Source organism: Ornithodoros turicata, chromosome 2, assembly GCF_037126465.1.
Source record: "Ornithodoros turicata isolate Travis chromosome 2, ASM3712646v1, whole genome shotgun sequence".
Classification (NCBI taxonomy): domain Eukaryota; kingdom Metazoa; phylum Arthropoda; class Arachnida; order Ixodida; family Argasidae; genus Ornithodoros; species Ornithodoros turicata.
The window spans coordinates 132,905,222-132,977,310 of record NC_088202.1 but is presented as its reverse complement, the minus strand read 5'-3'; the positions used below and the strand labels follow the sequence as shown (position 1 = coordinate 132,977,310).

The 72,089-nt window shown below is 45.9% G+C and overlaps 1 protein-coding gene and 2 long non-coding RNA genes across 3 annotated transcripts; 2 read left to right on the top strand and 1 right to left on the bottom strand.

Moving 5' to 3' along the window:
• Positions 1–49,583: 49,583 nt before the first annotated feature.
• LOC135384064 (uncharacterized) lies at positions 49,584–51,598 on the top strand. Its single transcript, XR_010420227.1, has 3 exons — positions 49,584–49,643; positions 50,164–50,252; positions 51,437–51,598. It is a non-coding gene; the product is annotated as an uncharacterized LOC135384064 (long non-coding RNA).
• An 11,389-nt stretch (positions 51,599–62,987) lies between these two features.
• Positions 62,988–66,309, bottom strand: LOC135384065 (short transient receptor potential channel 4-like). Its single transcript, XM_064613311.1, has 2 exons — positions 65,808–66,309; positions 62,988–64,937 (listed from the first exon to the last, which is right to left on the bottom strand). The coding sequence occupies exons 1-2, from the start codon at positions 66,169–66,171 to the stop codon at positions 63,112–63,114; spliced, it is 2,190 nt and encodes a 729-aa protein (XP_064469381.1). The 5' UTR covers positions 66,172–66,309; the 3' UTR covers positions 62,988–63,111.
• Positions 66,310–69,914: 3,605 nt separating this feature from the next.
• Positions 69,915–71,879, top strand: LOC135384063 (uncharacterized). Its single transcript, XR_010420226.1, has 2 exons — positions 69,915–70,088; positions 71,502–71,879. It is a non-coding gene; the product is annotated as an uncharacterized LOC135384063 (long non-coding RNA).
• Positions 71,880–72,089: the final 210 nt, after the last annotated feature.

Genomic DNA, 72,089 nt, shown 5'->3' with positions numbered 1-72,089 from the left:
GACAACGACAACTTCATCTTAATGATTATCATTAGGGTGTTTCATGGCCAGGCACCATACTCGCTTCATTTCATTTCATTCACTCAAATTTGTTCCATGGAACACATTACCTCACGCTACCTATATTACCGACTCTACCTCAGTACTACCCATTCACATTACCTGCTTTACCACATTGCTGGCGTAATGTGGTGTAGTGAAACAATGACTCGCCCCACACTAAGGACCGAAGTTGTATGGTGTCCAATAAGTTTAAAAGTGCTTCCAATGAGGAGCATTGATAGGTTCGATTCAATATTGCAGGATCACGAAATCCCTCTTGGGTTTCTTAGCATTTTTCAGCGCAAAACACCATGAAGACGTTATCCATTGTCCTAGTCTTGACCGTCGCTACAGGAGTGCATTCCCAGTCCAACGCTATGGCGAATTTAGCAAATGCTGTTGCAAAGTAAGTCGTGCCTCTCTTGAAATTACTATGCATTACTTGGGTTGTCGCTGGAGAATATTCTTTCTTTCTTTTAAATTTTTGTTTTTTTATTTCTGTTTTTCTTTTTCTCTTCTTTCTTTTTATTTTTGTTTTGCTTTATTTTGATTTTCCTCTTCTTTCTTTTTATTTTTGTTTTCTTTCTTAATGGAGTTTCACCTTTTTCCTCTCTTCTCTTTTCTTTTTATTTATTTTTCGTTTTTTTAAATTCAACAGCATGCCGACCTTGGTCTGGCAGACCTTTCCTTTGAATAAATGTTTATCCCCCCCCCCCCCGTATAAAGTATCAGCACACATCTTAGGAAAACCATGAAATTGCGGAGGAAAATGTACAGTTGCAGTCACTGTGGTGTGATAACTTCTGAATGCTCGAGCGCCCACAGAAAGTAAATGCTTGCACAAGCAAAAACATTCATGTACGCGTATGTACACAGTGCGTATACTGTCGAAAGTATATTTCCAGCTCGCCCGAGCTTAAAGTTCGCGGACGTAATACGGGACTCATTCACATAGTCAAACATCAATAAACGTGCTTTTCGCTTCATTTTCAATGAAGAGTCATTCACGTCAAGAGTCATCGGTACTATTATACTGTATGAGTGAGTCGTTTCATAATGCATGTCGTCGTGTTTGTTGTGTGTAATTCCGTGGTGATGCGATATGTTTTTTTGCGTGGATTCTTTTTCCCCTCCAGACTTTTCAAAAGTCGCAGAATGAGAGAAATCCTCTACTCTATAACCAGTGACAAGTGGTACAGTTTTCTTGCAGTATTATCAGCCGCCATCAGACTGGAGGAAGCGCGCCTTCTCAGCCCTCGCAACAGCTGGCGGGGAACAATATGCCGTTCCTTCAAAATAGTCCTCAGTTGCAGCCTGGAAATCAGCAATCAGGGACCATGCTGCCGGTTCAACAAATGACGCAAGGACCTCAAGCGGCTAGCAACGGCGGTTTTCAACAAATGAATTCACTAAATCAACCAGGCTATCAGCAAGCACCTAATACCATGAATAATGCGAATGCCGTGAACCAGATGATGACACAAGGACATCAGTTACAGCAGCAACCTGTAAACCCTTTTCCAGGACAGGCCCCGGCTATGATGCCAATGGGCAGTGGTGGGCCTGGACAAAATGCTGTGCCTAATCCATATGTAAATCAAGTGCAGCCTCAACCACCAGTACAGGTTCATGCACCTGTACAACAGCAAGCACTTGCGCAGTTTCCAGGACAGGGACAAGGCGCAATGCCAATGGGCACTGCCGGGAATGGGCAAGACGTAACAGTGAACTCGCCAGGTTATGAGCGAACTCTACCGATTGGACATGGACAGGGTTATGCACCGGTTCAGCAGCAAGCACTTGCGCAGTTTCCAGGACAGGGACAAGGCGCAATGCCAATGGGCACTGCCGGGAATGGGCAAGACGTAACAGTGAACTCGCCAGGTTATGAGCGAAATCTACCGATTGGACATGGACAGGGTTATGCACCTGTTCAGCAGCAAGCACTCGCGCAGTTTCCAGGACAGGGACAAGGCGCAATGCCAATGGGAACTGCCGGGAATCGGCAAGACGTAACAGTGAACTCGCCAGGTTATGAGCAAACTCTACCCTTTGGACATGGACAGGTGCCTGTACAACAGCAACCCGCAAGCCAGACAACCGGACTGATGCCAGGTACGTCGTCAATGTGTGCTGCTGGGACTGGACAAAATTCACTGCAAAATTCTAATTTGAATCAAGTGCTATCTCAATTTCAAGGCATGCTGGGACTGCCAGAGGCGATGGGAATGATGAACGGTCAACCGGAAGTGAGTATACTCTAAAGCATTCTTATAGGTCCTCTGTAATTATAATTGTGGAAGCGAAAACAAAGCCTAAAATGTACAGCTCCTCGAGCGTGAGCCGTAGTGAAGACCAAATGCAACTGAGCTCCCGATGAAAATCGGCCAAAAAAGAAATCAAAATATCGTGTTTTTTTTTATTGATTTTGATTCGTCTATTTCTATCTGGGCCAAACCACAAAACAGTAGCCCATCCTGCGCAAATATGAACAATGAACCACGCAGAACGCGTGGCGTTGTGTAAAAAAGAATACCGACGGTAAATCATACGGACTCTGCGTAAAGCCCCACCAGGTACAGCTAAAAAATCTTCACGATTACCGGGAGAGAGCATGATCCGAACGTAGCAACAGCTGGAACGTACGTATGTTTTCATAAGTTCAGACGACGGCGAGCGCGATCATTCGTGATCATAAGCTACCGCTGGGCGTGCAGTCCGGTCCTGTCACGTGCTTCCCCCCCCCCCCCTGTAAACGGTTTTAGACACATATCAGTATAGTTCACTGTGAAGTCGGCCAAGAATCATTGTCCTTAATTAGTTCACCGCAAGGTACCGGCAGACATTGACAGATTAACGAAGGCAGATTGTAATTGAAAATTTATTTCATTTTAAGAGTACACGGATTAGGCAGTAGGGGACAAGGAGTACACAATGTTACCCCGTAAGAACGTGGATGCGAGCTAGCTGGTCTTGCTCGTGTATGATCATGGCATAGAAGGGAACGATACACTACCACACAACAGACGTTTGTGTTAAGTGGTGTGCATCGCCCCCTTGAACGCCATGATCATCTACGATGTTGCCCCGACAAGGCTGCTGTGACGAAACAGTCGTTATGGGCAGAAGTCAGCGTCAAGGATACGTGTACAATGTCACGTGCTCACGAATCACAGATCATCAAAATGTGAAGGATAACGCAAGCGAACTCCACTGTGATTGAAAAATGTACCTTCTATTTGAGGAAAGCGCAAGGATGACACATAAACAAACCACACACGGCTTATCCACCAGCCAGGTAAAAATATAATGAACCAGATTAGAAAGCACCTTCATCCAACATGTTGGAACAGGAAGGGGAAAGGATGATAAAAGGGTGACTAATGCAATGTGGAACCGTGGTTGTAACGTGAAACACAATTGACCTCTCCCTGTCTACAAACAAATGACGTCAGATGGTACAACAGCGCCGCCAACTTGGTAGACTGGAACTACTATAGCAAAACATCAATAAGGAAAGCCTAGGATCAATGGAATGCTTTCGTGGGAATAGCAAGCCGCCGTAGCGGTGGCTAACCTTTCCTTCCTATTTTTAATATAATAAACATATCCCCCCACCCCCCACAAAGATGGCATGTTTAAATATAGTTTTTCATATTATGAGGCCTATATGCAGTTCCATACATATTATTACTTGTAGGGCCTTGTTCTGCTGCATTCTACCGTTAACCCCATCTTTTTCCGGAGTCCTTTCTAAGAACGGCTACCGGGCTCCTCCATCTTCAGGAGTCTGGAGAGCACGAGTTTCTCTCGGAGTGCACGTGGTGTTTCTGTACAAAGCAAGCGCGAACTAAGTCGCAATAATAGCAAAGCACATTTCGCACGGTGTTACGACGTTGACTTTCGAGACGATGCAGCCAACCCTTGGTTGGAGCCTTCTTTGCTTTCCACGGTAGATGGGGAGCGCGAATGAAAACACCAAAGCGACTAAAAACGTGACGTCATTTGTGTGTGCCACTAATACAAAGAAGCGCCCCAGACCTCCGTGAAGGAATACGGCTTTGGGAAACGGCAGTGTTCTTCGTCCGCGATGTTTCGGTTTCACTATGTCTACCAACGTCATGATTTCACGTCACGGTGACGTTTCTTCGGTAGAGGTCTATTATCACAAGTTTGTACATAGTTGAGCAGCTCAGAGATCACTGATACTTTTATTTCTTTGCTGAGCATAGCACAAACTTTTCTTTGTGTCGAATAGCGTACACAGGCGGAAGGGACCATTGCTTAAAGTCACAAGTCTGTCACCGCGGCAGCGATTTTCCAAATTAATTGCACCGTGGTGAAACAATTTTGGACAGAAATATTTTGTGAGAATGCTTTTCACATACTGCTTTACAAGATGACAGCAGTTTTTGGCCATGTTAGATACCGCTTTAATGCTCCTTTAAGGGTGATATCTGGCAGAGCTTGTTCTTTGTTGCGCAGACAATCTTTCCACCGAACCTCGTACCAATTTTAACTACATGCGCGAGAAATATTATGATAGAAAGGAATGACTATCGAACGTTCATTCTCACGAATTACATACGCATCTATGTCCAGACTTTGTTTCATGTGTATGTTTCGTTGGATTTCCAGCCTTGCTAAGTCCTGCGGTTGATGCATTAGGGAAGGGGACAACCGTGTGACGACATGATTTCATAACGGAAGAGTTTAACAATGATTTCATTATTCCTTGTTTATTATATTTCACGCGGCCGCTATTTATGCTGGTTTTGGGTCAGTCGCCCCATACGTCGCGCAAAGGCCTTGTGTTAGTTTAGACCATAAAATGATTAAGCAAGCAAGCTGGTGTAAATTTGACGTGGGTAACATATCCCTGAGTTTGCGGTGATCACAGCCGGACGAATAAACAAACGTATATCCAAAAATATTAATAGGCTGTCAGCGAGGGCTTTACGCTTTAAAAGCTAATTTAGGCGAGCTAGTGTGAGCAACAACCAAAGTCTGCATTTCAAAGGAGGAATCATCCGCAAAAATAATAATGAGGCGTGCACTCCATAGCATTCCACTCCGGTCGATCCCGGCCAAGGATGGTAGCAATGTGGGGGAGGTAACCATTGCTGTCAGCCCTGTGTACCGGGGATTACCGGCACACGTCAAAGGATCCCCAGGTGGTCGAAATTATCCGCAGTCCCACCCTGCGGCACGCGCAACATGTCGCCACACTGAGCAGACAGGCCTTACGTGTAACATAACGGCACGATTATTATTCCACTCCGGGACCGGGACTCGAGCCTTGGTTGGAATCCGGCCGCCGGCTGCGCTGACTCGCAGTTTTTCCTGGGTTTTCCTCAGATGCTTTAAGACAAATGTCGGCGCAGTTCCATCTGAAGTTCGCCAAGGACGCACTCTACTTCCCGCGATAGCCGTGACGTTTCCCACCCGAGCGAGGTCCATTACGAGACCACAGCTATACCACCACCACAACTAGCGTCACCACCAAAGTGTGTAGGTGTGTACTCCTGGAAGCGGTACCACTCACCATGGTTGCATTAGACACCCAAAGACGTACTTCCCAATGTGTTTCACAGCCACAGTTGCTTCGCCGCGCTAACACGGAATTTAAAAGAAAACAAAAAAAGCAATGTGTTTCATTAATTCTTTTTCTTATATCTTAGTTGTGGATGAGCCGTGTCTGGTGTCCTTGCGTGTCTTCCTTAAGTGCACCTCAGGTTTACGGCCTATCAGCTGGACATTAGCACTCTGGCTTGTGCCGAGGGCTGGTCCTGATCCTTACTTTTTCCTTTTTTGGGGGCGGGGGGGGAGGCGCTTAGTTTTGTCGAAGCGCGTAGCAGGAGAGGGAAGAAGGGAAAACCTAATGGTTAACCCAATGATTGGGGGGGGTGCAGATTCCCCTCCCTGGATCCGCCAGTGTCTTGTGCCTCAGCATATTCCAGGTTTCTGCCACCCAAATGCTCTCCAACAATACAGGCACACTAGCTTATAGTCCCTTAGGTCACTCATACTGCTACCATTTGGCCTACCACTTTCGAGGTATGACAGCAACTGCCTCACAGTGTCAGACAATTACAGTGATGAACAGAATGACTTAGTGGGGCTAATGCAGCTGTGCTTTGATGTTTTGAGGCACTAGCCTTATACATTTGGTATCACTTTTTACTACTTGATTTGTTCCATTCCAGTACCGCTCATTACACAGGAACCCAACGAATTTTCTCCTAACTTAAAGGTCTAACAGTGAATTTGTAATAGTTATGACGAGTCCAGACGGTTTAATGTTAAGGTTATCACACACTAACCAGAGCACCATTGATCCTATTTGTTAACACATCAAGCTGAGTTTCGTACTGTTTTATTTTCAGAAGCCGTGCCAAAAGCCATGCGGTAGGAACAAAGTATGCCAGAATGGACGTTGTGTGCGGCAGTGAATCGCTCTTAGGCTGTATTACAAGACATAATAAAGTTCCTTTTCAAGAAATAAATGTTTTGGACCGATGTTTTTAAACGTCCACGAATCGATATGAGCACGTTGTTGCATTTGATGTTATGATATCATTGTCACAGCTTGGCGAACTTTGGTTGCATAACACCATTCGCCCCTATCTTATGGCCACGCTCTGAGTCGACTCCCCTTTATCTATAGTATTTACGCGCTATGCTATAGCCTTACCGCAGTTGGACACGGTCCCTCAAAGGAACTATCGCATCCGTCCCGGTCGATTCCGAATCCGAAACTGTCGTGCCGTTTTGCTCCACGTTCATCGCTGATAAAAACGTCGAAAACCCGACGCGAACTGGTGGTGTCGTTCCTGTGCAGTTTGATATAAGACTTGGCACGAGCAGACGACGCATTCCGGGATTCCCTCTCTGGAAACATCACACGGACGAGGCCAATCACTGCGCGCCGTTTGGCCCGGAGGAGACCAATCATGGAGCGGCCGGAGGGATCTTGGTAGCCTTTGCGACCGACTGACAGGCGGGCAAGCAGCAATGCTAGGGGACTGCGTCTTCTCTGTGATCGGCTCGCGGAATGTTGTTTCTGGTTTGCGTCAAACGTGTTGGTACAGCCAGGAGCGTAACGCCGTTTTTCACGCAACATGGTTACGTCAGGACTCATACTGGTAAGCGAAATTCGGCGTATTTACCGAGGTCTTTTCACTTAGTATATTGCGATGTGAACGCCAAGCAGGCGACCTTGGAGACAATCGCCTGCGCTGCGCCACAGGGGTGACACAAACCCGCCATTGTTGTAGCTACCATCCGCCGGAAGCTGCCGTTTACGCAATGGTCCAGGGAAAATGGCGGACGCCCAAACCACGTGATCTCGAGGAGCCACTCACAGCGTCCCCGAGCTGCAGCGCGAGAAAGCTGGGGCCCAGTGCGGATGCGCAGACCGACCTCCTTTCCCAACCTCCTTCCCCTTCTTTCATCGGGTTTTTCGTCTCTCCTCTTGTCCCCCCCCCCCCCCCAGCCTCGTCCGTTTGTCTTCGGCGCTTGCTGTCTTGCTGTAGAGTAACGATCATGCTGTCCCGAAGCAGTCAATAAAAAAGCGATGGTGTATGACAAATCAACTTTATTTGTCCTCGGGAACTGCCTCGAAAAAGCTACAGTACATATCTTTTTACGTCTTGTAACAGGCTTCACTGGAGCTTTAGGTGCTTCGACATCGAAGGGCAGTTCAAAAGCCAATGCTGAGCTACGTGCGTCGTTGTTGCCGACGGCTGCAGGAGAACTAAAACAGAACAAAAATATATTGATGATCCGTAACTCCGCATGAAAATCACTGCTATGATAGGCAATCGATCTTGATTTCGTATTTGAACACCAAGGCATTTGTCGCGAATGTTCGTAGATCACAGTGAATGAACGGCTGCGACGAGCATGAGGGGCAACTAGCATAACCACACATAATTTGATTAACGGCGTATCAGAAAGGTACTAGTTACGGCAATGCACTGCACAATGAAACGCCGCTAACGTACCGAGTGACTGGTAAATGTTGTACGTAATACACTTAACGTGATGAACCTGCATTACCTCCTTCAGTCACAAAAAAGTAATCATGCTTGTCTTACCGTTCGCCTGCAGTTCGGGAAGAGTGAAGACTCCGTCTCTGACGATTTCTGCGTGCTTTGGAGGTGCAGGGATTCCATGTCATGTTCGTCTTCCCGCTGTTGTGATGATGAGCTGGATGTGCCATTCCGTTCTCACATTAGCAGTTCGCCACAATCTAAGTCTAAAGCATTCCAAACCCTCAAACTACTCCGTGGCGTCTGCGTGCACAACGGTTGCAGTCCGAGAGAACACATGTGGTCGGACAGACGCGATGTCTCCGATGTCTCCTCTGTCGTTTTTCTTTCTCCTCCGTAAGATTTCTATGCCACCGTTCGACTGCTTCCGTTGAGCGGTTCGCGCGTTCAGATGCTCGCTCCCGAGTCAAATGACTCTCGCCCAATCAGCGCGAAGGAAACTGACGCCAGTTTTTTAGACCAATGAGCATCCAAATATTTATACATATAATACGCAGCCAATCAGAGATCTTCCGAGCTCGCACGCCGGTGCCGACAATATTTTCGAGGCGGTGCGTTTCGCTTTAGAGCCGGCGGCTGTAGCTACCCTCAAGCGGGTGCTTCTGGCAAAACTGCCATCTTGTCCTGCTCGCACGTCATAGAAAACGTCATTTTGAAGCCATGTGACTTTGTTTACATGTCGTTTTGCCGCTTACTGACATGTTTCCGTCGTCATAACGCCAAGAGATGAACGTATTTTGCTAGCGTGAACTATGCGGTGCTTACTCCGCAACATGGTAGCCCATTTCTCCTTAGTTTAACTACATTGCATCGGCTCAGTGAGTCTTAACGCGCCGTCGTCGTCACATCTTTGGGAGTCAACAGTACGAGGCTTTATGTGCGAAACTGCACGTTTTCTTGCGAGATTATCGAATAAAAAAATTTTCGTGATCGAAAGACATCCAAAACGTTGTGTAGAAACAACAACCGCATTGTTTACGAACCGTTTGCCCGCCGATCACGGGCGCCGCCATCTTTGAGGTCACGTGTGCCCTGACGTTTGCTGTGACGTGCGACCAGTACCTGTCCAAGATGCATTGCGTTCACCCAGCACGCTTTCGTCTACGGAGCAATACAGTGAATGCCACCCCTGTGCGCTGCGCTCCCATTTGTATGCCTGGCATACGTCATCATCGTGTTGGCTGCAGATGGAATGCGAGCGCTTAAAACTCGTTTATTTAATATGTAAGCTGTTCTCGGAAGAGGAATTTGGCCAAATTAGCTCTGAAGCGGTGACGAACATTACCGGATCGGCACCATACATACGTTTCCGGATGCGATAGTCTCTTTAAGTACAAAACATACCAGCCACGAAGTTATATCGAGTCAAAAAACAGCGACAAAAGGCTTCCGCGGAAGGCTCTTGCAAAAGTCCGTCACTACTTGTATTTCAAGCAGCCTCTTCTCGTCACTTATTTAATTTAAATTCCACGCGCATAGTATAAACTATCATTGCGTATTTGCAGGCACATCACAATTATCTCGCCATCAACATGACGTCCGGCGCTGAAAGGTCCTGTGACGTGAAGTCAGGCACCCACAGCTCCCCATAGAGCCCATAGTTTGAGATAATTCAGGCAGCACTGGACATACGACCAATGAAAACGCGTCGTAATGCATAGCAGACAGGCAATCAGCAACCTCTCCGTTTGGCTCGCCTTTCGGCCGGCCCTGGCTACCATTGACTTCTACTGGTTTTCATACCTAGCGCCCGTTATTCCAAAATAGCTAAGACATTTTGATAGGCAAAATACATATTTATTGATGCAACGTACAGACTCAAATGTTTGACTCATATATTCACCGTGCCTACAGGACGTTTCGTTCGTTGAATAGATTGCAACTAAACCAAGTTCGAACTTGCAAAGCACACACACAGTCTACTTCTGGAGGCGAGCGAAGTTCACGAGTGCGTGCGTTTCACAGATGAGCATTTTCTTCTCATACTGGCGATGCGCCGAAGGCCACACAGTCACGGGAAACACCTGTGTCGTTACGAACCCTCTCCTCTTAGTCACTGTATTTGAAAATGCGACAGCGCTCGAAAGCGTTCCTCAGGCGTCAGCTCACCAAGCATTCCAGTTCCGACCCGGCTAGAATGTCCGTAGGTTGATACTTTATCGGAGATCAGTACATGGCCAGAGTCACTATAACTCACGAACAAACCCGCGAATACACTTCCTCTTCGGTCGTTGTGGTCAACCGACATCGGCGAGCCGCGGAGACGCAGCTCAACTGTCACGTAGAGGCCTAGGGGAAAGTGAGGCACAGTGAGACGAAAAAGTTGTTCGTTTTTTGGTATTCTTGTACAGGAAAGAAAACTGCATGTTATATTACACTGGCTAGGGAAAACCTTAGTTCAGACATTTGCTTTTGTCGAGAAGTTTGCTCTAGCCACTGGAGTTAGACATGTAGTTATCTTTCCTGTACAAGCATTCCAAAAATCTAACAACTTTTTCGTCTCACTGTGCCTCGCTTTCCCCTAGGCCTCTTCGTGACAGTTATCATGGCATGCTTGAGTGGAAACTGCAGCAAGGTAAGCAGACAAGCGGGTTAATACATAAACGGCAGATAGACCTGCGGTACATTATCATTACAGCCACCGTCCTTGCTTGGAGCTACCCGCCTGGACGACTGCCCAGACTACCCGTTAAAAGTGAGCTGTCAGATATTTCGAAACTTTGTCAACAAATCCCGGAGCGCGCAACCTCCTTCGGCCAATGGTCATCCGTCATGATGCCTGACGATGTAATGCCACGTGACAATGACGTGATTTTATTTTTCTACTGCCGCGAATGCGGGGAGCTATGGATGCCTGGTGTAGTCGTCTGTGGTTGCCAAAGGATTGTGCTAGTTGACGGTGGCGCCGCGATGCGCGGTCTAGAGGAAGTACCCTGCATGACAGCCGTCGTGTAGCCAGTTCAGATTTCATTGGCGTGCGAACGTTCATGTTGTCACATTAGAACAATTGCATTACTAATTGTGCAAATACCCACAATAACTCTCCAAACAGGGTCGAGGTTTTCCGTTTCTCTCATTTCGATGCCTCCGATGCCAGTCAGAGCACTGTGTTCGCAGCGCATGCCGTGTGAAGTAAGTGTACGATGACGTGTTGGACACCTGCATGCGGTGTGCACAACGCCGGCGTAAATAACAGACCATACGCTTCCCGGTGCGGCACTTATCTTCCGAGCTGAGTTTTCGGCGCGGAGACCAGGAATTGCTCAGGAGAGAGCCCATTATTGCTCATTAAAACGTTATCCCACTGATTTCAATGAATGGAGAAAAGGGCAAGAGAAATCAATATGCCTAGGCTCTGTCAGCAAGCCAGGATTTTGTTAGACACCAAATAAGTACTTCATGTAGCGATCATCCTCTCCCATCGTCACTTTCAAGTTTTGACACAGACAGACGCTACTGGCTGCAGCATATGCCTACATCTTGCTAAGCGGCATCAGATCATTAAAAACGTGTTTGCTTCTGTGCAGGTGGTCTCCTTTCTCTTCGTCAGCGTTCCGAAACGTGCGACAGTGTTCACATTTTGGACTGAGTACTCGTAATTGCGACAGCCGCCAGACAGGCGTGCAGTTCAACTTGCGAACGCATCCAGCGGGCAGCGGAGAATCAGTCGTCGGAAGTTGCCATGAATGCAATGATCCGGGGAAAATGGTGAACTCCCAAACCACGTGATCTCCAGGAGCCACTCACAGCTGTCATACGCAACGAGCGCGGGGAAAATGCGAAGTGCGCATGCGCAGACCCACCGCCTTTTCTAAATTTATTTCCCTTCCTCACCTCTCCCCCTAGCTTCGCCTGCTTTCCTTCTGCGCTTGCTAAGAGCACGTGCTGCCCCAAAGTAAAGGCACGGAAAGTGATGGCGTTGATAGAGCAAGTTTATTGGTCCTCACGAATTGTTTTCGAAAGAGGTTACCGTATATATCTATGCACAAGTCTTGCAACAGGCTTCACTAGAGCTTTCATGTTATTCAACACCCAAGAGCAGTTCAAATGCCAATCGCAGTTCGCATATGCGTGTCGTTGTTGCCGATCGCTGCGAGAGCACTAAACAATAGAAAAAGATGTGGTGGATTGATGCTTAACTCTGGATGGAAATTAATGTTATGAATAGGCAATCGATGTTGATTTCGTATTAAAAAATGAAAGTACAAGTGTCACAAACGTTCGTAGATCACAGCGAATGAACGGCTTCGACGTGAGGGGCAACGAGCATAACCAGCACATATAATTTGATCAGCGGCATCCGAAATGCATTAATTACGGCACCGCACCGCACTATGAAACGACTCGAACCTTAGAGGGTGACGTGCAATACACTTGACACGCTCACACGCTAAACCCGCATTGCTTCGTTCAGTTACGGAAGGCAACCATAACTTGTCTTACCGTCCACCTGCGTGGTATCGGAAGAAGGAATGCAAACTTTCACACGAAAGACTTCTACATCCATCGGCGTAGCAGGGATTCTCTGACATTTCCTTGTTTCCAGTTTTCCAGCGTTGCCATGATAAGCTGGTTGGGCCATTCTGTGTTCACATTAGCCGTTTGCGGGAATTTGGCACGATATAAATCAGAAGCATTCAAAACCAGCGAAACTACGCGCTAGCGTCTGTGAGCTTAATGGTCGGCGTCTCAGAGAGCATACATTAGCAATCAAATGATTCTCCAATCGGCGCGAGAAACACTGACATATCACTGTTCTGAAGGCCAATCCCAACGAGGCCAATGAAGGCCAATCAGCAACAAGTCATTTCTCGCTGCCAATGGTAGCTCCATAACTTAAAAACCCGAAACTAGGGGACAAAAAAACGACAAACACAGACAAGGTCTCAAGGTAGCTCTTCCGCGCAACGGCGCCAGTGGCGACATTGTTTTCGAGGCGGCGGGTTTCGCTAAGCTACTGACGACTGGTAGTATTACGTCAGATAATACCAAAGCAGCCGTCGGTGGCGTTGTCGGGGTGGAGACGCGTACCCGCTGACGCATGGTCGCTATAACACCAATCGTGCAGCCCGTTCTCTTCCTGCACGTAACTGTCGTTGAAACTCGACTATTGCTACGCACCGATGCAGGTACACCTGCCTTCAAATTACAGCGCATTTTCGATCCCAGGTTGAAGTCAGCGTGGGGCACAGCGGAGGGAGAAAAAAAAAGGGGGTCATACAATACAGGCTGTGAAAAGTCAACTTCCATGTCAGTTGTGTCGAAAAGTTGCGTGGGATAGCTACTATAACAGTGCTTCCGGGTAGAATATCTAGTCAACCAACCCACGAACCAAAAAAAAAGTACGCCGCTTCACAGCAATACAGCACATCGTCACGTACTCTGCCACCTGGGTCGGAGAGACTTTGCTCCTGTTCACGCGGATATGAACGGCCGACTGTTCGGAGAAAAGTAAGTACTCACTTTTATCAAGTGAATGGTGAGGAATGCGCAAAGTATGAAGTATAGGTTAAAAGATACATTTAAGGAGCGGATCCCCTTCCGTGCTTGTGTCCAGGCAGTACGGTTCGGTTTGTGTGCAGCTCCGCGTTGAATAAGTTAATGGCCCCGAGTTCGCCTATACGAGTAATTGATTCGCACCCTTATCGGGTAGTTCAGTCACTTCCTTTTCGTGCTTTTAGGGGTGCATATCGGGCTAACGAAAGCGGGCAAAACATTCCGTTTAAAAAATAGTGTCGTGACGCCCACACACTGCCACAGCTACTCTCTTGAAAGACAATATGAAATAGCGCAATCATCATCATCATCATCAAGTGAAAAGGAGTCGGAACGGAGAAACGTTCCCACCTATGTTTCTCTGTATGCTGATTGCAATCTCCGCTGATATGCGTTGTGGGCAATATTGATCAAAGATACATACACGCAGCTATATTCAAGAACAACTGAATTTTACACGCACAAAAAAACGAAACTTTTATTTTATAGTTTAGAACCCGAGTTGTACGTAACTCGTTACAAGAAACTTGTTACCTAGTAACCAGTTACTTTTTTGGTAACGAAGTAACGGCATAGTTACTTTCACAAAAAATATAACTAGTAACGTATTCAATTGAAAAAATCCGTAACCGTTAAAAACGTTACTCGTTATTTTTCCTCGCTTGCACTCGGCTTCAACATGGACGACATTGTCAATTACATGTGGAAATTTCGTAGGCTTCTAGCACGTGGTGACTTGACCTGGATGTTCAGCTCCTGTGAGCCCCTCGTCGACTGTCATTCTTTTGTTGAGTCCTAAGTTGACTGCGTGACGAATACAGCAATGCTACCGGGTCGTGTCATTGACCATGTGAAGCATTCTCTTTGAAAAAAACCCTGGGATTTCTTTATTATTTTCTTATCTCACGGCTTGCTTCCATGGATAAACTAGCGTCGCTAAACTCGACTAAGCTGGGATCCTAAGATGACATTGCCATTCTCTGCTAACTCGCCGTGTTGTTGTAAAATGTGTTCGTCTGACCTGGAGGACGAGATCCCGGGTTCATTAGGCAGTTTTAGCACACCGTTGGTAAGGTTATCGTGCCTTTCGGAGCCAATTGAAGTTGTGTGTGGCTCAGAATCTTTTTCCACTGTTTGGTTCCGGTTGATACGGTTCAACCCAAGCCACGTTATTAAGGTTTCCTAAAACTCTCTATAGAGGCTAGTTTAGAGTCCGACGAAGCGGAGCGTAACAACGCGCAGCGCTTCGCGAGTGCCGCCGGTGAGTGCATAATTCGACGACACTTTGCGATGCGCGCCGCGGCGGCAACGTGCGACTACACGTCAGCCGACGTCGAGGGAGTAGAGCAATGCTATACATCTGGCAGTGGCCAGCGAGCTGGGCACGGCTTGGGCTTCGGTGGACTCGCATTTCCCAACATGGCGTCGCCCATTGGGCTCTTGATCAAAGCTGTTAAGGAACATCCGTGCCTATATAATACACGACGGATGGACTATAGAGACAAGCAAAAGAAGGAGAACAGCTGGAAATATGTGCGACTTTCTTCTTCAATTCAGTGTCCGTGTTTAGGGTACAACACAACTTTATTTTCGACCAATCGTATTTAGGGTACCAATCGTATTACAGTAGTACAAACATAACAGCGCCAACGATGGGAATACGGATTGTCATTAGTCGGATTCCAGGATGCGGGTACAGTTTGCAGGTATGACTGCTTTCCCGCTAGGAAATGTGAAAATCTCAGATAGCGTTTTCGTTCGCGCTGCGTCGAATCGAGTCAGACTATGATCTCTGTGGCATGAGGAAACGTGGCGTAGCGTCCAATGGCGTACAGCGCGGAAAGCGTGCGGCGATGGACGAAGAATACGTCGGACTCTAAACCAGCCTTTAAATGCAGCTCGTGCGTGACATTAATCCCGCAGGGTATCCCTGGAGAAAACCTTAGTCCATGTGAGAGAACTGATGTTCTTAGGCTGGAACAACATAGAAGGGACAATCGCATACAACGATACGTCGATCCCTGTTGTATGAATGTGTGTGTGAGTGTGCAAAAATGTAAGAGTGAAAGGAGGATGAGTGAGAGAGAAAGAGTGACTGGTTTGTCCCTTCAGATGACGCACCCTGGAAGTTGCTGAGAAGGCGTGTTGGCTTAGCTCAATTGTAGAGCCCTAGACCGGTAATCCAGAAGATGTGGGTTCGAGTCCTACAGCTGGCTAACCTTTTCAGTGACTTTCATCTTTCTTAGTCCATGTATTTGCCCTCCCACCTGCACTCTTGCTGACTTCAGTGATAATCATTCAATGAATCAGTAAGATACACACACTCTTGTTCTTGGTGATTAGTAAGATGGCACAAATGACCACCACATCAGCAGGGCCCGCTTTGGACGAAATGTTCAAGGTGAGGGCGACAAAAGGTGATGGAAATTTAGTGTTTTCGTGCCTTCTTTGCCTTTCCAAAACAGAATGCCTTAGTACATCCGAGACGTCGTACTGGAATTTGAAGAAGCAATGTTAAGGTAAGCGTGTTTTGACATTTTGGTTGGGCTGTGGCGGTTAGCGTGTCGAGGATTACGTTAAAGGCACTGCTTTTCGCTAGTCAATCGAAGACCCTGTGGAGCCAATGCCGGGTTGTAGGTGGTAGCTGATTTCATGCCTTAAAGCTGCTTATAGATGTTGGTGTAGTGTTCATTATTTCACGTATACGTGTACCTGATGTCGTGTACATCCTAGCAGTGTTACAAAATGAATAAATGAATAAAAGCAGCCGTAGACTTTAAATTTACAGAAAAAAAGGGAAAACAGTGTGGTCACTAATGAGGCACATATCACGTCGATGCATCCAAGGCGGCTGTATTTGACACAGCCGTACCTCTCCACAGCAATTGTTGAGCCTTGCCGACAGAGGCTCTCACACGGGAACGCACCAAATAACCGATGCTCATTTCGAGTACCAACTATTCGTAGAATCGAATTCCATGTAAATTGTCCGACCAAACAGAGCACATGTCAATTTTATTTGTGACATGTTTACCCTGGCTTTGTAATACCGTGGCTACCATGGCTAATACCATGACTTTCTCTTTTTTTCTACTTTTGCAACGGGTAACGTATTTAGTCCGTTTTTTTTACGGTAACGAGTAACGGTATTTAGTTCCTTTTTTTCGGTCTGTTTTTCTTTTAAGTCTGTTTAGAACTGATTTTGGCACGCAACTATCGGCCTGTGCACCTCATTTGCGGAGGTCGTAGAACGGGTGAACATGAGAGAGAACGCGCTCAGTGCATCACATACGGATACTCGTGGAACGAGTGCAAAGAGGCATCATTTTTCAATTTTTCAGAGGCAACGTAAGTATGAGTGATGCACTGAGTGTTTTCGAGCCACATGTATACACGCACAAACGGCAAAGCATGCACTTTCGGGTGGGTGTCGCTGCCGCGTGAGCCATACCCTATTAGAGGTAAAATGGTGTTCAGCGGCAACCATTCTTGCGTTGCGGAAATAAACGACAATACTTTTGTCTTTGCGTTACAAAAAGAAAGACTATTTGTGCTCGCGTTGAGTGCTAGCCATCTCATTAAGTATCATGCGTCATGATATATTAATGATGTATTCATGTGTTGTCTGTATGTTTCATATGTGTAGTTTATACTACAGGGGCTAATCGAGCAAAGGCCACAGACTTATACAGAAAAGCGACTGCAGTATGTGCTTAAAAATGAGCAACACCGATTCTGTTGCAGTTGCATATCATCATCACGCAGACAGATGCTTTTGAGGCCACGCTACGATGTGCCATGCAGTTTGTGGACGTTGGTTGTCATTTCCTGCATACTCATAACGCAACACGGAATGGCCCAACATATTATGCCACAGCAGAGTATGGTACAACATGGATTGCCACAACATGGAATGGTACAGCAGGGTGTGCATCAACAGCCATTTCAACAACAAGGGATGGTACAACAGGGCGTGCCGCAACATGGTATGCCTCAACAACCAGTTCAACAGTATGGCATGATGCAGCAGGTACCGCAACAGGGCATGATTCAGCAAGGACTTCCACAACAAGGCATGCCACAAAGCGGCGCATCAAACGGTCAAGAACCAATTGTCCAGCTAAGAGCTGCGCTAAGCAATTTGTGGGGGTATGTATGACCATGTCTTTTCTATGTCTATACCTATTTTCTATATCTTTTTCACATCTTTTACATTGAGCAAACAAACGACTGCGCAGTACGCCAAAGGAAGTTTTCATTCCTGCACGGCACCTTCAACGATGTGTTTAAAAACTGCTTCAGTAACAATGCAAAAACAACAGCGTAAGAATACTGTCGCTGAAGAAGTCCGAAGGGAACAATCTACGCCATTTTCTTCCCACGTCTTATCACGAGGATCCTATGGAACGAATGCTAAGGAGACCGACTGAGGTAGTGTACAGAAAAGTTGGAAGCTCTCCCGTTTCCATTTCTTCAGGGCAAAACAACCCCCTCGCACAAATCTTCGCCCGCGTAACGTTGATGTTGGAAATGTTTGCGCCGTGCCCTGCAATACTGCCCATCGACACCGCTCCTTTGCCCGTATCAAATGGTGGCGCCCAGCGTCTACGAATTTCAATGCACCTCTCCCCGTTTACAAACAAATGACGTCAGATGGTACAACAGCGCCACCAACTTGGTAGACTGGAACTACTATAGCAAAAAATCAATAAGTCACAAGAAAGTCATGTTTAAATATACAAACAACAACAACTTTATTTTATGATAATGAATGGGGAGTTTCATCGTCAGAGGCGATACTCTTGTTCAAACAGAACTTCACCACATAGCACGCTCCTAGCCAACCATCATTCCGATTGATATCATTCTGTGCATTGATTTGTTGAAAATGGGAGGAGGCGCCTATCTTTGACACATTATGCTTGTCCCAGAGAGGCGCCTCCCCCATGTTTTGAACAAATCAGGACATAGAATGATATCATTCGGAATTATGGTTGGTTTGGAGCGTGTTATGTGGTGAAATTCTGTTTTAATAGTGTACCCCGAGACAAAGAAAAAAAAACAGACGATCACAAACAGATTCTCTGGTCTAGGGAGTCAGTCAAATTTCATCATGTGTCACCAGTTAGCCTGCATCTTGACTCTTATTCACTCTACCCAATTGCCGGTGGTGATGTGGGGAATGAGATAATGAGCCCCTTCATAATAAGATCTTACGTTTAAATATGTTAAATATGCTAAAATATGATGTTTAGGAGATATGTTTAAATATAGCTTTTCATACTGTAAGGCTGTTATGCAATTGCTTACATATCATTAGTCGTACGGCCTTGTTTTGTTCCATTCTAGCGGTAGCCCCATGTTTTCGGTATCCCTTTCTAAAGATGGCTACCGAACCAGGCTCTTCCATCTTCAGGAACCTGAATGGCACGAGTTTCTCTCGGAGTGCACGAGGTGCCGCTATACAAAGCAAGCGCGAACTAAGTCGTAATAACAAACCACATTCCGCACAGGAAGGGAGTTGCCTCAGGACAGAAGCCGCCGATATTTCGAACAGAGACTGTTCTTCTTCTGGGCGAACAGAAGAAGAACAGTCTCTGTTCGAAATATCGGCGGCTTCTGTCCCGAGGCAACTCCCTTCCTACATCTCTACCGGTTCGCTGGATTTCTACCCATCTACACATTCCGCACAGGATTAAAACATTGACTTTCGGGACGATGCACTCTAAGAAAAAAAGGAGTACTTTTACTCCTTTTAGGGACTACCACATGAGTTGCCACAAAAAATAGTCCCTTTCGGGAGTAAATGCACGGGAGTAAATCAATGTCACAGAGTGGAGACTGCATTTCACGCGCTGTTGTAAGACTCACAAGTACATATTTCGTGTGCATGCATGAAAAAACTTTGAAGCAAACCGTCAACCGTGATACATCGAGTGATATAAAATCTTGCGCCATACATATGGCACAATTTGCGAAGAAAGATGCGCTAACTGTTTCTTAATCTGTGTGGCTGGAAAATTGCTACGTTGGCTGAGTTATTAAGCCTTATGTCGTTCAAATTGACCAAGGGCACATATTTGTGTAGACTGTTGCATTCAGGAGACCATTCGCGAAGTTTAATGACAATCTGCAGTCTTCGGGAGTAAATGTCGGGACTAAATGTCGGGTTAGAGGACTAAAATGGGGAGTAATTGCAGGCTAGGGGAGTAGAAGCTGCGATTACTCCCCGTTTTACTTCTTTTTTTCTTAGAGTGTGCAACCAACCCTTGGGCGGAGCCTTCTTTTCTTTCTGCGGCGGACCGGGAACGCGAATGAAGACACCAAAGTGACTAAAAACGTGACCTCATTTGTGTGTACCATTAATGACAAAGAAGCGACCCTTGACCTTCGTGAAGGAATACAGCTTTGTGAAACGGCGGTGTTTGCCGTCTGCGCTGTTTCGGTTTCGAAATGTCTGCCAACGTCATGGTGACGTTATCATGACGTTGGTAGACATTTCGAAACCGAGACAGCGCACACTGCGTACACCGCCGTACGTCACGGTGACGTTTCTTCAGTAGAGGTCTATTGCTTAACCACATAGAATGACGTGTAAAGCCTCATGTCACTTCCCCCACGCCTGTGCAGTGCCGAAATGAGGTGCTCCTTTGAATTCTTTCCTCCAGGGTCGTGGTGGCGTGCTATTTCGGAGCGATCTTGCTGCCGGTGTGGCAGCATGTTACTCGGGGGATCATGCGTCCTTGGCCGACTTCACGGGGAACTGTGGCGACATTTGTCTTAAAGTGTGTTAGGAAAACCCAGGGAAAACACACTGCAGCACAATTCCTTGTGAAGTCGAGCCAGAGCGCACTATCCTCCCAGCGTGAGTCGTGACGTTGCCGAAGTGGCCGACTACAGCAAGCAGACTCACTACCACCACCACCAGGCACCGTGGTGATTATCGTGCGCTGAACAAAGCGAGGATCCCAGACCTCCTGCCTCGCACTCCTTCCTGCTGTCCTCTCACCATCTGTCCATGTCTGTACGCCCCTCATAGCCCAGTTACTTCGCCGTACTAACATGGAAAAGACTTTCGTCTCTGCTGCAACATACAGATCATGTACCAACCAGCCCAGCACGTCTTGCAGTCTATGGTTTCCCCTGCTTTTGGGGGCGGAATTTTAAGACGAATGCTAGCACGACTCCCCGTGAAGTCAGCCGAGGGTGCACACCAAACCCCATGTCCCGCACTCCTTCCTGCTGTCCTCTCTACATCTGTCCAGATTTGTAAGTCGCTCAAGAGTCACACCCACGCACTCTAAGAAAAAAAAGGAGTACTTTTACTCCTTTTTTGGACTAAATGCCTTGCCACAAAAAATAGTCCCTTTCGGGAGTAAATGCACGGGAGTAAATGAACGTGCTGCATGAAAACTGCATTTCCCGCGCAGTTGTATGAGTCCCAAGTACATAATTCGTGTGCATGCATGAAAATACTTCGAAACAAACCGTCAACCGTGATATATCGCGTGATATAAAATCTTGCGCCATACATAGGGCACAATTTGCGAAGAAAGATGCGCTAACTGTGTCTTACTCTGTGTGGGAGGAAAACGTTGCTACGTTGTCTGAGTTATGCAGCCTTATGCCGCTCAAATTGACCAAGGGCACATATTTACGTAGACTGTTGCATTCAGGAGACCATGCGCGAAGTTTAGTGACGATTTGCAGTCCTGGGGAGTAAATGACGGGACCAAATGTCGGGTTACGGGACTAAATTGGGGAGTAATTGCAGACTAGGGGAGTAGAAGGTGCAATTACTCCCCGTTTTATTCCTTTTTTTTCTTAGAGTATGGATCCTTCGTGGCGCCAACACGCAATCGCAAAGAAGCACACATTAAGGAACTTTGCACGTGCTTTAAGAAAGCGCATGCTAGAAGCTGTCATGTCCAAGATCAGTAACGCCATGACAGCTGCTACAATGGAATCCGATGCTTGACTTATCATATTTTCGGAACCGTTATCGTAAAGGCATTCCGATCCGAGGATTCCTCAATCTCTTCTAATCCTTCAAAATCTCCCCACTGAACCCGCGCCGCGAAAAAGACGTGAACGAGCGGGAGATGGCGCATCCCGAGAGTGAAAGGGTCCCTCTCCACTAACGCTACGACTGGGGCACTGCAGGTTGGAAAACCGCTTGGGCATCCCAGAGTAGCATTTCTTGGCCCACTGGATGGAACATATACTGAAATACAAACTGTTGGGGCACGTTCATCTAAGTGTAGTGTGGCGTAACATGCTTGCAATGGCGATGAGAATGCGTCCCCACAGACCCGTACATCCGCAATGTCAAAGTGTAAACCGCTGGTATTACCGACATCCCATCATGTCAGATGTTGTGTTATTCATTCCCGCTGTCGCCTGTAACATGAATACCCCGTAGGTACAGCTGAAAAAAAAACAACAAAAAAACGTCGGTCTCCTCTGAAAATAGTTTGCCAGACAGCAGCACGAAACAATAAAAATTTCTCACGCTTCTACTTGTTCTGCCTGTATCCGACGTTCTCACAAAGGCACAAGCTATTTTCGTTCGCTACTATTTGACACCTACATAGGACACACCATGTAAAGTTGTTGACCATAACTCATAAATCAGCATTACGCACACAACATATATGTCGTGAAACATGTTTTCTTGTATTCCCAACTGTATGATATATGTATTGGCATCATATTGGTGTGTGTATTGTCATCAAGCAAGAGAGCTACCTATGGAGGTAGTCCCCTCTGGACAGACACTAACTTTACGTTACAGTCCTACAAGCTAGATAACAACACTCTCTAGGAGAGTTTGCCTTTCGTACTGACCATACCAAGCGAACAATCCAAACACGGGAGAGCCGCTGCAGAGTGCAGTACGGTCCTAGCGAGCTGGCTAGAACATGATTTGCCACTCACCCTGAACGTGGCGGAAAAGACGAGTAGACGTCAGCCAGCGGCGAGAGCACTCCACAAGACCATTCAGTGCTGCTCACGGACCATGTGGCTACGAAGCCCTGCCCTGACAGCCTGAAATATAGCTGCGTCTCCGAAGTCTGGGCCACCGAAAGCCAGCCGGCAACGACGGATCCAAATTTGAAAGTTGATCTCGGTGATTAATAAAGCCAATTGCTTACGCTGAACGCGCGGAACAGGCAACGGTTCCAGGAACTGTACGGTGGCCCAGGCGACAGTCGACAGCTGAAATATCTGGGTTACTCTGCGCCACAGCAAAAGAGGAACACGACAACGCCTGAAACAATGCTCTGCGGTTTCATAGGGACTGTAGGATGGGACGAGCGGGATGGGAGTGGGGTGAGAATATGCCCACTGTCTGTTGCCACCCCCCCTTCCCCCAACACCATTTAAACGCTTCAACATTGCCGGAGTGACATGTGTTCGCATCAAACAAAGGAGAAGAAAAATCGAGGGGGCAGTTCATATTCACCCATCGACAGTCCTCTGAAAACTTTTATGGAGTATCATGTGGACATATCCGCCTGGATAAAGTGTATTGTTACTTAATGAATATCGCCTTGATATGCTTGAGACGTATGTTCTGTCCAAGGCATCCCCAACTTATTCTGGATATCCCTGAGAGTGTAATGGTTTAGTGGATGTAGCCACAGCTGCGTTTTTTCTTTCTTTTTTCAGGCTCTTCCAAAAGAGCTTAATGGAGCAAAAAGACTCGGGCCATGGTCAAGGCACTTCGAGCGGAGGAACCAACCAAGCTTCGGGGGACTCCACATTCCTCAACATGTTGTTCGGGGCTTCTAACACCGGAAAGGACACAAGCAACCAAAATGGAGCAGACCAAGAAACATTGGCCACCCTCTTGAGCACGCTTGCTGAAAAGATGAGTGGCTCGGGAACCACAGCGTCAAGTAGCTCAGGCTCTGGTGAACCCCCTCCCAGCGGGTCTGACGCAACTGGATCAAATCCGAACGGCCTGTCCTCAGGCTTCACAGACTTTTTAAATGCTATGTTGCGTGCGTTTGGTGGAACAGGGAGTGATTCAGAGAAGGTGAGAAATATATTTAACCTTTTCATGCAGATATTTTGAGCGTGCTTTCTGCGATCGTCTTCAACGTTTGCAGCGATGTTTTGAAATAACACCATTGTTATCAACACGGTTGCTAATGAAAAAATGGCTAGGAAGCGAGCGAGCTGGTGAAGATGATGCATGATGTAAAACCCCGAGACTAGGGAACACGAAAGGACAGACACGGTTGCTAAACAGCATGGATCCCTTACAGCAAGCCCTGTTGGACGCGGTGTAAACAAATATTGTACCATTGGGAGAACCAGGTCACTCAAAATCCAAAAGGACAGTTTGAAGTCAATTGCAGCATATTTGCTTCAAAGGCGTATAATAAACACTTTTTGGACCAGCCATTTGGCACGGGGCAAAACAATCGGAATAGAGCGGGAGAGAACACGTTTACGCGCGACAATTGAGGACTGGAATTGGGGACGGAGGGCATGTTCACCGGAATGCAGCAATTCCGGCATGAGTATCTCCCCAAGCAGCACACAATACTGGAGCCATATTGGCTGGGCATTGCCGATACGGGTCCATTACGGGACCCGCTTTGTCAGGATTTCCCCCATCCTTGCTCATACTTGGCAATATGGGCCCCATATTGCCAAGCTTGAACCAATATGGGGAAAATCGTGGCAATATGGGGCCCATATTGCCCGTGTACGCCCCATATTGACTGAAAATGCAGAAAATGGTACGTACCCGTGTTCGTATACTTGTATCAAATACCCAAGCAGATTGGACTTTGAAGCGTGTGAACTACCCAATTCAATATGTTGTTACATCCAACAACTTCCCGCAGGTGATACACTTCGTTCGAAACAGTCAACATGCGTGGCAATCCCACTGTAACATGCACTGCAACTCAATAACTCAACTTCCCACTTGCTGCAAACAGCCGCCATCTTGCAATCGGTTGAACCGACTGAGAGCGTGGTCGATTGAGCCTACAAATCAACTAATGCGCATGCGCGACACTCGGATCGGACGTTTCATTGGGGCTAAAATGTCGCTGGTTCCTCTAACGACAACTGAATTGCGGCCGGTCAAGTAAAAACACAATGTTTATAGGAAGGGATGTCTTTTCTGTAACGCTAGGTTCTCAAGTTACTGTAGGCAGTGTGAATTGCTGAGGCGTATGTCCGTCACCGGAAGGAAGCGTTTCGCTGATTTGGTACTCTAGTAGCGGGTTGGAATTTTTTTCGTGCATGCACTATTGCGATCCCAAGGAAGGCTTGCATTTCAGTGGGACTGCTTGGCTACAAGACGGGAGTAGCACCTGGTTTTCGTTTTTAGGGTGATGCAGTGTTATTTTTGTAACCATATGCAACGTGGATCAATAAGAAGATCTGCAGAAATGAAAAATCAGAAACAAGTGAGAACTAATATCAGTGGTGGATATTATACCGGATAATGCTATATATTATTACACGGACTCCCTGTTGGCGTTATTACTGAAATATTGGTGCAATATGGGCAAAATGGGCTCGCCAATATGGGCAGCCCATACTGGACCAATATTGGTAATCCTGGCAGCCCATATGGGCCCAATATTAGACCACCATTGGCGTGCTGCTTGGGCGAGCTCGAAGACTAATTCCGCACTGGGTGAACACGATAGACTCTTTGTGCAAATGTTTGCGCAGGCGTTCACGCCTCTGACGGTTAAGTGAGGAAGAGATATTAGTTACTGCTAAATACCCAGCAACGGAAACAACTATACTATATTACACGCAGAGAGAGATAACTATTTAAAGCTGAAATTTACTCTCTGTGCGAGAGCAATCAGCAGATGTAAAAAGTAAATGAAAATGATTCGGATTTCTCTTCATCAGATAGTTAATTTAAACTATGGGCAGTTTCAGAGCTCACGGGCCTGCAATGATAACCATAACCAGCTTCAGTAACTTATGTAGTTTCAGTAACTAATTACTTTTCCTCAGAGAGTACATTTTCAAGAAATATGAGTAGGTTCCTTAATGTGTCTTTACTGCATTTCCCTTTAGCCATGCAAGAAAAAGTGTTCAGCAAAGCAAGAGTGTTTGAATGGAAAGTGCGTGACTGTCAAGAAGAAGTGAAGAACCTACATCGACTGCATTCACAGTTCACCACCTTACTTGAATCATGCTGGTAGTCAGAACATTTTTCTATTAAACAATTTGACCAAGGCCTGTTGTTGACCGTGCAAGTCTTGCGTAATATAGTAACGGCGTTACGTAACAATGGCTCACGCCAAGAAATAAGTGAAACTCCTGCTTGTAAGTATTAACGTGATAAAGTACTATGCACGCAGGCAATCACATTTCTGTTCAACAACAACAACTTTATTAGGAGAGGATGGATGGGGAGTTCCATCGCCGTGGCCGATACTCTACCCCACTGCTGGTGATGATGCGGGGAATAAAATAATGGGCCCCTTCACAAAAAGGATCGAACTCCTATGGTATCCAGAAAGGTGAAGAGAGCTTTCAGGACAGAGCGCTGGTGGACTGGATGTGGCCAGGGACTAACGCTTCAAAGCTCTACGCTACAGAGTATTTCAAGAGTATCTGTCCGGTTTGATGTAATCAGCTTAAAAGCTTGTATGCAAACATAAAGAAAAAGCATTATGTCGATGAATTAAGCTAAGTGACTCCGTGTTCTACGAACCTCATGTTGGACCGGTCCACACCCAGCGACTTTCCTCATACACAGTAAACGAATGATACGGCATGCCGCAATCGTATTGGGCGTTCCATAAACACATCAAGAAATACGAGTATATACGTATTGTGAGAAAGACGACGATAATCGATCTGCCGGCTGTTCACATGGGGCCATTGGCATTATATCGTTCGTCTATAGGGTCTCTTGCTGAAATTTACACGGTGCCATTTCGGGCCCAAGCGGCCACGGATCTAACGGTAGGGAGTTTCATCAACTGGTCTTGCATGCGGTTTCAAGCCGTATGGTGCCATATGGAAAGCTGCAAAACCTGTAGGACCCCCACAGAAAAACTGGTGCATCTTGCCAGTGGTGCACGTATATGAAAGTGCCGCGTTTTCTGGTAAACTACCGCGCGTTGCATATTTTGGGGCGCCGATGTTTCTGCGGAGTTGTGGGCGCTTTCCCTCTGCGTAATCTGCAACTGCTGCTGCTGGCAACGCGATCCCTGCAGCGGAACCTTCATCGTCGCAACATTTGCCTACTGCCGCGGTTCGACAACAGGGCTCACCTTCCTTCGGCGGCATTGACGGCATGGACGTCGATAGGTTTGGCTGCGTCTGCCGTCTTGACAGGTGGGACGATACCAGTAGGCTCAACAATTACCTCTTTCGCCTCTCTGGAGTGGCAAAGATGTGGTTCCTCAACCATGAGGCTGAATTTCAAACCTGGGGCCTATTGACTGGATGTCTCCGCGATCTCTTCGGGGGGCCCGAGTTCCGCAAGCCAGATGTAGAGCGAAGGCTTTCCTCGCACACTCAACGTCCCGAAGAATCGTACAAGTCATTCCTCGACGGCATCCTGTCCCTCGGTAAGCGTTACAGTTCGGACGTGTCTGATGCCCAGAATAATCCGCTATGTCCTGAAGAGCATCAGGAAGGACGCGTTCCAACTTATTGTGATCAAAGACTTTTTATCTGTGGACGAATTTCCTCCACTCTGTAAGAAAATTGCAAGACGCCCTAGATATTCCCAATAGGGTAACTTATCTACAGTATGGGACAGCCACAGAACTCGTAACCCTGCATAACGTAAAATTGTACTATCCAATCGGAACTATCCACACAACATCCCCGCACTCCTTCTAAAGCACTCCAGTCATACAACACTTCAGACTAACATCCAGACGCTCCCGGCCTCTTTCACAAAAGATGTCCATTATGACGCTATACTGCCTCACAGTATATGCGCTTGACCTAAAAGAGTGAGAGAGTAAACTCCATTCCTCGGAATGGAGTTGGAATGGAATGGGAACTCCCATTCCGCAACCCTGCTCATGACACAGGTGCAGTCATGGTTGTTATACTTTGCATGGTTGCATAACCTAAACTAGTTTGACCCAGATTTGCTTCCTGCTGAGTTTGAGCCATATAGATATTCCACATCCAGCTGCTTTTCAAACGTCACAGCAGCATAATGAGCCACTGGCAGCAAAGGTGAGTGCACTCCAACTAGGCTGCAGCTAAGTGGACGCCCGTACAGGAGCACTGAACTGCAAGTGAGTTCTGTGATACCGCAGCGTGGACGTCAGTGCGTATGTGGGTAAGTCGGGGATTATCCATTTGGTGGCGATCGACATGTAAAATTGGGGGATATTCTAGGACTGACAGGTATAACAGTTATTGATTCAATACGGCCCTGTATAGCTGCGGTTATTTCTGAAAATGCGTAGTCTTATGATAGTCGGGCACGCGGGCATCGTACGTGGAGACTCAGTGGAGGTGTGGAGTTGTTTCGAGGCTCTCGTCAAATATGTATATCGTTTCAGATAAGCATGCATACTAAGCTTGTCTTGTTACTGTGTATGGTGGGACTGGTCCACAAGGCGGAGCCACTTGGTGATATCCTGAACGGCGTCCTGTGAGTATGTTTCTTTCAGCAACGTCCCCAATCGTCTGAAATCTTTCATTGGAATGAGACTAAAGGGCAGAAGGACTAAAAATTGAAAACAAGTGCCACAAAGCGCTCTGTCCTACACTGAGTCAACGCTATCAAGTGTAGGTCTTTCTGTAGGACCAGGTTCGTTATTGAACGTAACGTGATACAGGGTGAGGTGAGGCAAGATGAGACACGGGGCAAGACGCGACATTTGGGTTCCACGCCACCTCTCGTAAAGACGCGTTGCTCAATGCGCTTGGAACTTTAGTCATAGGTGGCTCTGCATATTCGCTTTATTGTACGTGAGTATTGTAAGTATTGGTGTTTGCGTTGAAGAGAGAGAAAAAAAAATCGGTTACTTCTGCCTCTAATATGAAAACCCGCAAAAAGGGCGCGATTTTCTATATTCCTTCTCATCCTTGTCATCTGTCAGTAGCGTCTCGCAGGACTATTCTGTCGATGTAAGCCTGCATCCTATGTCTTTATTCATTTATCTTGATATATGTAAAATATAGGCATCCTTAGCTACCCGTTGTTTAACAGAAAAAATAACGAATCCGATTATATGCACGGGGCAAGGCGCCACAATGTACTGTACTTTAAGTTTAATGCAATTTAAATTTAATGTAATTTAGAAACTGATAAATCAACTATTAGGTAGCATAATGCTTGTTCCTCAGATATTTCTTTTTTGTATATTGCCCAGTATTTCCCAGCAAATTTTCCTGTTTCCTGAGACATTTCCAGCGAAGCAGAAGCGCGCTCAATAGCGAGCGCCCAGCGACACATCAGACTGGCGGTGCCTTGTTTGCAAAGGACGGGGGAGTGAAATAGCATCGGGGTTCTGTGTGTGGTTTTATTCAGGGAGTCGAACCGCAAAAAATACGGGTTCGGTTCGGGTTCGCGTTGCTTGGATTTCGTTCCGGTTCAGTTCCGGTTCGGCCACGCAAAAAATCGAACCGTTTCGTAGCCCCGGTTCGTCCGCGTGGCGCCTGGTCTCCGAAGAGCAGACGCCGCAGCGCGTGCGTGGGGCTCTAGCCCCTGCGGGGGGAATTGTATCTGCGCAAAATGTCATCGCAGTCTACATGAGCCAGCGCTCAGGTCATGCATCTGCGTAAAGTACCACCATGGATCTGCGCAAAAAGGAAGACGCTTACCCTGTTGCTCGTGCACTTCGACGCATTCACGCAGGTTTCACTTATTATCCCCATGGATTTGGTTAATTGCGGCAGCGACAAATTGAATGATATAATTGTTCTAGGCAGTTGATTTAAATTTCGCAGTGTCTACGCAAGGAAGGATAAATCTATAAGATGGCGATGCATTGTGAAAACTTGTAGTGCTGGCTTTTCCACCGCCGGTCAAGAAACAATGTCGCAAGACGATCTACGGCGCCTCTCTCACAACCATGAGGCATCGCGCCACAAGTTTGACAGGCAAGTGGTACGAGCTGCCCTGAAACTAAAAGGCAGTGGCTAACTGCACAGAAAAACCGTCGCGACTAATCTGCTCGGAGATACGAAAGGCAGAAACATATGGAGCAACTCTCGATCACACTGGCATGAAATTACTTACTTCGAGAAGCGGCATACCGTGCGCGGCGACGTATTCTTCCTCGTCTGCGAAAATCCAGCGAAGACGTACATTGGCATTGTCTACAACTCTCTCTTTAACAACAACAAACAGGGGAGAAAGCTTCGCACTGGCGAACGACAGCAGCATGAGAGTGGTTGTCCTCTCATGCGCATTAAATGTTTCGTTTCTTTGCACCCTGGATAAGATTTTCATGGACAGAACATTCAGATCGTGCACGAAGTACTTGACACAATCCATGGCCTCCGGAATGGTATCTACGTCCCGCTCGTGTTCAGCTTGCTGCCACCGTCAGGGTGATGCAGTTGGTCAAGCAGGCGGCAGCGGAGGCGGGCAAAGCTTTTGAACCAGGAACAGTTATTGTCGACTTTGAGACAGCCATTCACAATGCCGCAAGACTCTCGTGGGCAAACGCTAACATTGTAGGATGCCGATTTCACCTAGGCCAGTTGTGAGCTCAAAGATAAAAGACTATCGTCAGGGATCCATCAGTCGAATCGATTTCGTCCACAGCGTAGTAAGCTACGCTCCACCAAGAGACATATGATACTACAGTCTTTCGTGTTTCGCCACTTTCGCTTTGATAAAGTTTAGTGAATCTTCAGTATAGTGAAATTCTCAGTATTGTAGCATCATTCAGAAAATATATTAGAAAGGAGGTGCACGTCACGAGGAAACGTATATTAAAGGTGTTCGCTTATTCGTTTAACATACTGTTATCTTATCAAACGGACCGTTACAGGCGACGATATACATCAAATTATTAAACAAGAAAGCACTGCAAGACTGCAGTTTCAAACCCAGCATAGTTCCTTAGAAGTATTTGTCCGGCAAGCGCGTTCCACACGATATACATGAAACATGTGTCATCTAAGAACTCTTGGAAATGTGTACTCTAGCTCTGTACCGCGAACGGCTTTCGGATTACTTGTGCACGTGGCGTACGCGGGCAAACTTTAACATTGCATTCAAGTAAGTACAATTTCCGTTTAGATATACTTCACGCCTCTGTGCGAGAGGTGTTGTGACATTTCGTACAAAATTACGCCATGTAAATCCAAAGGTAGATGTCGATGTGAAGCTGCATTCGAAGTTTTACAGCAAAGGGAGTCAAACGCGTAGAATACCTACACGTCGAACACCCAAACTCGTCGGGCTGTGATATCCCCACAAGAAAGTGAGGCAGCCACGGGAGAGGTCACGTGCTTTCGGGAACCAACGGGAATAACCGAGGCTTTCGCATCCCTCGCGTGGAGCGTGATGCGGATGTTTATTCCGAAATGATTCTAATACACCCGTCACACAGACTAATTTAGTGCCACATGGGAGTGAAGTGCACTCCAACCAAGCGAATGTCACGTTCAGCGAGTGTCACAAGTAAGAGTATGATGGCAATTACGATAGGTAAGATTGAAGTGCGTCAAAATTTTTGGGTGCGCGCCAGAATACCTTCCTGAGAATGTTTTTCTTTCACTTAGAAACACTCTCTGCAAATCGTCTTCCAAAATAAAACAAACTGGCCGCAAACATGTGCCACAACAAAAATGGCCGCCGTCGTATCGTCGAGACCGCGAAGTTTTCAGACTGATAACTGTATACTAAAACTAAAGTAACACGCTGTTAAAAACACTTGTTTAAAAATATTGTGGTGTCGGGGCCCCCCTTTTTTTCTCAATATTTTTACATGTGCCACAAAGACTAGTATCGAGGCTACGCACTCGGTTCGCCGAAGAGAAGTGAAGGGAATTTTGGGAACTCACTATATCCTTAGTGCAGGTTTTGGCAAGTGTCACTAAAAGATGCCGTGTGACAGCACACGAGTGACACCAAGTGCAAGTATAACTCGTTCAAAGTTACACAAATTAGTCCGTGCGGCGGTTGTATAAATCGCGGACTAGGACATTACGATTCTTCTTTTCTTCTCATTTCTGTGACATGTAGTACATCGTGCGCATGCGCAATGAATCTTGTCTATCAAAATGTCACAACCCCTTTAAATACGCATACCATAACAACAGCAAGTATTGGAATAATTATCTGACAGCGTCAGTGTATAGTTATACGAGTATGTACCACTTGTTGGACACAGTATTTTTTTCTCCACTTAATATGAACGAAGGTTGCGCAGATGCAAATCTCGAGGTTTGGGCGACCTGTTACCCTTTCCGGAACGTGTTTCCACTTCTCGTTCTCTGGAAATTTGCGCAGATGCAAGTCATATTTCAGAGAAAGACGAAATTCATAGCGAATAACAAAACAATTTTGCGCACATCCATTACTGCCCCGCTGCGCTCACAAGGACAACTGCGTTTCAACGCGTTAAAAAAGACGCCGAAGGCATACTTTCTGTACGTCCTCGTTTGACCACTATAGGTGAAAACTTCCGAAATCCATGATATGGAGACCATAATGTGTCCTCGTTCGGAGATTGAGAGGCACTTGAACTCTTATGTGTTCTCGTTTTTTTGTCCGAACCATTTTGTCGTGAACCGGTTACCGTTATTATTTTTTGCGGTCCTGCTCCGGTGCAGGTTCAAGAGTGTCATAAAAATTTCGGTTCGGTTTTGGTTTCGCTTCCAGAAAAAAATAACGGTTCTGGCACTGGTTCCGGTTTTGGTTCCGGTTCGGTTCGAGAGCTTGGTTTTATTGCACATCATGTGGGCGGTGTACACAGGGGGCTGTCAAGGTCCTTCGATTGCAAAAAGTAATCTGTATAGTTCATTACAACGGCGTGTCTCATCCTCCCCCACCCGATGTCTCGTCTTGCCCCGAGGGATGGGGCAAGATGAGACAATCTGCATTCTTTCAATGTTCGTTCTGTGTTCCTTTTAAAACCGGCTACATCCGTTCTGATTTACAGATCAGATGCTGTAGACCACTCGGAATGTGCCTATCGCTACTTTTTAAAACATAAAAAAAATAAAAATTCCATATTCAATCGCAACTTTCTGTATCATCTTGCCTCACCTTGCCCTACCCCGTCTATAGAGGCACTGCCGGGACAGGGCAAGATGTAGCAACAAACTCGCCAAGTTGTCAACAGTCTCAACAGTATGGACTTGGGCAGCTATCTGTACGACAGCAACCAGCAAGCCAAAGTAATGAGCAAACCCTGCCGTTTGGACATGGGCAGCGATCTCCACAACAGCAACCAGGAAGCCAAAGCAATGAGCGAACCCTGCCGTTTGGACATGGGCAGCTATCTCTACAACAGCAACCAGGAAGCCAAAGCAATGAGCGAACCCTGCCGTTTGGACATGGGCAGCGATCTCTACAACAGCAACCAGGAAGCCAAAGCAATGAGCGAACCTTGCCGTTTGGACATGGGCAGCGATCTCTACAACAGCAACCAGGAAGCCAAAGCAGTGAGGGAACCCTGCCCTTTGGACATGGGCAGCGATCTCTACAACAGCAACCAGGAAGCCAAAGCAATGAGCGAACCTTGCCGTTTGGACATGGGCAGCGATCTCTACAACAGCAACCCGGAAGCCAAAGCAATGAGGGAACCCTGCCCTTTGGACATGGGCAGCGATCTCTACAACAGCAACCAGGAAGCCAAAGCAATGAGCGAACCCTGCCGTTTGGACATGGGCAGCGATCTGTACAACAGGAACCAGCAAGCCAAAGTAATGAGCGAACTCTGCCAGCTGGACATGGACAGTTGTCCGTACAACAGCAGTCAGCATGCCGAAGTAATGAGCGAAGCATGCCGTTTGGACATGGACAGGTGTCTGTGCAACAGGAACCAGCAAGTCAAAGCGATGTGCGAACCCTGCCGTTCGGGCATGGACAGGTATCTCTGCAAGAGCAACCAGCAAGCCAAAGTAATGAGCGAACTCTGCCGTTTGGACATGGGCAGCGATCTCTACAACAGCAACCAGCGAGCCAAAGCAATGAGCGAACCCTGCCGTTTGGACATGGGCAGCGATCTTTACAACAGCAACCAGCGAGCCAAAACAATGAGCGAACCCTGCCGTTTGGACATGGGCAGCGATCTCTACAACAGCAACCAGCAAGCCAAAGTAATGAGCGAACCCTGCCGTTTGGACATGGGCAGCGATCTCTACAACAGCAACCAGCGAGCCAAAGTGATGAGCGAACTCTGCCGTTTGGACATGGACAGGTATCTCTACAACAGGTACCAGCAAGCCAAAGTAATGACCGAACTCTGCCGTTTGGACATGGACAGGTGTCCGTACAACAGCAACGCGTAAGTCAGACAACAAGACTAATGCCAGGTACGTGATCAATGTGTGCTGGTGGCACTGAATACATTTCAGCGGTCAGTTCTAATTTCAATAAAGTGCTATCTCAATTTCAGGCTCACGCTGGGACTGCCAGAGGCGATGAGGATGATGAACAGTTAACCAGATGTGACTCTACTGTAAAACATTCTTGTAAGTCATCAGTAATAATAATTTTGGAAGCCGAATCATAGCCTGAAAACCACGGCAGTTAAAGTGTGAGCCATAGCGAAGCGGAAATGCCACTGAGCTGCAGATGAGAACCACTGAGAATAAACGCTAAATATCGGTCGGTATTTCTGTATTGATGTTCTTCCTGTCTGCCCTAATCACAAACTACTGTCCCATTCGGCGTAACAATAAACTACAGAAAGCGTGGCATAGACTAAAAGAAGGCAGCATAAAACAATAATTCGGAGGAGATTTAGCATCACGCGTAGAATAAGTTTTTCCTTGATAGCTCTTTGGTAAGACGTTGGACAACAGACAGGCCCCGGATAAAACTCCGCCAGATACATCCGAAAACATACCGCAGCATCGTTCTTGTTCCTATGCACCCAGGTTGTAGACTGCGAAGTAGATGCTGCATGTGTGATACTGCAGCCCGTCGTGCGATTCGAAGTCGCACTAGACAGCGGTATCATACCCGTGATCATACCTAGGCCTTGATGTATTTAACTAGGCTAGAAAGCTTCACGATTATAGCTGGAGAGCTTGCTCCGAACGTCGTTCAAATCTCTGCCTTAGCAGACCCTCTGCAGAGGTCGCTCGTTTGATGACAACCGTGGCTATATGTCGATCAACGGCGCAAAGTAATAGCTTCTAACACGCGCTTTTTCGTTTAACGTTTTTTCGGACATTCCGGCCGTTTTCATATGCTCATATCCAGTGTGATGACGACGGCGAGCCTGATCATTCGTTATTAGTGCGGTGTGACCACTTGTTAGAACTGGACGTGCAAACTGATCCTAAGACGTACTTTTCCTCCGTAGACGCTTTTAAACACATATCAGTACATTTTACTGTGAAGTCAGACGCATTGTCTTTGAGTGATTTACCGCAAACTACCGGCAGACATTGCCAAATTAATGAAGCGCTATGATGTCATGGCACAAGCAGACAAATTCTGTTTCATTAACAATAGTACGCTGGGTATAGGGAGTAATGGGCAGCGTGCACACAATGCGGGTATACCACGATATCCCAGTGTTCACTATGCCAGATCTCAATATCCGCAATACAAAAATTACAAATTGGAAAACCAAGGCATGTATCTTCGAGGTCCGAGAAGGACCTTGTTACAAAGTAGATTATCATTGAGCAACGTGCTACCTTAGCGTGTTTTCGACGTTCATCCAAGTCGTTTAAGCGAATGAAAGGCACATGTTAACGACAGTTAGGCTTAACACAGCGGAGACGCTGCAGCAACACAAAACGAAGCGGCGTTCGTTAGATTATGGTCACGAGAGATATAAATAGTGCTGTAGTGAGAGCAAGGACATTGCTTCGTTGACTACAAAGGTCCCCGCGTGTGTTGCAGGCGTTGCCAGCATTAGACTGTGTCGGGTCTTGAACATGTGGATCCTTAGTTCTTGGATATTGGGATACCCCCAATGTCGCATGCTCATCGGATCACAGGTCGTGGAAATGTGAGGAATAACGCAACTTGGTTTGGCATTGTGAATGATTTCAGGTGTGATTGATTGACTGTCATTAACTGTGATCTCGGAAACTCATTTATTCTGTTAACTGTGCTGTTTGCTCAATCTAGATGCTAGATGACATGCTACGTGTGTACACGGTCACGTTATGTTTGTGTGACATTCTTTTATGTATCATGCAACTCCCTCTGTGATACCTTCCAGGCACTGAGGGTACGTGAATACATAAATAAATTCAAAGATGCACATTGAGTCTGAGGAAAATCAAACGATGACACACAATCAGACGGTACGCGGCTCATCCACCATGAAGACAAAAATCTAATGGACCACGTTAGGAAGTACGTTATGATCGTTACTTGTACGCAGCCTCCCGTGACCATGACCCCGCTCCGGTAAGCGTTCGACTGGCGGACGTAGTGTGAAGCAGTGTTCAACATCTGACGACAGAGTTGTTGTCGATTAGGCTTTCTGATTGCAAGGAGTTGTTGAGCGAACCTGGAATATGTTTCAACTGAAGGACAATTATATTCGTTCATTACCGGTCCTTCTAACCTTTGCGGTTTGATGAATTAGGGAAGGAGACACCACGTGAGCACATGACTTCATCATGGCCCACCTTAACATTGATTGATATATCCCTTGTCTACTAGATTTCGCTTGGTGTAATCCGTCCAGCAAACGCCTTGTTTTAAGCGTAGAGTAACATTAAAAAGTCTTGGGTTGTCAGTGGAGGGCGTCATGACTAAACGTTAATTCGGGTGAACTAGTTTGACCTGCAACCAGCGCCTTCATACTAGTGGAGAAATCGCCCGCTGGAATAATGATGCGGCCAGTACTCGTGGAAGCAGCAGAAATCACCGAAGTTCCGCATTGCATTAGCTACCCTCCTGTCACCATTTCCTTTCCATCATGCTGGACGAACAAAAGAACCTCCTAATGTATTTCACTAAGTTTTTTTTTTTCTTGCCTTACTGGTGGATGAACCGTGTCTTTTCTGTTTGTGTGTCTTCGTTCGGTTTTCCTCAAGCTCAAGGCAGAGCTCTCGTCAACCTTAATAATAACACTGGAAAAAATATGGTCTCGTTTCCGAGCGCGATTACAGCAATCCTTGGGGCCATAAGGAAATCTTAATTGAACATAATTATTGTGCTAGTGTAACGCAATGATTTTGTCCACTTAACATTCCCCCAGTGTCCCCAGGGTGGCTGCTATCGCGCTCGGAAATTAGAGTGAATTTTTTCGAGTGTTATTATTAAGGTTGACGGGAGCTGTACATTTCTCAGTGAAAAAAGTACGCGCACATGCAGGCCGAATTGTAGTCGATACCGGCTGAATATTTACACCCTTGCATCGTGCATTAGCATATCCTATTTTCACTCACCGTAATATTCTTAAATAACTGCCTTACGGTCTTTTAGGTCACGCACGCTGCTGCCACCATTTTAGGGGCATGTCAGCAACCACACCACACTATTAGAGCGTTACAATGACGAGCAGAATGATTTACACGAGCTTACGCAACTGTGCTTCGATGTTACGGGCACAAACTATCCTCATACATTCGATATCACTTCTGACTTGTTCCGTTCCAGTAGCAGTCATTACACAGGAACCCAGCGAATCTTTCGACAATTTACAGCAGTAACACCAAATTCGTAAACAAAATGACGAGCTAAAATGGTTGAATGTGAAGTTAATCACGCACTGAACAAAGCACGGATTGCAGTTGTTAACAGGCTCAGTTTCGTACTTATCGTTTCGCTGTTTTATTTTCAGAAGCCGTGTCTTGAGCCCTGCGGTAAGAACAAAGTATGCCAGAATGGACGGTGTGTGAATGCGGCAGTGAAAGTCTCTTAAGCTGTTTCTCTAAGTCTCTAAGTTGTCTCTAAGTCTAAGTCTCTTAAGTTGTTGTTTTTAAATAAAAATAAACGTTTTATGACCCTGTTTTTGAACATCTTCCAGTCGATATACGTACATATAGTTAACATTGGATATTATGATACCATTGTCACTGTGCGGCGAACTTTCGATGGCATAACATCACCCGCATCAATCTGACGCCCATGATCTCCTTCTCTGTATCTATTAACGCAGGATATGATACCTTTTTAGGGAGGTTAATCCGCGATCCTTTTTAAGGGTTGCGGGTGAAACATACCAGCTATGAAGTTCATATACACTCTTAAAAATGAACTTCACCACATAGCACGTGGTGAAGTTCATTTCTAAGAGTGTAGGGTTAGAAATGGGACTCACTTGGCACCTGCATGCGGTGTGCACAACCAACACCACCTACACTCTCAAAAATGAACTTCACCGCATAGCACACTCCCAGCCAACCATCATCTCGAATGATATCGTTCTCGCCTCTCATTTGTTGAAAACGGGGGGGCGTACGCCTTTTTGTGACAATTATGAACAGCATAAGTGTCACAAAAAAGGCGTACGCCCCCATTTTCAACAAATCAGGGCAGATAACGATATCATTCGAGATGATGGTTGGCTGGGAGCGTGCTATGCGGTGAAGCTCGTTTTTAAGAGTGTAGATAGAGCAATCCTGCGCATTACCCCCTCTTTCTCTTTCAATTAAGGGTCAGAATTCGTCTGCTGCTGCGATTCACCGTTCTGCGAATTTAAGAACCCGCAAGTGATTGCAGCTCACCTGGAACCTTCAGACCTAAACATTTAAACAAAAAGTTAAAGACGCTTTCCAGAAAATCAGTTTTGAAAAAGATTGAGACTGTTTTGCACTGTATTTTCAAGTTTTCCCGTTCAGTACGCGGGGACGTTCAATCACAGCTCGCAGACGACGGTGGTTCTTCTCCATGGCCAACGACTGCTGAAAGCATGTTCGTGATTGGCTTCGGCAGTTGAAAACACGATCCCGATTGGCTGACTCACGTCGCGATTGTTACGTCACGTCGACGAGCGCGCAGGCTTTCTGTATCTAGGTTGTGTTGCCACAAGGCTGGTGAAAATAGTCAGGTTTCTTTTCTTTTTGTGTTGATCAAACTGAATGATGACCTGCGAAGTGGTCAAGAGTTTGCTTTTTCGGTGGTGAAGCGAAGGTGGATATTGTTCCATCGTTGTATGCACCGACCATTTCACCATCGTTCTAGAAAGCAGGCCGACTGCGATACCCGAGGTCAAAACCACCTACCGTGAATGGTGAACTGCATATTTGTGGTTTAGCATTGACTCATTTTGCGCGATTTCGTTTACGACTTCTGAATATACTGGAAGAACTACAGAGCAAGTTCAGAATATATGTTGTGACCAGATCATGTTGTAACCGTTGTAACATGACAGACAGGCGCGAGTGGCTGCGGCATACCTCCAGCTTATTACAGACTATCAGATACTTTAAAAATGGCGACATTTGTGGCGCTGTCGTAATAGAGCACCATGGCGAGTGCCCCAGGTGTCGCACGGTCCCTCTAAAGCCCGAATCCCATAACAAGCGACACGCGGCAGATACACGCGAGAAGCGACAAAATCGACGTCACTGCCGCCACACGAGCGTCAAAAAAGCTTTGTCGCGGCTCAATATTTCTGCATCTACTCCCAGTAGATATTTGTAGCATGTCGCTGAGTTCGTTGCCTGTTGTTTGACAAAACCAGCTAGATTTGGCGGCGTGAAACAAGAACTGAACGCGTGGGCAAGGGAGAGGGTGGAGAGGGCAACCAACAAAACTAGCAGACGAAGAAGTGGGCGGGGCGTTGGGTACTTCAACCGCAGCGCCACTGCGTTACGGCGAATATTACATAGCAATTTCATTACAATTTCTCCTCGTTGACGAATGACGTTTGACGAATGAAATACTATTTTTGGTATATTTATGGCAATTTACAACTTAGCTCGAATAAAATAAGCATTGCTTCTCCAAAAACATCATTTCTCGGTGACGAAATGTCGCTGCTCAAATGGACCAGGAAGTCGCGCCATGACAAGACGCGACAGCGACAAATTCTGCAGCGCGTCGCGTGTCGCTTGTTATGGGGTCCGCGCTTAACACAAAACCATGCAACGCGTTCTCTTCCTGCACTTCAAACTCGTTCGAACTCGACTGTTTCTATACGCGCCAGTGCACGTACACCTGTCCGAAAGTCACATCCTATTTTCAATCTCTCAATGACGTCAGCATGGGGAGCAGAGGAGAAGAAATGGGTTGTGCAATGCAGGCTCCGGTAGGTTGCCTAGGATTGCCACTATATGCTTCCGGGTAGAAAGTGCATCGAACCAACCCACCAACCACAAAACGAAAAGTAAACCGCTTGACAGCATGAACTTTACATTGTCACGTATTCTGCCACCTGTGTACTGGCGAAAAAATCAGGATGTTGCTTCTACTGACGCGCAAATCATCAGATGTGGGTGTAGGGTTATTTCACGCCGAATGAGGCAGGGTGGTCTGGTTGACCTCTTCGATATTTTTCTTTCAAACATATATTAAAGCCTTGTCCCTAGGAGGCATATTGGCGCTGAAAGTAGTTGAATATAATTGGTGGTTATGCTTTAATTAAGCATTATTCAAATGTGGACATTTCGACCATTGCGCTTTCTACGCAGTTTGACGCCATATAACTATTTGATATATTCAGCTGATTTTTTCAGCTGATTCAGCTGTTTTCACGTATTTTCTGGGGTGGGTTGCATTGCATCCTAAGTTCTGAATATCCTAAGCTTTGCCTTTGAAGAGATAAAAAGTCGCAAATTTGCCTCATTTGTAAACTATGGTACGTTTGGGGAACCTCACAGCCCGTCGCCCAATTGTGTTACCCGAAAGTAATCTACATCATTGTGTTCATCTCGAAATGCCCTTTCATCGTATAGCCAGTACATCGTATTGTGAATTAGGGCGACGCCCCAAACAGTCTTTTTGTGAGGGGTGTCCGCGGAAAATGCGTAAATTCGACGGCACGCATCCCATATACACCCACTCGTGACATCATTCATATTACTCACAAACGTTCCTCATGACGACACAAAACAACACATCAAAAAATTTTGCTTCAGAGATGGGCGAAGATACGCTGCGGAGGTGCAATGTAACTTGGCAAAGCTCTGAAGCAATTTTTTAAATGTTTTCTTATGTTTTCAATGTATCGAGAAACTGCTTAATTCAAATAGCACTTTGATAAATTCAAACTTTTCGTCTCGTTGTAAGGCATTTCTACTAGCCGGAAAATTGAAGGAAAACAAGTAAGTGCTCATTCTCTTGCTAAACCAACTACAGAGTAGCAGTCTGCAACCAATTAGGCCAACTCAGCATAGTCCAGCATTCAAGGCGGTCAGCAGAGGATCTAAGCATTGTCAGTAACGTACAGCTCACGTTACTGCAGCCTCTGGCTGACAGATATGGCCACATTACATAACTTAGTCTTGTAGCACATTGCTAGACGAATATCCAATAAGTTAAACCTCTGTTAATTCAAAAAAAATTCCCAGGTGCCCAAGAGCGTGGATTAACCAGAGTGTAATCGTTTCAGTACAATTACAGCGGTACTTTAACGTGTTTGATGCTGTTCAGCATTGCAGGCTGAGTTGTTGTGGATTATGCACACTATGAAGCTAGTGTAACAGCTCCATAACGCCGAGATGAACGTTACTTCGCAACGACTGCCAATAGCACCAGCACAAAAGACGCCTTGCTTGAATCGTTCAATTATCTCCTGAAGCTCCTCGAATTTGATGCGTCACCAGCCAGGGGCCTTGAATTGCTATGTTTGGAGTACTTCGCGTATACTCGATCCAAAGGCACCACCGTGCACCGTGCTTCCATTCGTTCACTGCACAAGTCGTTCCCTTCTTCTGTTTGTATAAGGAGAACCACTTCTTGAGATGCGGTGGGACAGGACGACCGAGACACAACCAAACACATCCACTGCCGTATGATGGCCAACAGCTTGGCAGAGCAGTTCAGCTACAAGGATCGAAAGCAGAATGTGAACTTCAGTGCGCTGAATGTGCAAGGTACTCATCGGTACGTAATTTGAATATTTTCTTTTGCAGCGCTCTGTCCAATGGGTCTGAGTAGTTGACATATTTACTTACTTTGTTGCCTTTGTGCCATTAAACACATAATCAATCAATCAATCAATATTTACTTACGTCCCATGATCCCCACTGGTTATTGAAACCCTTGAACACCATGGAATTTTAAAATGCCATTTTCAAGGCCAGGAAAACCCTTCAAATTATGGCAGTCCCTGAAAAACCCTTGATATTCGTCCATCTAGTGTGTAGTCCGCTTATCCCGAATTCCGAACCCACTGGAACATGCACTTATCACCGGCGAATTTGCAGTGGAAAGGGAAAGTCAACCCAAATGAACCCCGTGTTTTCCAGTTTCGTGAATGTGGTTCTTAGTGGTCGTCTCGATTAAAGGTACCCAATTGCACCGCTAGAAGCGAATAGCTCTGACAGTGGCATGAGACTCATTTTGTTGCCGGTAGAGTCTGCGGCACAAAGACGTACATGCCCAGGGCACTGTAAGTGCTAAATAGCATCAACATCGTTAGAGGCGTATAACGCAATGTGTTTGGATATTTGTATTTATTTCCTGTTGTCGTATTTTCTCCTTTACAGATAGGACGGCCTAGCCTTAAAGGGTCACTGCAAGGCCCTTTAGTGGGGGGCCATGCGTCCAAGCTACGAACTGTTTTGGGTTCCTTTGTTCTAGGTAGTGCACGCAAAGAGTTGTTTGTGAATCACATAGATGGAAAGCTATTCCCGTACGCGTCGCTCACTTGCTCGGCAGACCTACAGTGACCTTGATAGTGACTTTGACAACTGATAGTAGCTGTAATAATCTAATGCAGAGGATGAACCCCCATGTGAGAGGTATGACTCGGCGCATCAGCTAACATTGTTTGCCTTTCTTGTCACGTACGTCAGAGAACACGGAATGCGGATAGGTGGTATTGAATCATTATTATCCATTAATTTCACTCTTATTATGGAATTCATTATATTGGTTCCTGTATTCTCCTCTCCGGAGAGGGCTGCGTCAAGTCTGGAGAACGCAGGAAAGCAATAAAGCGACAGCCGGCATAATTGTCTCCCGCACAACCACCACCACCACCACCACCACCACCACCACCACCACCACCAACAACAACAACAACAACAACAACAAAAAAAGGGGTACAGTGTTGCTCCTATAAACTGCTCGGCCTCGGTGGCTCAGTCGGTAGCGTGTTCGCGTTCTGATCCCGAGATCGCGGGTTCGAACCCGGCCGAGGACGCCAGCAACTTGGTGGCAGGGTACAAGTTGCTTAGACACGCCGTCTTCCGCGAGGGACGTTAAATACGTGTGATGAGCTTTCATCGCACGTTAAAAAACCCTAAGGTGGGCAAAAGCAATCCACAGACCGACCGCTGTGGCGTCGCTCATGATCTCAGTTGGCTCGCGACGTAAACCCCCAATTATTATTATTATTATAAACTGCTGGGGAAAAATAGAAGAAAGGACTGTGTTATTAAAAAAAAGCGGAATCAGGTACTTTGCGTATCATATCTTCGGAAGCCTTATACCAAGGACCTTCCAATCTGCTCAATCTCTTCTAATCCCCTTCCTATCCTTCTTATGTTTCACTACTGAACCGGCGCCGAAATAGAGAAACGACGAGGAGCAACGTGACGTGACGCGGACATCGAGGCCCCCAAAGTGTGTCGAAGAAGTGTAACCGCATTTAAAATTACGCAAATACAGTTATGGAAGATACCGTTCGTATTGTCTCTGCTTTCTTGTATTTTTGAAGACCGAGGCATTTTGACAGTGACGAGCAAAGTATATCCAAAACTGTACTTAAGTAAGGTACAAAGCACTTGGTATCAATGGTATTTGAAGTACTGTACAAATCTCACATTTCAAATATAGTTAAAGTAAAGTACCAAGTACTGAGAATTGTTCTTTAAAATACTCGCCAAGTTCACTGCAATTGAGTGAAGGCAGTAATCTAGGCACGTCGGTAGACTTCGAAGTGGAAAAACTTCAAATGCATTTATTTATATATTTTTTTTTAAGTCCTAGTTTTGAAGCCCAGCTAGTTAGTGCTTGCTCATGAGTACGTATTCTAACAGATGGCATAATCTGCGTTTACTGCTGCTCGGGGAATCAGGTGTGCTAGTGGAAGATATTTTGATTTCCTGATTTATTCGTCCTTGCATATCTCGGTACGAACTGAGAAAGGAGGAGGGCACTTCACTTTCTTGTTCAAAAATATTGCTTCTAGACACAAAACTTCCTTGATATTTTCGATTTTATTTCCAGTTATTTCCTGTTGGGTACTTGATGCGAAAGTACCAGACAAAAGTACTTAAAGTACTTAAAGTACAGTACAGAGTACACAACGGGCAATGTACTTAAATAAAGGTACAATTACTCAGTAATGTACTTAAAGTGGTATTTGAGTACTTGGTACTTCAAATACTGACCATCACTTTGAATAAAAGGGCTGCTGCCAAATACAGTGATCGAGTCTGTGTGGTGTCAATATGTTTAACACAACATTCATAATTTAAATATGAAAGATTTAGATACAGCAGCCGTCTGAAAAGCCCGGACTGCAGGAGGAATCGAACAAGTGCATCACGCCACAGAATTCCATCAGGTATGTCAGAAATAATGTTTGGTGACGTCATCAGAACAACTATCGGCGTAATCAAATAAAAGTCTGCAATAATTTTTTTGGCGTTAGATATCGGCGCTTGCCAACGCCGTCCAGACGCATTATATCGAAGCCTTCGTATCGATTTTTTTAGAAGCATCATGGCTTCGAAGCAGAACACAAAACGTGTTTTTTTTGTTTTTTGTTTTTTTTTTGCATACGCGACGCTCTAATGAGATCATACTTACCGTATTTTCACGCGTATTAGCCGCGGTTTATGCGGATTTTTTTTTTTTTTTTTTTTGCGGACGCTCTGCGGCTTATCCACGGGTGCGACTTATCTGATGGCTATTTTCCCCTGGTATTTTCCCCATACCCCGGATTAAACGAAAGACCCGACAGTGCCTCACGTTTTTCAGAACAGGACCGCCCTGCCGGGTCCACATTCGAGTGGACTGACCTTCCGAATACATTCCCCCACGTATCTTTAACAAAAGGGGTGGCAGTGATTAATGTCTCCTGGAACACCAACTAACTCATCAATCCACAAAAAACACGCAACAAGGGCACAATCCCATCTTAGTAGAACACTAGAACTGACCTCCTTTGTTATACATCATGCCGACACCGGAATGTGGACCACAGGGTTTATAGCCTTCCCTACGGTCTCCTTTGTCGGCAGGAAGGGTTCAATACACCTGACATCGGGATAAAACGTGGTCAGCTAAGCGTCAGTTCTCATTTGACCTGAGCAGCAGCATTCATGGACACGGGCACGGCAGTTAGAGGTAAGGCATGGCTCCAACGCGGAGGCACAGCTACGACAGCGGCTTCAAACTAGAGGTCGTCAACGTCGCGGACTAGTACGGGAACAGGGCAGCTGGCAGGGAGTACGGCGTCGACGAGCGTTGAGAGTCTCTATTGATTTTGTTTGTGCATCACTGGTTTAGCGCACAAAGCAGTCGCGTCGCATTACCCGCGGCTTATCTGCGAGTGCGGCTTATCTGCAAAAACATTTTCAAAATGTATCTAAAAACGAGTTCTGCGGCTTATCTGCGGTGCGGCTAATACGCGTGAAAATACGGTACTTGATTTGTTTATTGACGACGTAGACGCATTGACAGTTGTATGCATAAACTAGATTGACGCTGCTATATTTCCTGCGTATTATAAGTATTCCACATCCATCCATCTGCTTTCTGCTAGCATCACGGCTACATGTTGAGTCACTGCTACCGCAGGTGAGTGCACTCGAACTAGGCTGCAGCTAACAGGTCGCGAGAACAGGTGCACTGCACTGCAAATCAATTCTGTGAAACCGCAGTGCAGACGTCAGTGCATAACGTGGGTAAGTTGGGGTATATCCACTTGCCTGGAGATTGGCATGTACATTTGGGGGATATTACAGAAATGTGAGGTTCATGCCAGGAAATGCCATCGATTTAATGAGCTCCCGCATAGCTGTGGTGATTTATAAAAAAAAATATGTAGTTTACGTTAGCCGTGTGTGGAGGCAACCGAGTTGGATAGGTGTCAGTGATCTTCAGGCTTCACATGTATATGTATACGTATGCTTTGTGTATGCTGTATGTACATGTATATGTAGGCTTTACATATATATGTATATCGTTTCAGATCACCATGCATGCTAAGCTTGTGTTCTTACTGTTCATGGTGGGATTGGCCAGTGGTATGCTCGACAAAGCTTTGTGAGTATATTTCTTTTAACAAAGTTGCAGCGCTCCTGAGTAGCAACTCCTGTTTTATTGGAAGCACACGAAAGACCAGTACACGTGGTGCTGTAACTGAAAATCGAAAATATGAGCCATGAAGCTCTCCTACCTGCTCTAAACGTACGCTAAGTGTACGTCTTGCCGCAAGCCACTTATGAAAAAAAAAATGTATGGACGTGCTATTGAATTTCTATAGCAAAAAGTCCAAACAGGCAATAGACTTTTTTTGTATAGATGCTTTTCTTTTCTTTTTCCTCCCTTTATCTATTTGGTGCAGACAGTGTATAGATCTTTTCTGTTGACCGGCAATAGACACGTTGACTTTGGAAATGCTATATATACTATTATCATTTGGCCATATGCGATTAATTTTTCTTTCAAGTCATCGAGTTTGGCTATTGCTCTATATTATATACTTGTTATGGTGGGTTGTTGGGAATCGTTGTTTCACACAGACACACATTTGTAGTGCCTTGTGAACATCTATTGCCAGTCATTGGCTTTTCTTTTGATTACTCCCCCTGCACCCACTTTCCGTTGATACCTGTTCCAAAGAAAATCTATTGAATATTTGTCATTTGTCTCTTTATAGAAATGTCTTAATATAGGGTTCACATTTTCTATTGCCGGAGCGTTGGCAAATTAGGAGGTGTTAAAAAGTGGCCACCGCGTACCTCTTCGAATTCTGTTGAGTTCCTGTTGCGTGAAAGTGTAGTGATTTTTTTAACCTGTGTTGAGAAGCAATACATATCCGTGATTGGCACTCGTGTGTATCGTCATCAAACAGGCACGAGAAAATCGACAGCATATATTACTTGTCTTGCGAGCTTCCGCAAACTCGAGTGTCCTGCTTGCATGTGAGTCAGAATGAAAGGTGAGGTGCCCCAGCTTAATTCAATTACACACACATCGAACGCTGAAGTGAGGAATTGCTTTGAGCATTAACTCACGGTCAAGCTAACGCATGGGTTTGTAACTGCTTTCGGTTCGAGACATTGAGTGTGTCCATTGAAAGTCAAACTTGCGCAGTGGGTAATTTGCCATGCAGATTCACATTGATGCAAATAGCCGTCTCACTGCACAGGTTTGTATTGTGGTGGACGTACTAGATGTTTCAAACTGAAACCAGTTAAAAACACAGGCGTTATCTTTTTCGTGAGTTAATGCTCAACGCAATTACTCACTCCAGTGTTGGATGTGTGAGTAATCGAATTAAGGTGGGGCACCTGACCCTTCATTCTGACTCAGTGGCAAGAAGGACACGCGACTTTGTGGAAGCTCGCAAGACAAGTAGTATATGGTATCGGTTTTCTCGTACCTGTTTGATGACAATACACACGTCTGCCAATCACGGATATGTATTGCTTCTCAACACAGGTAAAAAAAATATCAATACACTTTCACACAACAGGAACTCAACAGACTTCGAAGAGGTACGCGGTGGCCACTTTTCAACATCTCTCAATAATTTACCAAAGCTCCGGCAATAGAAAATGTGTACCCTTTATTGAGACATTGCTATAAAGAGACAAATGACAAATATTCAATAGATTTTCTTTGGAACAGATGTCAACGGAAAGTGGGTGCAGGGGAAGTAATCAAAAGAAAAGCCAATGACTGTCAATAGATGTTCACAAGGCACTACAAATGTGTGTCTGTGTAAAACAACGCTTCTCGACAGCCCACCATAACAAGTATGTGATGTAGAGTGGTAGCCAAACTATAAATGACAGATGACCTGAAAGAAACATTAATCGCATAGGGCCAAATGGTAATAGTGTATAGCATTTCCAAACACAACGTGTATATTGCCGGTCAACAGAAAAGTTCTATAGACTGTCTGCACCAAATAGATAACGGGAGGAAAAAGAAAAAAAAATCATCTATCTCAATAAAGTCTATTGCCTGTTTGGTCTTTTTGCTATCGAAATTCAATAGCACGTCCATACATTTTTTCATAAGGGATACTTGCCGTTGTATTACTGTAGGATGCGCAACAATTCAAAAATCCTCTCACAAATAACTTTCTGGGGCGAATGTATTCCTCATCTGCTCTCTAGTGTGTCCTTGGGCTGTTTGGTCGACGTTTGCTATTGAATCGAATATTGACGGGTTGTACTATCTACCAGTGTAATTGTGTGTGAATTCAGTATTATGTACTTGTGTAATCTATTAACGTTAATAATTGGTCATTGCTTTTTTGTTTACAATGGGCGAATCATTGCCCGTACTTCTAATGTAGTGCCCTACGTGAACCGAGAGTGTCTCTTCGTCCAACACCACGCGGCTATCCAACTGCTTCTTCTCACGTCTCTTGGTCCTCTCTTCGTTTTCCGTTCTTTTTTTTCTTAATAAACATATCCCCCCTCTCTCTCTTCGTTGTCTTGAACGAGCGTAAAAGTGATCCCCTGTGTAAAACAGATGCTGGACGGGCGTCCCAGTTACCGCGTGTTGAAACGATTGGTTGATACTATGACATCAGAGTCACACTGCAGGTACTTCGATTACACCTTTTCAGTAACGTCCCCGTAAAGACAGGCAGTCACGTGCGACGAGCGGCTCGCGCTGACCCTCGCAGAGGTTATTGAAATATCTTACTGCAGCCCTTGACAGTACACATCCTACATCTCGTCCGATGTCCCATCGTACAGTTGGCAATACAATACGCACAGTATAACTTCAGTAGTTTGTTGCAAATGTAAAACTTAAAAAAAAAAAGAAAGATAGAGGAAAGTGGTCGTCTCGCGCAGCCTCGACGTCAGAGTCCAGCTACGCTTGTGCAAATCGGCGAAACGTGGTGAACACAAGCTTTAAAAAAAATGTACATTTCAAAGAGGCCAAAACAGCCCGAAAAATCTCAAGGCCACACCCCTGATGATTAAAGTGTTCCAGAAATATATCCTGCATCGTTCCCGAATGGATCCGAGGAAGGGACTCAGTGGAGGGCAGGGCGGGGAAATGGGAGGGGATGTGTTGACAGAGCCCCGTGGGGTACAGGCAGAGAGCCGGCGAAGACATTCTCCCTCATGTACCTAGAAATACGTGGGTGAATCATTATTCTCTACCACCTAGAGACTCAGTCACCTCTGCGTGCGTTCAATGTATTATTGTAAAGTACTCAAATTATTGTAAAGTACTGCAGTGCATGAGGAATGGAATGTCCCGAGTCCTCGGGACATTCTATTGCGTTGAATCCACCACAATTCCGCTCTTGGTGCTTTGTGACGCATCACTGCTCAGTAATGTATACGTGTCATTATACGTGTTATAGGATAGGTCTGTGTTTTATAAGTTTTTTTCTTTTTGCGTGTGTTTGTAAAGATGTCCTGCTTTCGCACGTGGTTCATACATGTAAAAAAAGACCGAAGTCTAGTTACGTTCATTCGTGAGGCGGCTTCCGAAGCAGTGCTTTCTTCACAGTCCGCATAACACGATTTTCGTTGTGTCCTTTCTCTGACAGCGACATATTTGGTAATGCTGCTAAACAGGCCATGAACCTAGCTGACAAACTTACTGGCGATAGCAACACAAATGTGAACAACGAGGTTTACGTGAATCAACCGGTAAGTCGTGAAGGCGGAGGTAAGGGGGTTACTAGAAGGGTATTCAGACTGGTCACTTCGCTGGTGTTGGCCACTGAAAACTAGAAAGACAGAACACGAACGATCCCCATTAGTAAGGTATCATCAGCCTCAAAGTCTGGTAAGCAATTTCATGCACAGGGCAGGTCTTTGCAGGGCAGGGCAGGAGTTTGCAGACGTGTTGAACATTGTACGTGATTTGTCACCGTGGGCCACAGATGAGGAAAGACTTGATATTCTATGCAGTTGATTGACTAGCGATATGCGCAGAGTGACGTACCTGTTATTTAAAACATTTGCATGGCCCTAATAGCTAAGTTGTACTGTACCACAAAATGATTTTTTTATAATCTCATTCAGCATCGCCTGTATTTTATGTCGAAAACATTTTGTTGAATCCTCGTTAACGAGTTATTCCTTAGTAACCGATACGAAATCAGCTCTGATTGTTTGCACGCCAGTGAACGGGTGCTGTGTGATTGATTCATTTGCCTTTTCGCAGCCCGTTCAGGTTCACATAGTGCATCCGCCATGCGACCCAGGCAAATATTATGACGAAGGCAGAAGGAAATGTCGCAGGCTGCCCAAAAGGTATGAGCCGTCTTCCTCGTGTAAACTCTTAGAAAGAGGGGTGAAGCAGTTACACCGTTTAGGAGGTAGTATTTGCCGCATACGTTGTGCCTAAAAGGCTGCAAAGTTCTACCTGCTACCTCACTCTCTGCCACGAATGGTAGAGTTACCACTTCTGGGAGCTTAATCACTTATAGGCTAGGATCTAACGAAAGGCGGGACACTCGTCGAGAAGGGCACGTGATAAAACACGTGCACGGCGCTCTTCGCGCGATACGTGAAGGGCGTGGGATACGTCACGCGCATTGTGTCACGTGCCCATCTTTTTGAATTTCCCGCCCGCTTTTTTGAATTTCCCGCCGCTCGTTAGCTCATAACGACCGTAACGACGATGAAGCGATTAAGCCCCCTGATTCGGTGAGCGAGGGCGGCGTACGCCTTTTTGTAGCAATTTGGATATATGATAATTGCTTTTACAATCCTTTTACACCCTTTATCAGATGCTATGTTGACCTAGGTGGTAACCATAGAAGTTACCACTTTTTCACACCCTTATTTCTTTGAGTGTACTGCTTGCCATCGCATCAACTTAATGACATATTGTGTAAAGTAACAGTTCTAAGGCTGAAACACACAACACATGGACAGAGTGACATATTTCAATTAATGACACGGTACGCACGCTGTCATATCCCTTGACAGCACGGTCACACTGGTTATGCACACGTGCTTTAAAACATGTTTTGCCTGTGTATAAGCAGTGTGACCAGCACTGTATGATCAAATATGTTTAAGGGATGTTTGTTATACATGTTCGTCATACATGTATGACGGGATGCTCGTGTATAATGTATAACCAGTGTGACTCCGGCCTAAGCGTCACTGCAGAGCCACTTCGGCCGTTGAACGTAGGCTAGCCAGCATCAACAACGCACACTTGAACCTGCAGGCCGGAAACGCTGAATCCACAGAATCGATAACAGCTCCTCCTGGAATTCAACGTTGGGAGGAGGAATCTGCCAGCAAAAGTCCTCTGCGCAAGAGTGCTCTCTCAGATTAATCTCTCTCTCAGGGCTTTTCTTTTAGTCTCTTTCCCCTTATGATTTCAGATGGTAATTTGGCCAAATCACACACAACTTTCTTTTTTATTTACTCACAAGTGATGGCTTTTTTTATGTTTGACTTGAGATTTTCTTGTGTTTCAGTGCGGTTGGTGTGTGACCGTTCGTCGACATGTATGGGAAAATGCGGAAGAGGAGCACTGCGAAATTTTCTCGTTTCCAAAACAACAACTCAGAATTTTCAAACAAGAATAAGATATTTTCGTTATCAATATTCTATACTACTACTTGCTTTAAATCGTTATATTTGCCTCGAGATTTTTGTATATTCGTCGTCTACCGGTGTAACTTCGTTTCAGAAAAAAAAAAATACATCAAATTTTTACTGTGGGTGCACTCATTCCACAGGTTCCTCCAAGTACTCGTCTTGGGTTTCTGGTGTCATTGGATTCTCTAGCGCCTTCGGCAGTCGTCTTGGCCTTGTGAATATGATGACGAACAAAAATGCATGAGCTACTGTGGCCCACAATGACCGCCACCTAGATAGGGAAAGCCTGATCGCTTAAACGACGTGATGCTAAGAGTCCGCCCATAACGACCGTGTATTCGGTGACCATAGCGCATGGAATGCCATTAGTAGACACAGTTTGAAGCTGTGAAAGACGATTGGGCTGAAGCGCGCGTACCACATCACAGATCTGGCCAGGCAGCACACAATATTGTTCCCATATTGGCTGAGCATTGGGGACACGAGGACAATATGGGTCGGTTTAGCGAAGATTTTCCTCATATTGGCTCAAACAAGGCAATATGTGCCCCATATTGCCAAGTATGAGACAAGGTCATTAGACTTCTTAGCCAACGTTCTGCCATGGTACGAGCCAATATGGGGCAGACGTTGGCAATATGCGTTCTTAGTGTTCTTAGGTTCCAGCCATTAGGGGGTAAAGGTCAGGCAATATGGGCCCTATATTGCCTGTGTGCACCCCATATTGGCTGAAAATGCGCAAAATGAGACGAATCCGTATTGGGTATAGTGAAGTGCCATACTCAAGTCGTCGTTGCAACCAACAACTTCCCGCAGAGGATACACATTGTTCGAAACATTCACAAACTGGCAATCCCACTGCAACACGCACCATAACTGAGCTGGGACAGCTGGTGCAAACAGCCGCCATTTTGCTTCCCGATGCCAATCAGTCCTAGCTGCGGAATAAAACGAAACGACTCACAGCGTGGACTGTCAAGCGCCTTTCGCTACGCAGTATTGATGATGCCCTGCAAACAGCGAAAGTAGATGCTCATCATGAAATGGTATGCACTCAAATGACTGGCTTGGCATTAGAAATTGGACAGTGTGCTGGTTGTGCTTGAACCTCGTAGTTGGTTACAGTGTGTCAGCAACGAGTGGGCTTCGTATGCACAATGCACACTTGCATCAGATCGTGGAATGAGTGCTTTGTGTCAAATAAATGTTTCTGTTAGCCAAAAGTCGCTTTAGTTATGTTGAATAGTGAATAACGGCTGCTGCTGTGAAATTCAGTAGAAGTCGATGGTAGCCAGGACCAGCCGAAAGGCCAGCCAAACATTAAAGCTCCTGATCAGCCTGGTATGCATAACGTGTACAATGTCTTAATTCCATTGGTCGTGTGCCCAGGGTTTGTCTCTAAGCGGGGCTGTTGAAGCCTGCCTGTTCTTCGTTTTTCATGGCGAGATAGAATTGTTTTCATCACGCGATGCAACGTAGGTCAGTTAGAAGACCTGCACGAAACAATAAAAGGAATGAAAGACGAATGAACTCATATCACTTTTAGTGGTTTGTACGATATCGGGTAATGCCTTATTATTACACTGACTCATCATCGGCATTATCGCGGAAGAACTGACACAATACCGGTAAAATGGGCTTGCCCATGTAGATAACCCATATACTGGTGCTCTGGGGATCCTGCCCAAGTAGCAAACAATATTGGATCCATATGGGCTTGTCATTGGCGATACGGTCCAATATGGGTGCCGTTTCGCCAATATTGGGAAAATCCCTGCAATATGGGCCCCATATTGCCCGTGTACACCCTATATTGACTGAAAATGCAGAAAATGTGACTACTGCCTGACTGCCTGACTACTGCCTGAATGACTGACTGCCAAGACTGTCTTCTCTTTTGCTGCTCCTGCTGTCCCAGCGAAACCTAACTCTGTTGTTGACAAATTTTGTTGGCGGTATCCTCTGTAGGCTTGAGCTTTATGCGGGCTTCCCGCTGGTGGAGCGACGCCGGGACGGCCGGCCGCCGATCTCCGATTGCCGCGACGAAATTCACCAGCCACCGCTACGTCAGTGTAGCTGCTCCCCCATTGACAGAGGACCTTCCAGTCCCTGTCAAGAAGGGCTACCCAGCCTGCTGGCTTTGGATGACCCCCTTTTGCCCCAATCATGATAGGCCCGAGCAAACTGAAATTTCTCCTAATTGCATCGTCCCTTCCGGGAATCATCGTGAGGAGGTCCCGGACATCGGAGATCCCTTTAGCCTTGTATCCTACAGGAAGAGCGGGCCGCAAGGTGAATCCTAATGTGGTTGTAAAAGACATCCAGTCTGCTACACACGAGCAAGTCGACCACCATCGTGTAAATAACGACGGATTTATGTGCATTTTCGTGAAGACTGAGGGGGCAGTGTCCAACCTTCTAGCCCTTCGCACGGTCATGTTGAAGATGTCATTCCACCGTCATATGCGAAAAACCATCGTAAAATTGACGACGTCCATCTTCCCTACACCAAAGAGAGCATGGCTTATTTAGCCCTCATTTGAAAGTCAGGGTGTCGTATCAGCTCGCCAACAAGTCCGATTCGTTTCTCATGATGATCGCCACATCCCCTTGGGAAGTGTCATTCTGACGTTTCGGTCGAACCTGAAATTGCAACCGGTAGTTCACCTAGGACTTTCCATCAACAACCACTTGGAATTCTCAGTGAAATGTTTTCACTGCCAAAGGTTTGATCAGGTTTGGTCATCTTGTGCATGGCCTCAACGCTGCAAGATTTGTGCCGACCCGCACAAAATGAAAGGCTCGGCGGCAACCGAAGTGCGGTGACCCTCACGTTGTCTCGCATTCTCATTGCCCGTATAAGCGTGCTGCAATCCAGCGCTTCCAAGAGTCTGTTCTTCACCCAGTTCAGCCTATGAAAGACCATAATGTCTATGTTATTTGTATCACCCAGTGCTAGCGTTCCCATTTTCCTGTACTCAGTCCAGGGCCGACGTTGATTCGGCCATCTTTATGCGGTGATCGCGATAAGCCTGCAAGACTGTTTGATATCCACAGTACCCGGCCGTACCGGTGGGAAGACAGCGCCAGCTCGCCCACCTCCTGTACGTGAAGCGGCCATCCACCGGCCTCCCAAGTGACTTAAGCTGCTGTAGCCCGAAAGCCCTGGAAGGATGCAGCGCAGTGTATCGAGCGACGGTACTCCATTCTCAGCCTTTCTCCCACCTGTTTTAGCTGCACTCGAAGCGATTATAACCACTTTCCCTGTTGTTGTGTCTCTGCCTGTGGTTCTTGCTGCAGAAGGACGGCTCACCTCTCAACAAGGACAGCTTGTATAAAAGTACTACTGTGACGCAATGGAATGCAAGAAGCTGGCGTGCCAAGCCCCCTAACTTCAAGTCGTTTTTGCTCCCAACACTTGCATTCAGTGAAGCATACTGAAAAGACGTGTTCCGCCTCAGTGGGTACCAGCTACTTACGTACGGACAACCGGGCTTATCACTGACTGTGCTGTGGGTACGATATGATTTAACTACTGCCCTTTTCTGGGGACCACAGACTCCTTCCATCGATCATGTTGGCCGTAAAGTTCGTCTGGGCAACCTCGTAGTTACCGTTGTGAGCTTATATATTCCACCATAGGTTTCTGTTTCACTGCGGAACATCAGGAATATCTTCATTGGTCTACAATTGGTCTTACAAGTGGTTCATAGTTGGCCCATCGTTGTCCAACGGCCAGCTACCTCGACACCCCTGCCCATCGTTGCTGTTAATCAGTTCGCCGCCATCTAGCCGACTAGGGGCCGGCTTCTGCTGAGACTTGGATCTACAATCTCCCTGTGTTGACCCCGTGTCAGATAGGTCTGGCCCAAGGTTGGTGGTATTAAGTCCGGCCGAGTAATGGATAATTCCACTGGTCGATGTGGAGCCAGCACCCTAATCCGCGTGAGGGCAACGAAATCCGGCAAGCAGGCACAAAATCTGATCCACCACCGAAAAAAACAAAAAAACAATCGCGCTCAAGCCAAGATAATGACGGAAGTCGTGGTCCATATCGTACAAACTCGGCGAGCCTGCGACACTTGCTCTTGCTCGGCCTTGAAGATGCGGAAGTTACGACAATGCTGCGTTCGAGTTCCGGCAGAATCCGAGCATTCTTTGCGGAGCAAGAGCGAGTGCGAGAGGGAGCGAGTTGATCAGAAACGACCAGTGGAACACCGTTTCCCCGCCGCGGAGCAGAAAAAGCTGCTCCAAACGGACTAGTGGAATCCGCCATAAGGCCAATGTCAATCGCCAAACTTGGCCCCACCTTTCTTTGCGAACTCGGCACAACGACTTTTAGCTCGGAAGCCTACGTCGGCCCATCATTTTGCCGACGCTGTTTTTCCCCTTGGAAAGTACAGGCTATCCATTTCTAGAGCACACCAGCTTACATGCACACTTTTTGTGCGTTCTTGAAAGGTTGCATGCTCGTAGCACCTTCTGACTCAAAAGCGCGTCGCGCTTCCACGTGATTTCATTTTACACTGCATAATTACGCGGCTTTGCTTCCTCCTGATTCAATCGCCAGCTGCTTTGCTACCTGTACGGGTGTAGGTGCTGGCTTCTACACGAAGAGGTGTTTGACCTGTTCACACAGGTGGCGAGTTTCAAATTGGATTCTGGTGAGTAGCTATCTAAACGGGTACACTGAACTCGAAATACACTTTTTCTGTGATACAGCGCACACATCGTCCATTGACGAAGGTAAGTTAATACGAGCTAACGTTCAGACCGCGAACTTTTCGTTGTTTTGTGAGTTTTTCGTATGCGTTAGATAGGCTATCACTTTCTCATTCCCTTTGTTTGTGCTCAAATGGCAGGGGTGACTGTCATACCTAAGAATTTAGCTCTGAGTGACTCAAGCATACTGTTGCGACTCACGGCGGCTGCCACGCATTCTGTATCATCAACATCGAAGAGCTTTATTGGTTCTAGTAAAGTAACAAAAGTAAACACTGACGTGGTTCTTACGCAAATATAACGTGACCATACTCTTCCGACCACAAGGCGCGTCACATGCGGTGAGGTAGGAGCGTGCTGGTGTCAGTCAACAAATTGCTCTTTACTTCGTCTGTCCGCAGTTCCGTTATTTCATTTATTTATTTCCGCTGTAAACTCTTGCTTAAGACTTCGGACTTAAACGAGCACTCAGGTCACCCCCAGAATTTTTAGTTTATCGCTGGGGTGTATTCTGCAACAAACAAAATGAGAATCTGCTAAAGAACCACGTCTTGCAAGTGACCTACATGATTCGCGGAAGGAAGCTGTTCTATGCAGCTTGAAGAATGTCCTTTCTCGTGAAAAGAGTGCATCGCAGACCGAGAAGACGTCGTTACGTAATATGATCCCGGGGGAACATCACTCGTGACGTACAGTGGCACAGCTCAAACATGTGTAAGAGGCGCGTGAGCGAATTGTAAGGAGCACACTATAGAGGAGATGGTGTTCGTCCACACCAGCCCTCACCGGTGGGGATGAAAAACCCCAGCGGGATGATGTTTGTGGCCTGACGCTAGGACGGTGCCAGTAGAATTCGTTGGCATGCGGAGTGGCGCGCGGCAGGGGAGGCACGTCTTCATCGTGGTCCACGGGCCGCCACAAAAACAAAGTAAGAAGGCACGGGGACCATTCTACGTCACAGGAGAATCGTATCGGCCGTTCGCGGCTGCTTTCTCGGACTGTTCTTAGAAATTCGATTGCGCAGCTATAATACGCCGTAGCGCGACGATATTTTGCATGTTGACTCCTGATGTATAGCTTGATATATGAGGAAGGGTTTCGAGATTGCCACCTCATTGCTCCTACCCTGGGACGGTTTGTTAGCTCTGAATGTTCCATTTGCTAGACCGTAAAAAGATTCGAGAAGGACAAGAGAAAACTGAAAGCTCCTCCGATATTTAGCCCCATCTTTTTCTTTCTTTTCTTCTGTAGTCGACTTCAGAAAACCCCAGAGTGCTTAGCGCTGCTTTGAACTGTGGGAACTTGTGTATCGGCACGAAGGAAAAGGCCCCTGAACTCTTTCGATTTCTCCTCTCTCGGATCATAGTCCACGACGTGTCAAGGTCAGCGAAGATGAAACTTGAAGGTCTATTTTCTTTCCCCCGTGAGAATAAGCGCCCAGAATGCAACGCAGTGCAAGGAAGACTGAGATTTCCTGAAAGCGTCCATATTCGGGGTCCGCTGTGGCCAAAACCGGGACAAAATGCTATCCCACAAGTAAGCTGGTGGGGCATCGGGCGAGACTATACAACCGTGAAAGTACGAACGTCTCGTCACATTACGTAAATTAGTAATATGGTTCAGATATCCGCTGCGCATCGTCTGCGGAATCCGGCGCAAGTGTCGTATCATGTCAAGCTGTATGTGCACGGAATATCTTATCAGAATAGGGTACGTACGTCTATTTCCGTATATAGATATGGCTTTTATTGATTATGCTATATCTTACCTTCTTGTTATTTATCCAAATGATCTCTTCTTGCCATGTGAATAAAAGTACACGAAACTGAAAAAAGGAAAAAAAATCACCTGTAAACATGACACGCAAAGTGAAAAACGTGTGTTTCAATAACTGTGTATTGGCGAGTAACAAGTGTTATATCATCAGACCTGCTAGCGTCCACAAAAAAGAAAAAATAAAAACAAAGAAAGGGAGAAGAAGAAGAAAAAAACGGAAAGAGGGAAACCGCTGAGCGAAAATATAATGAGCATAAACCAAGTTGCGTCTTCGGCACCTCATTGGGTTTTAATGCAATGTCCATGTTGTTCGTTTCAGATCACCATGCATATTAGGTTTACAATATTGCTTTGCATGGCAGGCTTGGTTCACAAAGCAGAATCGATTACTGATTTGTTCGACAAAGCACTGTAAGTACGCTTTCATCATAATAATTAGTTGTGAGGAGGTCGGGCAGGATTATACAGGATATACAGGCGACATGATCCGCATGCGTCTTACAATGTTGGTAGGTGACGTCGGTTTCGCGGATTAGTGACGTAAGCACTCCGTCGTCCGCTACTTCCGCGGCAAATAGCTACTCGCTGTCACAATCGCGTGTGTGTACTGTATATCATGTTCCTGTTCCTATAGGAAACACAACAGACGCTAGAAAAGGATGGCCGTTGTACATTTAGGTACATAGATAGTATAGCGCAGGTTCATCGCTTGTCCCACATTCAATAAGCGCCCAGCAAAAAAAAAAAAAAAAAAGAAAAAAGAAACAATATAGAAACGAACTTGGCGGTGACGACAGACTATAAAAGTGATTCGTGTGCCGCAATTGCTGCAATGTTGCAAAATTTCGTGAGCGGCAATTTAGAAATCGCTGATACATAAAGTGATGAACAATATGACTACTTATAGGAGGACTTAGGGTGTGTAATATTTGTAAAAATGGGCATATTGCTTTGGTTTTACACGATCAGCAATGACCACTCAACGGACACTGACATTGGGCAGCGGAAGTTGTGTGAGATGTTGCTCCAATGAAATAACTTCTAGTGTCCTAATTTGCAGATTGTAGATGACACGGAACCACAGTGTATCATGGCCAATCCCTTCGTCATTGTATATTTTCGTCCTTTAATAAACCTTCATATGCCGCTATCATCAATTGAACATATTTTCACGTGACAAGATGAATGAATTACCGTCAGCAGCGATCCTATGTTATCATTCTGTTGAAGAGCTGCAAGATTTTACTGCAAACTTGCAGACTAACATCCACATGCGTAATTCGTCGCCACATTCAAGGCACTTTGTGCATGAGATGATTTGTGCACACAACACAAGCGCTACCATACTCAACCGCTCCTGATGCGTTTTACTCCATTAATAGATGTAAAATATCACAGTAGACCATTCTCTGCCTTTGCCAGACATCACAAAGTTGTTCCGCCCAAATACCATGCGTTGCATGGCTGTAATACACGCGTAGCACATTGCTCAGCGTTCGCTGCGCTGCACAAGTTTGCCCCAGAAGCGGCTCCTCCTCTCACCTTTCCTCCTTACTCGCGAAACCGACATCACTGACCAAATACATCCGCTGTTGATTCCTTGACACAAAAAGAGAAATAGAGAAAGTGCAGATACGCGTTGTGTTGTAGAATTGTCTTGCAATATCCCTCATGAGCTTTTTATCCCGACAGCGGCTTCGCCAACGGACTGACTGACAGTGTGGCGAACTCAGTTTTAAATATGGCGAACTCAGCTACGAGCAACAGTGCCGCAAAAGTCAACAATGATATTCGCATCGATGCCCAGGTAAGACTGTCGCAAAAAAAAAAAAAAAGGCTCCGCTTCATAAGATTCTCAAATTACGAAGTGGACTGACAATTTTCTAATTTAATTCTAATTTTCTAATAATTTAATTCCCCGCTTCACCACCAGCAACCACCACCACCACCACCATTCATCATCTCACAATAAAGTTGTTGTTATTGCTCTAAATGTGTCGATTGCACGGTGGCATTGATGTGTATGAAATTTCTACAGAAGCGCTACCAGCTGCAACGTAAGTGGGCTCCCGTCAGCATCAACGCTATAATGTGAAGAACCTGACTCTGGGCACAAATAGAGGGACAGGACAACAACACGACCGAAACCAGCAAAAGTTTAATTTTCGAATTTCGTACAGATGACTCATGAGAAAACGAGGAGGAAAAATTTCACGAGCCATGTCGACGGTGGTCATGTCTGTGTGGTGAAACGTCTGGTACAGAGCCCCGACGGACCGGATTCTTGTCCGCTGAAGGAAGGTGTTCCTACGCGAAAGTTTTTCACGCCTACTCACGATTCCAGAGAAGCCGTGGCCACCTGGCAGCGACTTCGAAAAGCTGCGAGTGGACGTCTGAGCGCGCGTCCGGACAGGGAAGCTGTATGGCGGTACAGGTTTCTCTTGCTTGTGAACAGAATGCCGGCAACAAAGAATGTACCGAAATCGAAAAGAGGAATGTTGCACTTCTCAGCCTGTTGGAAATACCTCAAGCTTTCTTTTAATAGTTTCCTAATGACGAATACCAGAACGGAAGTCCGATGTGTCGACCCATTGCGCGAGTTTCCTGATCAACTCTGTCACTACTATTTTATCTTAATATTAATCTTAGTAATACCGTACGAGGAACCGGCATTTGTTGGCATGTATGCATTTTCAGACCTCATGCAAAGTAAGCAATATCACCTTACTAATGCCGCGTAGCCGAGCATCCTATTGATGGTCTGTGGGAGAAAAACCTTATGTCTGGTGCCGCACACGTATCAACGAATGACTCGCAAATATAAAAATATCACACCTAGTGTTGTGTGAATACCAAGAGCAGTGCAGAAAACGAATGCTTCACTTTGCTAGAGCATCTCTTGCAGCGCTCTGACGTTCGCCGCGCGGCACATGGCATATTAAATAGTTGCACATGTATGGTGTTAAGTAAAGACACGGTATGAGATATACGCGTGCGTGCCAAGGGTTTTCAAAACATGCATTGTTCACGTGTACCTTCGGCATACCGTCAGTTCTGCAAACATCAGAGTCACAGCTAACGTCATATGAGCATGTTTTGTAATCACCTCACCAAACAAAGAAGTGTCCTCGTGATCTCTTGCAAAAGCCCGTCTGCTCGGTAACTTGTGCATTATATTTTTTTTAGAATTCCTTGTGTACCGAGCTATGCATTTTGGCCCGAAAGAAATCACGATCACGATCACCTGAAAAGGCGAGCGTGAGGCTGAAGCCAGCTCAGGCTCAGGCTTATATGGCGCATGATCGCTGCGCACCATGAGCGCGATACTGGATCGAACTCATCCTCGCCGCCACGGTTTATCGCAATCACAACGTCGAACGAATGGGTTGAGCGCGCGTGTTGCGATCACCATGAGGGCCATTGCATGAGTGCGATCACGGTATCAGGCAAAGGCCGTTCGTGTGATATTGCCAACCTGCGAAGTTGGCAATATGTAATGTAAAATAATGTAAAAAAACAATTTCCTTCCTTCCTTCCTTTCATAATTTAAGCAATGCGCCAGAAAGCGCTAACATCGACACTAACAATAATAACACATCGTAACTTCAGCAATAGTACAAGGTAAGTGCAATAGCAAGTAAGGAAGTCCAATGCAAGGAACAAAGTACAAGGAGACGAAAGAGCAATTCCACATAAATACTACATCAGGCACACGTAAGCCTGTATTTTTGTTCTATTTCAGTTTTATAAGATATTTTTTGTTAATGGTTTTTGTGCACGTACAGGAGACGATACATGCGTTGCAGTGTTGAATACATTTCTTTGAAGATCTTTTACATCCAGATCGTTTCGCCAAGCGCAAAGGCAGACGTTCGGCGGCATACCGTTGAGGCAGCGTGAAGGTCTTTATTAATCGCATTGTTTATAACTTGCATTTAAATTTATATTCTTGCTTCCACATATGCACGGAAAATCAAGTAGCAAGCTGCTCCCTTGAAGGGTGGCATAGCGTCATCTTCTTGTGCGTCCTGGAGCAAATGACGCCTTTTCTCCGTCCAGCTAGCTTTCCTAATTCTACGTTGTTCTCTCATATCTAGTTCTTTTTTTTATGGCTACACTACGCTCTCCCTCGTATTTGCTATGTAGCTAGGAAGTTAAAACAACCTTTGACTGCATCTTTCTCGAATGTACATCTCATACCAAAACCTCCACGCCAAAATATGCATATCCCTTGCGAAAGCGTGCTCCTGCGCTTTACAAAAAGGATCGAGAAGTTGAGATCCTACTGTTCTGGCATGCACTGGAGAAGTACCACATTGATAGTAACACGTGGGGCATCACTACGTTTTTTCTTCTCTTTTTTTTATGCTAACAATTCGTCTTTTATATCGTTTTCTCCAGGCACCTCATGTCATCGTGGTACCACCGCTATGCACCCGGGGCAGAAGTTGGGATGCAAACTTAGGAAGATGCGTTGGATGATGGAAATGCATTCGTCGCACGCTTAAATGCACAGAAATGAATAAACCTAACGCTTACACATTATGGCATCATGCGACAGTTAATCCTTGTTTAAATCAAATGACAACGCCGATGATAGCCTCTTATTGGGACAGAAGGACAGGCGCTCTGGTATGCGTACTTCGCAGTGTCCCTTGGAGAACTTGAGTTCAATGCAAAGTTCAGTGGAAATGAAATCATGATAATGGAGGGTAAGCAGCCAGGCCTGGTGCTACACAGAGTAAGTATTTATATGGGAGCCGATGTCAGTTGCCAGATGAAATGCCTGTGATTTTCGTCAAGCATGCCACGACGTGTAAGATATACTACTGAATAGTTTTGAAAGCGCGATGCTGTCTTTGAACTAGATAGGGCGTTCTTTACTCGTAGGTTTCACCTCGCCTTTGTTTCTGTAACTAATCATAAATGTGAGCTAACGACGTTTATTAATTACATTCATCCACACCATTCAACATATAAATTGAAATATCTGTTACGCTTACGATACCAAGAAGGAACATACATGTTGCGCTTGTCTACTGTTCGACGATTTTCAGTCAATCAGTACGACGTCACCATGAGCCAAATATCTTTGCACCAGGAGCTGTATGACGTCGCTGTATCGTGTCCCTGGAGCTTCTGTCAAAACCGTGTATTGTTTGCGCTTCATGCATTCAGCTAAAACGAATGGCAATTGCAGGAACAAGAACGGGCTCGGCGTAACGACGGCCTCGTTCATGTAATGCAACCACAGTTCCGTCCTGTAGAACTTCCAATACAGCTCTGCGTTGTCCACAATCTTCTGGAAGGTCCCTGTTACAATAGCTATCAAGGAATTAATCAGAGCAACTAGCATAATCAGTTGGTAAACACAGTACAGTGTTCCTCCTACGCACTGTGTAAACGTGTGGTCGTTGGCGGTACCATCGTCCTTATTCGAAACGACGACGTCCGCTTCGTTCCCAGCAGCGATTCCAAGCATTCTGAAGAAGAGTGTCCGCATGGCCATTCCGAACGTCGTGAAAGCCGGGCTCTGAGTCACCACATTGCCGTCCTTGTCAACCCTCTTCATACCGCTATAGGGTTCATACATTCGAGTCAGCCCGAAGGCAAACGACATCATGACGCAGATGCAGAAAACCATGAACCAGAATATCTCTACGATCATGCAAGACAGCGATACTTGTAGTGGGCCCAGCTTAGCACTTTCTTTGAAGAAGAACATGAGTCTGAAGACAGTGAATACAGATGAGAGGGCAAACACGGCTTCGTGGATCAGCGTTGGATCTAGGCTTGTCCACTCGTTCCGCGGGGGAACCTTTCCTTCACTGGGGTCCTGTATGATATCTACCCAAGCAATGATCCAAAATGCGAACGTCAGGAGGAACAGGAATATGGTGACGGTGTCGTACCAATGCCACATCGATTTTATGTATCTCTTCGTACCCACTCTGGTGACGTGTATGACTTCTTCGGCAATGTATCCCGCGACCCAGACGACAAGCAGCCACTCCAGACCCGTGTTTGGTGGCCCTCTTGAGCTCCTGCTCCTGTCCAGGGTGATCTCTAAGTATACAAACAAGACGAATAGTAGCCTCGACGCAAATGCGTTGAGGTACTTGCTCACGGGACTTGACCAGTGTTTTGCCACAGCGGTTGCCGGTCTTACGTTGATCCATATTGCGATAAAAGGAAGCAGAAGAAATCTACTGATAAGGTGAACACACTTGATTCGGAACGGGATGCGGTTCCAGGCTTGAAATTCACCTTCCCATGCTAATCGAAGAACTTGCTGAACATAACTATGGGTAACGAATTCTCTCTCGCTCCATTCTAATGCGAGAATGACTCTAGGGAAAATTAGGTTACCTTTGTCTCCAAGGCCAGCTTTTTCTTCAAGGATTATTCTGACTTCCTCCGTTGTTCGACACTGGTCCAGTAACTTGTTGGTAAACGCTTTAAGTTTCTGCAGTTCATTTCCGTATTCAACCCGAAATTCTTCTTCGGCTTCCGCTGCTTCTTTCATGCATTTGCCATAGACGAAGATGTCCAGGAAGGGATCAGACGATGTTTGCAGGAGGTAATGCGGGCTGCACAAGGCTTTATACGCATTTAGGTTAACCGTAGATAAGTTGACACCTTCAGTTCTCATAATCTTAATACAGTTTGCACACATACAGGATGACCTGTGGGGAATCGGCACCCTATGGCCACGACTCAGGAACAACCTAATGAGGGACCAGTGCCCTAGTTGCGCTGCAAGTATCATTGGTGTAATATCAGACGTGTAAAGCCTGCTGGAGAGGTAGCCTCGTTTCTCGAAAGTTTCGTCGGCTTTTTCGAGCACGTCCAGAATATACTGCACGATGGGCTGGTTCGCTGTAAACGAATGCAGGGCAGTGTTATTTGAACGGAACCTAGGAATTACATCGGAGTACATAAAATCACGTTACACACAACGGATATATTCCAGGTCTGTGAGAATATTCGGACACGTATTTTGTAAACCGACGCGAATACTTCCGCATTCAATTCTATTTCAGAATCTAATATGGAATTCTACATTAGAATTTTGAATCGAAGTGATAGCTACCCCAAACGCAACATGGTCGATAGTTCCCACCTGAACCCGTAGCGAGAGGACAAAGAGAGCGTGTTGGTTAAACGTATACATGATGAAAGAATGCTGTTGTTCGTCCGAGTTGTCTTTGCGTTCTTTCACGATGAACCCGTAAGCCTGAAAACGCCGCCACAGATATGCAGAAGGTATGCATCAAAGTCAGTGATCCAGGCAGGCACCATTAGTGCACCAGGACTATTAGTACAAGACCACCATAGTAAAGCCTCATCTCAAATAGCGGCTTATGAGCGAAAGAAATGTGTGCTTGGACGTGTCAACGTAGGATTCAATGCTTTGAAACCTGCTTACGAGTTCGAAAGCAGAAATAATAAATAGTTACAGACCGAAGAGCTTAAGCTCACGAAGCACGCCGCAGCGAAGAACGCCCACGGTCACAAAGTGACAATGCTAGTGTTGCTCGCATATTTAGTAACAATCGGAGTGTGCGCTACGTGGGTTCATGTGCCATTTGTTTCGCGGAAAAAGTAACACAAACGAAGAATACCGACACATTTATGACGACACCCACATTCGGGAAGTACTTTCCACGAAAAATACTTAGGAAGCAAATGAAGGCACTGAGAAAATCAGGTATAGCAATATGAATGACTATGATGTATTTTCGTCACCTGTTTGCACAGCGTACAAGATTGTGTCCTTCGCCCTCGCTCCAGAAGACACCAAAAAGCGAATCATGGGCAAGTCTTCGTTTTTGACAGCCAGATGTAGTACAGTGTACCCTTGGCAGTTTATGCAGTTGACGTTGATACCTGGTCTCTCACGAAAGAAGGCTTCTACCTTTTTCACATTTCCCGACTGTACCAAGTCAAATAACCGAGATTCTGCCTCGTCCAGTTCTGGCAGTTCAACAGGCGTCGCTGTTTCTTGAGCAGAAAGGGAGGTCTTGCTCTCAACCTCCCGTGGTTTCTCATCGACAACGCCGGTACCAGCCAGTGCATGAAGTATCTTCTTCCCTGGCTTTTGAGACGACATATTCACGACGTACTGCTATAGGATACCTTATTCTATTATATATATGTTCGAGGCACCTGCATGCCTTGGTTCACCTGCAACGTCTTCTTCCTTACATTTTGGAACTTCTTTTGTCTGTTACAAAGAACAGGTGACTTCAGAAGTACGCGGTTGTAGCTTGACTTCTACCTTGGCAGTAGCGACTAGGGCCAGGACATGAGTCTGTTTTTTTAGTTTATTTAATAGTCGCGTTTCTGCTACTCAACGCATTTTCTTCTGATATGCTTGCAATACTGCAAGTGCTGTGGGTACGAGCACCAGAATAAATGTAGAGTGAACTTTTCCGTCGTCGCACTCGAAAATCTGGAATCCGGTGTGTACGGGGTCGTGGCACCCTTCCCTATTCCTGTCGTCGGGTAGAGTTTCACAACTTATCTTCGGTACGCTATGTAGGTACGCTTCGGTACACCCCCACCCCCTCCGTCAAGAAAATCCTGTATCCTTCCATGTTTGGACGAACACTTCGTAGACACTTTGGTCACTATGCAAGAGTTAGACGATAAAACAACTCTTACTGAGATATGACGTTAGAACTCCTTACTGACAAATATCAACAGAGATGCTACACATCCAACTGCCATTTGGTCCAGCTCACAACCACCAACGTATGTAGAATCCTCCTTCGTTCCTGATGATCCAATCACGTATTTCGAAACTATCACAAACATTGCAACAGCCACGCGGTCCGTCAACTCACACCAAGAACGTACGTTATATTCAACGGAATTTGTTAGTGGCTCTTCGTTTCCAAGTCAGTGGAACTACCAATTTTACTATATATATTGCATAAACCAGACAACTATATTTTGATGATGATGATTGGGATGTTTCACCACCATAGGCAATTGTATACCAGACAGACAAAGTAAACTGCTTTGCAGTGCAGTGAATCTGTGAATCTGCTATCGAGACGAAATGGCTTACGCCAGTAACACACAGGGAACCATTAAATTTTCGACACTTCCCGCAATGTACAATACTTCACGTGGGACGGACCTAACAACGCACATGAGACAATTGATGTTCTGAGGCTGGAACACACAGAAGGGACAAATACATACAAGGCTTTGTATGTATTTGTCCCTTCTGTGTGTCTCATGTCTCATGTTCAACTCATGCCGCTTGCGTCGATCCCGTCGTATGAATGTGTGTATGAGTGAGAAAAATGTAAGAGCGAAACGGGGGTTGAGTGAGAGAGACTGGTGGTTTGTCCCTCCAGATGACGCACCCTTGGAAGCCGCTGGCGAGACGTGTTAGCTTAGCTCAATTTGTAGAGCCCTGGACCGGTAACCCAGAAGATGTGGGTTCGAGTCCTACAGCTGGCTAACCTTTTCAGTGACTTGCATCTTTGATCTTTAACAACGCACACCTTGTAGCCTCTTGTAACCACGCGGTATCTACAAAATAACAAACTGCGCGTTTCAGAACTAGAACAGATAATTTACGTGTAACTAAGCTGCTGCCCTGAGCTCACGGAGGTTATGGACGACGTGTTACCAAGATGATCAAGTTGACGCAATGTGCTAACTGAGCTAACGTAATGAAGAGCCCCTTTGCTCTTCATTACCGTTGAGGTAAACCGACACTTACCACTCCACAGATCCTGATCGGTTTCGCTGAGACACAGTTGGCGATGGACTACAACTAGCATCTGTGCCATGAGCTTCCGGGATAAGAGAACATAGGGAAGGATGAGGATGCCATCAGGCCGGACAACGACTTCAAAATCACTTTCAGACTCAAAACTCGAAGCGGATATCCTGAACACGGACGTGACGCGCGAAAGGCAGCTAGAAGGGGCACCGACGCCGTTGCCAGGAATCCCGCCCTTTCCACATCATGGCATCATTGGAATTTGTATTTCTCGAGATGACGCAACCAGCCTTCGCGTCATCGAAACTAGAGAAGACTCTCCGGATCTTTGAAAATTTGGTAAAAATTGATCATGTCGGGAAACCGCAGTCATATCTTGCATCTCTTGTGCATGCATTTTCAGTTCGGAAAGAACATGCATTAGCATTAAAACTTGAAACCCCTTGGGAACTCCCCTTTACAACGCTACACATCCCTTCAACGACCCTTCAGAAACGTTATACAAGCCTTCACGCGACCTTACACAACGCTAACGCAAGACAGCATCCGCAGCCAAACGAGCATTTCGAGCTTCCTCCGACTCAGCTTGACGGCGCCTTCCTTCCTTCTTTCGCCGGTGCTCCTACGCACAGGGCGCCACCACGCTGACATTTCCGAACTTGTCGACCACCACGGCTACACAGGCCGGCGCGCAGCGTCGCCCATTCTCCACGCGCCCTCTCCTTCCCTCTCCACTCACCGCGCATGCGCGCCGGGTCGTGGCTACAGACATGCCACGCCGCGATTCTTGCGTACCGAGGACTCTAATGCTAACGCAATAGTAAAAAAACCGTCGACATCTTGACCATATAGTGACACTTTAAAGCATAGGATTGCTGCTCCGGTATGGAAAAAAGATGCGAATGCGGTAACACAACAGAACCGCTGGGTACAACACTGTGCAGCATTGTCACCGTTGCAACATTGTCGAACACTTGTACACGCTTCGTGAGCTGCTGCCAATGCACCAACACAAACGCTGAACTTGTGGCCTACTGTCATCTTTTTAGCTCGCTGATGAGTTATCTCAAAGCGGCTGAAGGACATCTGAGGGAAGACACCAGGACGAATGCTGATGGTGCAGACAGGTACAGAGTATCCCTATGCTTTGGTGTCACACCCGCTCATGAAGCTTGATATTGTACGTATGCGGATGGGCCCTACAATGTGGCTTGAACTTCCTGAACCAGTCCTGAATAACTAGTCAATCATGATCAATATAGCGAACTGCCTTTTTTCGCGGAGGTCACATAGTGTATCTCTCTTTTATTTCTTCCCAGTCCCGGTTTGCGTATAGCAACGAGGTAGATAGTGTATTTAATGTGTACTGAACGTTGCAGGCTTCAGTTGTTTTAAATTTCTAACTTATACCTCTATCTGGCTATATATCTCCAGTGGCTTAAAAACTCAAGCACGCACCCACATTACATAGCCGTATATAATCCCGTCACGCCTATTTAAATGGATATCACGCTACCTATACCGACACATTCGGTAATCGGTACCTGGACCTAACCGTCATATAGTTGCACACGATACTCTAGTGACAATTGGACTGAACTGGATGTGAAGGCACGTTCTTCTCATCTGAAGTAACATAATACGTGATGGCCATAATGACGCTATTCCAAATAATATAATGGTGCAACATTTCCGCGCTGAAAGCTCCAAACAAGGATAATGCAAAGTCAAACAAGAGCGGGTATACACATTCCGTGCAAGGTCTGCATGTTTCCAGACTCCGAGGTTGAACAAAGTTAAAATCTGGGCAGGTTGATAATGCCTCTTCAAATCGATAAAACCCCAGTGCTGGGTACAGTATAAGTCTGCTGAGTGCAGTCCCTGTTTGTCTTCTCTCTTATCGTTGTTTGTCCTTTTCTACTCACCACTAGGGTTTTATCGATTTTTAAATCTGGACTCACCGTGCCCAATATCGTTGACTGGTTGATTAGCGTATGTAATTTGTAATTAAATTATTTAATGTAATCAAATGATTCATGCTTCACCATCATCATCATTCATCATCAAATCATTCATGCTCGTCATTCATTTTGCCTTATCTCGCGGGCCTGTCATTTATTTTTTGTCTACGCGCATTTTGTAAGTGTACAATCGTACAAAGATATGTCTATGGTCAGCATATATGAGGAAGAAGAAGTGACGCTTTGTCATTCCGTCAAGGTGGAACCATGAACTGCAACGGGAGCTACACTACAACTTTCGCAGTTTGCCTTAAAGTGCTGCAGGTAGTGTGCTCAGATTTTTGTTATAGTAGTGGTAGTTGTACTGTTATAACGCTCCGCCTTAATTAGGACGCGTTCGAAATCGCGCAGAAACGTTTGAAATTTAGTGAAGTTTCCCCCTTGATTGACCTCAGCCTGTACGTAGGGCATCACGGGTTAAAAGGGCTAAAATCAAAGACTAGAAGGCAAACAAAACACACACACACAGGTACGGCACTGAAAAGGGAAGGGCTGTGTTAGTAACCCCTTCATTTATTCATTGACCTTTCCGGCAGAGAATTTCTGAGGCCTTTTATGCGTGTTGTTCGTGTTCGTTGTTGTTTGTTCAACATTACATTTCATCGCGTTACCGCCAGCAATCGGGAAGGGTACCGCACCTGGCGGTAAAACGCGTCACCATTCATGGTTTAAATAAAGTTGTTTTTGTGTGTGTGTGTGTGTGGATTCATTTTTAATTTTTTGTTAGTGCGCTAACTCTCCCTTCTCGTTTTTGGTTTTAGCCCCCTTAATCCTTCATTGATCGACTTAATAGATGGGCGTTCCAAATGTATGCACAAACTGAATCCCCTCATATGATGAATGAATCCATTCTTCACCTCAATAGAACCGCAATAGAAACATCAGCCGCAATAGAATCTCTGCTAGAGATGGGACGTATCCAGAATTTTTCCGAATCCGAATCCAAGGAAGGTTCTGCGGATCCCCGGATCTTACGAATCTCGAATCCTTTCCTAAAAAAAAAAGAGAAAAAGAAAAAGTTGAAAAAGACAGGGGAAAAACACCTCTACTGAACAGTATTTTGAAGCAGAATATGATATATTTGTTTAATGAAAAACGAACCGAATAATAGTTCACTTTCACGAGGAAACATACTCATACAGTTCTTAAATGTAATTTATTTAGCGTGTTGTCGATTGACTACAGGAAATACATAAATTCTCGAATCTGCATTGTTTCCGTAAAACTACGAAACAGTCAAAAGCAAAACCGTGCTACTTTTAAACTAGTAATGTAAGAGTGTCTGCCTCAACTCTTTCATTCCACAGCGATCTAAACAGACATAAAAGAAAACATTCGGCGGCCAATCAGGCTTTCAGCGGACTCCGCAGGCGCTAGTTTTTAAAAAAACGAACAAACGTGGTTGCTGGACTCGAAGGATTCGATTCGCTGTTTGGGCACTGAGATTCGGATTCCCAAATCTCGAATCCCTACCCAGGATTCGAGGATTCGCGGATTCGGTTGGCAATATCCCTAATCCCTACTATACCGCCATTTTACTTATCCGCGAATATTTTACTCCCCGCTGAGCAGTTCGCGATTATTTTTCTTAAGCCTTCTCCGTTCGTGTTCTGCGCGTGGAATTTCTTGCGAAAGTTTTATTTGTACTGTGCTTACGCCCTTCTCCTATTCTTCCAGGTGATTCTCTCCCTGCTATCACTTTGGTTTCTGGGAGTAACTCACTTTCATTTCGACACCGCTCTTATCACGCTGAACTTTCACGCTTTCCTGCTGTTCATGGTGAACGGGTGCTTCGGTATCACCAGCGTTGTGCTGCTTGTATCCCTGGCAATCCGAAGCAGCGACGTGCCTTATTCCTTGCTCTACAGTATACATTCTGTTGTAGCCCTCATCTACAACGTTCTCGCAGGCCTGACATACATCGGCTTCGAGAAGGCGGTCCATGGTTCTGCCTTTGGTCACATCGCCGCTGGTCTCACTACACTGAATGGTTTGACCTGCTTAGCAGAAGTCATTCCCCTCATCCCACAGGCTAATTAAAGCTCTCACTCTGCAGTCAGGGTTATGCGCCATGTTCTGAAAATAATTGTATGCCGGATTTATAACAATGAGAGACAAGATGGCCTCTGCAACGAGGGCGCGAAGAAGAAAAGGGGAATTACAGGACGGTTACAGCTCGTGTAACGCGAAGTTCAGCGTCAGCTGTGCGTGTGGTGAAATGAGGCCGGATGAAAGTGTGTGGACAAATTTATTGAAGCGTGATGA

Coding starts and splice junctions, on each gene's coding strand:
- LOC135384065 (XM_064613311.1), bottom strand. CDS start 66,171: ATGTCGTCTCAAAAGCCAGGGAAGAAGATACTTCATGCACTGGCTGGT. Junction 64,938..65,807: donor CTTGTACGCTGTGCAAACAG/GTGACGAAAATA, acceptor ATTCGTTTACAG/CGAACCAGCCCATCGTGCAG.